Source organism: Pristiophorus japonicus, chromosome 1 (assembly GCF_044704955.1).
Source record: "Pristiophorus japonicus isolate sPriJap1 chromosome 1, sPriJap1.hap1, whole genome shotgun sequence".
Classification (NCBI taxonomy): Eukaryota; Metazoa; Chordata; class Chondrichthyes; family Pristiophoridae; genus Pristiophorus; species Pristiophorus japonicus.
In genome coordinates this window covers 205354433-205426521 of record NC_091977.1, presented here as the reverse complement: position 1 = coordinate 205426521, position 72089 = coordinate 205354433, and positions in this window count along the sequence as shown.

Sequence of the window (72089 nt, the reverse complement as noted above, 5' to 3'; positions counted from 1 at the left end):
CCGACACATTGAGCTGACACAGTGAACCGACACAGTGCGCCGACACAGTGAGCCGACACAGTGAGCTGACACAGTGCACCGACACAGTGAGCCGACACAGTGCGCCGACACAGTGCACCGACACAGTGCACCGACACAGTGCACCGACACAGTGCACCGATACATTGAGCTGACACAGTGCACCGACACAGTGAACCGACACAGTGAGCCGACACAGTGCGCCGACACAGTGAGCTGACACAGTGAGCTGACACAGTGAGCTGACACAGTGCACCGACACAGTGAGCCGACACAGTGCGCCGACACAGTGCACCAGCACAGTGAGCCAGCATAGTAAACCAACATAGTGCACCGGCACAGTGCACCGGCAGAGTGCACCGACATAGTCAGCCGGCACAGTGAGCCAACACAGTGACCGACAAATTGCACCGACACAGTGAGCCGAAACAGTGAGCCGACACAGTGCACCAACACAGGGCACCGACATAGTGCACCGACACAGTGAACCAAATCAGTGCACCGACACTGTGAGCCGGGACAGTGCACCGACACAGACAGCTGAAACAGCGCACCAAAACAGTGCACCAACACAGTGCACCGACACAGTGACTGCCAGAGTGAGCCAGCACAGTGCACTGAAACAGTGAACCAGCACAGTGAGCCAGCACAGTGCATAACACAGTGCACCGACACTGTGAGCCGACAAAGTGCGCCGACACAGTGCACCAACACAGTGCACCAGCACAGTGAGTCAGCATAGTAAGCCAACATAGTGCACCGACACAGTGCACCGACATAGTCAGTCGGCACAGTGAGCCAACACAGTCGCCAACACAGTGACCGACAAATTGCACCGACACAGTGAGCTGGGACAGTGAGCTGCCACAGTGCTCCGACACAAGGCACCGACACAGTGAGCCGACATAGTGCACCGACACAGTACACTGACACTGTGCACCAACACAGTGCAATGACACAGTGAGCCGACACAGTGAGCTGAGACAGTGAGCTGACACAGTGCACCGACACAGTGAGTCGACAGAGTAAGCCGACACAGTGCGCCAACACAGTGCACCGACACAGCGCGCCGACACAGTGAGCCGACACAGTGAACCGACAGTCAACCGACACATTGAAGCAACAAAGTGAGCCGACACAGTGCACCGACACAGTGAGCCGAAACAGTGCACCGACACAGTGCACCAACACAGTGAGCCGGCAGAGTGAGCCGACAAAGTGAGCTGACACAGTGAGCCGACACAGTGCACCCACACAGTGCACCGAAGCAGTTCACCGACACAGTGCACCGAAAGAGTGCACCAACACAGTGACCGGCACAGTGAGCCAGCACAGTGCACCGAAACAGTGAACCGGCACAGTGAGCCAGCACAGTGCACAACACAGTGCACCGACACTGTTATCCGACAAAGTGCGCCGACACAGTGCACCAACACAGTGCACCAGCACAGTGAGCCAGCATAGTAAGCCAACATAGTGCACCGCCACAGTGCACCGACATAGTCAGTCGGCACAGTGAGCTAACACAGACGCCAACACAGTGACCGACAAATTGCACCGACACAGTGAGCTGACACAGTGCATTGACACAGGGCACCGACACAGTGCACCGACATAGTGAGCCGGCACAGTGAGCCAACACAGTGCGCCGGCACAGTGAGCCGACACAGTGAACCGGCACAGTGCACCGACACAATGAGCTGACACAGTGCACCGACACAGGACACTAACACAATGAGCCGACACAGTGCACCGACACAGTGAGCCGAAACAGTGCACCGACACAGTGCACCAACACAGTGAGCCGGCACAGTGAGCCGACAAAGTGAGCCGACACAGTGAGCCGACACAGTGAGCCGACACAGTGCACCCACACAGTGCACCGAAGCAGTTCACCGACAAAGTGCACCGAAACAGTGCACCAACACAGTGCACCGACACAGTGACCGGCACAGTGAGCCAGCACAGTGCACCGACACTGTGATCCGACAAAGTGCGCCGACAAAGTGCACCAACACAGTGCACCAGCACAGTGAGCCAGCATAGTAATCCAACATAGTGCACCGCCACAGTGCACTGACATAGTCAGTCGGCACAGTGAGCTAACACAGACGCCAACACAGTGACCGACAAATTGCACCGAAACGGTGAGCTGACACAGTGCATTGACACAGGGCACCGACACAGTGCACCGACATAGTGAGCCGGCACAGTGAGCCAACACAGTGCGCCGGCACAGTGAGCCGACACAGTGAACCGACACAGGACACTAACACAATGAGCAGACACAGTGCACCGACACAATGAGCTGACACAGTGCACCGACACAGGACACTAACACAATGAGCTGACACAGTGAACCGACACAGTGCACCAGCACAGTGAGCCGACACAGTGAGCCGACACAGGGAACCGACACAGTGCACCGACACAGTGCACCAGCACAGTGAGCCGACACAGTGCGCCGACACAGGGAACTGACACAGTGAGCTGACACAGTGAGCTGACACAGTGCACCGACACAGTGAGCCGACACAGTGCGCCGACACAGTGCACCAACTCAGTGCACCAGCACAGTGAGCCAGCATAGTAAGCCAACATAGTGGACCGGCACAGTGCACCGACATAGTGCACCGACACAGTGAACCAACACAGTGCGCCGACACTGTGAGCCGGGACAGTGCACCGACACAGTCAGCTGAAACAGTGCACCGAAACAGTGCACCGAAACAGTGCACCAACACAGTGCACCGACACAGTGACCGGCACAGTGAGCCAGCACAGTGCACTGAAACAGTGAGCCAGCACAGTGCATAACACAGTGCACCGACACTGTGAGCCGACAAAGTGCGCCGACACAGTGCACCAGCACAGTGAGCCAGCATAGTAAGCCAACATAGTGCACCGACACAGTGAGCTGACACGATGAGCTGACACAGTACACCGACACAGTGAGCCAACACAGTGCGCCGACACAGTGCACCAACTCAGTGCACCAGCACAGTGAGCCAGCATAGTAAGCCAACATAGTGCACCGGCACAGGGCACCGGCAGAGTGCACCGACATAGTCAGCCGGCACAGTGAGCCAACACAGTGCGCCAACACAGGGCACCGACATAGTGCACCGACACAGTGAACCGACACAGTGCACCGACACAATGAGCAGACACAGTGCACCGACACATTGAGCTGACACAGTGAACCGACACAGTGCGCCGACACAGTGAGCCGACACAGTGAGCTGACACAGTGCACCGACACAGTGAGCCGACACAGTGCGCCGACACAGTGCACCGACACAGTGCACCAGCACAGTGAGCCAGCATAGTAAACCAACATAGTGCACCGGCACAGTGCACCGGCAGAGTGCACCGACATAGTCAGCCGGCACAGTGAGCCAACACAGTGACCGACAAATTGCACCGACACAGTGAGCCGAAACAGTGAGCCGACACAGTGCACCAACACAGGGCACCGACATAGTGCACCGACACAGTGAACCAAATCAGTGCACCGACACTGTGAGCCGGGACAGTGCACCGACACAGACAGCTGAAACAGTGCACCAAAACAGTGCACCAACACAGTGCACCGACACAGTGAGCCAGCACAGTGCACTGAAACAGTGAACCAGCACAGTGAGCCAGCACAGTGCATAACACAGTGCACCGACACTGTGAGCCGACAAAGTGCGCCGACACAGTGCACCAACACAGTGCACCAGCACAGTGAGCCAGCATAGTAAGCCAACATAGTGCACCGACACAGTGCACCGACATAGTCAGTCGGCACAGTGAGCCAACACAGTCGCCAACACAGTGACCGACAAATTGCACCGACACAGTGAGCTGGGACAGTGAGCTGCCACAGTGCTCCGACACAAGGCACCGACACAGTGAGCCGACATAGTGCGCCGACACAGTACACTGACACTGTGCACCAACACAGTGCAATGACACAGTGAGCCGACACAGTGAGCTGAGACAGTGAGCTGACACAGTGCACCGACACAGTGAGTCGACAGAGTAAGCCGACACAGTGCGCCAACACAGTGCACCGACACAGCGCGCCGACACAGTGAGCCGACACAGTGAACCGACAGTCAACCGACACATTGAAGCAACAAAGTGAGCCGACACAGTGCACCGACACAGTGAGCCGAAACAGTGCACCGACACAGTGCACCAACACAGTGAGCCGGCAGAGTGAGCCGACAAAGTGAGCTGACACAGTGAGCCGACACAGTGCACCCACACAGTGCACCGAAGCAGTTCACCGACACAGTGAGCCAGCATAGTAAGCCAACATAGTGCACCGCCACAGTGCACCGACATAGTCAGTCGGCACAGTGAGCGAACACAGACGCCAACACAGTGACCGACAAATTGCACCGACACAGTGAGCTGACACAGTGCATTGACACAGGGCACCGACACAGTGCACCGACATAGTGAGCCGGCACAGTGAGCCAACACAGTGCGCCGGCACAGTGAGCCGACACAGTGAACCGACACAGTGCACCGACACAATGAGCTGACACAGTGCACCGACACAGGACACTAACACAATGAACCGACACAGTGCACCGACACAATGAGCTGACACAGTGCACCGACACAGGACACTAACACAATGAGCTGACACAGTGAACCGACACAGTGCACCAGCACAGTGAGCCGACACAGTGAGCCGACACAGGGAACCGACACAGTGCACCGACACAGTGCACCAGCACAGTGAGCCGACACAGTGCGCCGACACAGGGAACTGACACAGTGAGTTGACACAGTGAGCTGACACAGTGAGCTGACACAGTGAGCTGACACAGTGCACCGACACAGTGAGCCGAAACAGTGCACCGACACAGTGCACCAACACAGTGAGCCGGCACAGTGAGCCGACAAAGTGAGCCGACACAGTGAGCCGACACAGTGAGCCGACACAGTGCAACCCACACAGTGCACCGAAGCAGTTCACCGACAAAGTGCACCGAAACAGTGCACCAACACAGTGCACCGACACAGTGACCGGCACAGTGAGCCAGCACAGTGCACCGACAATGTGATCCGACAAAGTGCGCCGACAAAGTGCACCAACACAGTGCACCAGCACAGTGAGCCAGCATAGTAATCCAACATAGTGCACCGCCACAGTGCACCGACATAGTCAGTCGGCACAGTGAGCTAACACAGACGCCAACACAGTGACTGACAAATTGCACCGAAACGGTGAGCTGACACAGTGCATTGACACAGGGCATCGACACAGTGCACCGACATAGTGAGCCGGCACAGTGAGCCAACACAGTGCGCCGGCACAGTGAGCCGACACAGTGAACCGACACAGTGCACCGACACAATGAGCTGACACAGTGCACCGACACAGGACACTAACACAATGAGCAGACACAGTGCACCGACACAATGAGCTGACACAGTGCACCGACACAGGACACTAACACAATGAGCTGACACAGTGAACCGACACAGTGCACCAGCACAGTGAGCCGACACAGTGAGCCGACACAGGGAACCGACACAGTGCACCGACACAGTGCACCAGCACAGTGAGCCGACACAGTGCGCCGACACAGGGAACTGACACAGTGAGTTGACACAGTGAGCTGACACAGTGAGCTGACACAGTGAGCTGACACAGTGCACCGACACAGTGAGCCGACACAGTGCGCCGACACAGTGCACCAACTCAGTGCACCAGCACAGTGAGCCAGCATAGTAAGCCAACATAGTGGACCGGCACAGTGCACCGGCAGAGTGCACCGACATAGTCAGCCGGCACAGTGAGCCAACACAGTGCGCCAACACAGTGACCGACAAATTGCACCGACACAGTGAGCCGAAACAGTGAGCCGACACAGAGCACCAACACAGGGCACCGACATAGTGCACCGACACAGTGAACCAACACAGTGCGCCGACACTGTGAGCCGGGACAGTGCACCGACACAGTCAGCTGAAACAGTGCACCAAAACAGTGCACCGAAACAGTGCACCAACACAGTGCACCGACACAGTGACTGGCACAATGAGCCAGCACAGTGCACTGAAACAGTGAACCAGCAGAGTGAGCCAGCACAGTGCATAACACAGTGCACCGACACTGTGAGCCGACAAAGTGTGCCGACACAGTGCACCAACACAGTGCACCAACACAGTGAGCCAGCATAGTAAGCCAACATAGTGCACCGACACAGTGAGCTGACACGATGAGCTGACACAGTGCACCGACACAGTGAGCCAACACAGTGCGCCGACACAATGCACCAACTCAGTACACCAGCACAGTGAGCCAGCATAGTAAGCCAACATAGTGCACCGGCACAGTGCACCGGCAGAGTGCACCGACATAGTCAGCCGGCACAGTGAGCCAACACAGTGCGCCAACACAGTGACCGACAAATTGCACCGAAACAGTGAGCCGAAACAGTGAGCCGACACAGTGCACCAACACAGGGCACCGACATAGTGCACCGACACAGTGAACCAAATCAGTGCACCGACACTGTGAGCCGGGACAGTGCACCGACACAGACAGCTGAAACAGTGCACCAAAACAGTGCACCGAAACAGTGCACCAACACAGTGCACCGACACAGTGACCGGCAGAGTGAGCCAGCACAGTGCACTGAAACAGTGAACCAGCACAGTGAGCCAGCACAGTACATAACACAGTGCACCAACACTGTGAGCCGACAAAGTGCGCCGACACAGTGCACCAACACAGTGCACCAGCACAGTGAGCCAGCATAGTAAGCCAACATAGTGCACCGACACAGTGCACCGACATAGTCAGTCGGCACAGTGAGCCAACACAGTCGCCAACACAGTGACCGACAAATTGCACCGACACAGTGAGCTGGGACAGTGAGCTGCCACAGTGCTCCGACACAATGCACCGACACAGTGAGCCGACATAGTGAGCCGACACAGTACACTGACACTGTGCACCAACACAGTGCAATGACACAGTGAGCCGACACAGTGAGCTGAGACAGTCCACCAACAAAGTGCACTGACACAGTGCACTGATACAGTGATCCGGCACAGTGAGCTGACACAGTGCACCGACACAGTGAGTCGACAGAGTAAGCCGACACAGTGCGCCAACACAGTGCACCGACACAGCGCGCCGACACAGTGAGCCGACACAGTGAACCGACAGTCAACCGACACATTGAAGCGACAAAGTGAGCCGACACAGTGCACCGACACAGTGAGCCGAAACAGTGCACCGACACAGTGCACCAACACAGTGAGCCGGCACAGTGAGCCGACAAAGTGAGCGGACACAGTGAGCCAACACAGTGCACCCACGCAGTGCACCGAAGCAGTTCATCGACAAAGTGCACCGAAACAGTGCACCAACACAGTGCACCGACACAGTGACCGGCACAGTGAGCCAGCACAGTGCACCGAAACAGTGAACCGGCACAGTGAGCCAGCACAGTGCACAACACAGTGCACCGACACTGTGATCCGACAAAGTGCGCCGACACAGTGCACCAACACAGTGCACCAGCACAGTGAGCCAGCATAGTAAGCCAACATAGTGCACCGCCACAGTGCACCGACATAGACAGTCGGCACAGTGAGCTAACACAGACGCCAAAACAGTGACCGACAAATTGCGCCGACACAGTGAGCTGACACAGTGCATTGACACATGGCACCGACACAGTGCACCGACATAGTGAGCTGGCACAGTGAGCCAACACAGTGCGCTGACACAGTGAGCCGACACAGTGAACCGACACAGTGCACCGACACAATTAGCTGACACAGTGCACCGACACAGGACACTAACACAATGAACAGACACAGTGCACCGACACAATGAGCTGACACAGTGAACCGACACAGTGCACCGACAAAATGAGCTGACACAGTGCACCGACACAGGGAACTGACACAATGAGCTGACACAGTGCACCGACACAGTGAGCTGACACAGTGAGCTGACATAGTGCACCGACACAGTGAGCCGACACAGTGAGCCGACACAGTGCACCAACTCAGTGCACCAGCACAGTGAGCCAGCATAGTAAGCCAACATAGTGCACCGGCACAGTACACCAGCAGAGTGCACCGACATAGTCAGCCGGCACAGTGAGCCAACACAGTGCGCCAACACAGTGACCAACAAATTGCACCGACACAGTGAGCCGAAACAGTGAGCCGACACAGAGCACCAACACAGGGCACCGACATAGTGCACCGACACAGTGAACCAACACAGTGCGCCGACACTGTGAGCCGGGACAGTGCACCGACACAGTCAGCTGAAACAGTGCACCGAAACAGTGCACTGAAACAGTGCACCAACACAGTGCACCGACACAGTGACCGGCACAGTGAGCCAGCACAGTGCACTGAAACAGTGAACCAGCACAGTGAGCCAGCACAGTGCATAACACAGTGCACCGACACTGTGAGCCGACAAAGTGCGCCGACACAGTGCACCAACACAGTGCACCAGCACAGTGAGCCAGCATAGTAAGCCAACATAGTGCACCGACACAGTGAGCTGACACAGTCAGCTGACACAGTGCACCGACACAGTGAGCCGACACAGTGCGCCGACACAGTGCACCAACTCAGTGCACCAGCACAGTGAGCCAGCATAGTAAGCCAACATAGTGCACCGGCACAGTGCACCACAAGAGTGCACCGACATAGTCAGCCGGCACAGTGAGCCAACACAATGCGCCAACACAGTGCCCGACAAATTGCACCGACACTGTGAGCCGAAACAGTGAGCCGACACAGTGCACCAACACAGGGCACCGACATAGTGCACCGACACAGTGAACCAACACAGTGCACCGACACTGTGAGCCGGGACAGTGCACTGACACAGTCAGCTGAAACAGTGCACCAAAACTGTGCACCGAAACAGTGCACCAACACAGTGACCGACAGAGTGAGCCAGCACAGTGCACTGAAACAGTGAACCAGCACAGTGAGCATGCACAGTGCATAACACAGTGCACCGACACTGTGAGCCGACAAAGTGCGCCGACACAGTGCACCAACACAGTGCACCAGCACAGTGAGCCAGCATAGTCAGCCAACATAGTGCACCGACACAGTGCACCGACATAGTCAGTCGGCACAGTGAGCCAACACAGTCGCCAACACAGTGACCGAAAAATTGCACCGACACAGTGAGCTGGGACAGTGAGTTGCCACAGTGCTCCGACACAATGCACCGACACAGTGAGCCGACATAGTGAGCCGACACAGTACACTGACACTGTGCACCAACACAGTGCAATGACACAGTGAGCCGACACAGTGAGCTGAGACAGTCCACCAACAAAGTGCACTGACACAGTGAGCCGACAAAGTGCGCCGACACAGTGCACCAACACAGTGCACCAGCACAGTGAGCCAGCATAGTAAGCCAACATAGTGCACCGACACAGTGAGCTGACACAGTCAGCTGACACAGTGCACCGACACAGTGAGCCGACACAGTGCGCCAACACAGTGCACCGACACAGCGCGCCGACAGAGTGAGCCGACACAGTGAACCGACAGTCAACCGACACATTGAAGCGGCAAAGTGAGCCGACACAGTGCACCGACACAGTGAGCCGAAACAGTGCACCGACACAGTGCACCAACACAGTGAGCCGGCACAGTGAGTCGACAAAGTGAGCCGACACAGTGAGCCGACACAGTGCACCAACACACTGCACCGACACAGTGACCGGCATAGTGAGCCAGCACAGTGCACCGACACAGTGACCGGCACAGTGAGCCAGCACAGTGCACAACACAGTGCACCGACACTGTGATCCGACAAAGTGCGCCGACACAGTGCACCAACACAGTGCACCAGCACAGTGAGCCAGCATAGTAAGCCAACATAGTGCACCGCCACAGTGCACCGACATAGTCAGTCGGCACAGTGAGCTAACACAGATGCCAACACAGTGACCGACAAATTGCACCGACACAGTGAGCTGACACAGTGCATTGACACAGGGCACCGATACAGTGCACCGACATAGTGAGCCGGCACAGTGAGCCAACACAGTGCGCCGGCACAGTGAGCCTACACAGTGAACCGACACAGTGCACCGACACAATGAGCTGACACAGTGCACCGACACAGGACACTAACACAATGAGCAGACACAGTGCACTGACACAATGAGCTGACACAGTGAACCGACACAGTGCGCCGACACAATGAGCTGACACAGTGTACCGACACAGGGAACTGACACAATGAGCTGACACAGTGCACCGACACAGTGAGCTGACACAGTGAGCTGACACAGTGCGCCGACACAGTGAGCCGACAAAGTGCGCCGACACAGTGCACCATCTCAGTGCACCAGCACAGTAAGCCAACATAGTGCACCGGCACAGTGCACCGGCAGAGTGCACCGACATAGTCAGCCGGCACAGTGAGCCAACACAGTGCGCCAACACAGTGACCGACAAATTGCACCGACACAGTGAGCCGACACAGTGAACCGACAGTCAACCGACACATTGAAGCGACAAAGTGAGCCGACACAGTGCACCGACACAGTGAGACGAAACAGTGCACCGACACAGTGCACCAACACAGTGAGCCGGCACAGTGAGCCGACAAAGTGAGCCGACACAGAGCACCAACACAGGGCGCCGACATAGTGCACCGACACAGTGAACCAACACAGTGCGCCGACACTGTGAGCCGGGACAGAGCACCGACATAGTCAGCTGAAACAGTGCACCGAAACAGTGCACCGAAACAGTGCACCAACACAGTGCACCGACACAGTGACCGGCACAGTGAGCCAGCACAGTGCACTGAAACAGTGAACCAGCAGAGTGAGCCAGCACAGTGCATAACACAGTGCACCGACACAATGCACCGACACAGTGAGCCGACATAGTGAGCCGACACAGTACACTGACACGGTGCACCAACACAGTGCAATGACACAGTGAGCCGACACAGTGAGCTGAGACAGTCCACCAACAAAGTGCACTGACACAGTGCACTGATACAGTGATCCGGCACAGTGAGCTGACACAGTGCACCGACACAGTGCGTCGACAGAGTAAGCCGACAAAGTGCGCCGACACAGTGCACCGACACAGCGCGCCGACACAGTGCACCGACATAGTCAGTCGGCACAGTGAGCTAACACAGACGCCAACACAGTGACCGACAAATTGCACCGACACAGTGAGCTGACACAGTGCATTGACACAGGGCACCGACACAGTGCACCGACACAGTGCACCGACACAGTGCAATGACACAGTGCACCGACACAGTGAGCCGTCACAGTGAGCCGAAACAGTGAGCCGAAAAAGCGAGCCGATACAGTGAGCTGGCACAGTGAGCCGACACAGTGCACTGAAATAGCGCTCCAACACAGTGCACCGACACAGTGCGCCGACACAGTGAGCTGATACAGTGCACCGACACAGTGAGCCGTCACAGTGAGCCGACACAGTGAGCCGAAAAAGCGAGCCGATACAGTGAGCTGCCACAGTGCTCCGACACAATGCACCGACACAGTGAGCCGACATAGTGAGCCGACACAGTACACTGACACTGTGCACCAACACAGTGCAATGACACAGCGAGCCGACACAGTGAGCTGAGACAGTCCACTAACAAAGTGCAGTGACACAGTGCACTGATACAGTGAGCCGACACAGTGAGCTGACACAGTGCACCGACACAGTGAGTCGACAGAGTAAGCCGACACAGTGCGCCAACACAGTGCACCGACACAGCGCGCCGACACTGTGAGCCGACACAGTGAACCGACAGTCAGCCGACACATTGAAGCGACAAAGTGAGCCGACACAGTGCACCAACACAGTGAGCCGAAACAGTGCACCGACACAGTGCACCGACACAGTGAGCCGGCACAGTGAGCCAACAAAGTGAGCCGACACAGTACGCCAACACAGTGCACCGACACAGCGCGCCAACACAGTGACCGACAAATTGCACCGAAACAGTGAGCCGAAACAGTGAGCCGACACAGTGCACCAACACAGGGCACCGACATAGTGCACCGACACAGTGAACCAAATCAGTGCACCGACACTGTGAGCCGGGACAGTGCACCGACACAGACAGCTGAAACAGTGCACCAAAACAGTGCACCGAAACAGTGCACCAACACAGTGCACCGACACAGTGACCGGCAGAGTGAGCCAGCACAGTGCACTGAAACAGTGAACCAGCACAGTGAGCCAGCACAGTACATAACACAGTGCACCAACACTGTGAGCCGACAAAGTGCGCCGACACAGTGCACCAACACAGTGCACCAGCACAGTGAGCCAGCATAGTAAGCCAACATAGTGCACCGACACAGTGCACCGACATAGTCAGTCGGCACAGTGAGCCAACACAGTCGCCAACACAGTGACCGACAAATTGCACCGACACAGTGAGCTGGGACAGTGAGCTGCCACAGTGCTCCGACACAATGCACCGACACAGTGAGCCGACATAGTGAGCCGACACAGTACACTGACACTGTGCACCAACACAGTGCAATGACACAGTGAGCCGACACAGTGAGCTGAGACAGTCCACCAACAAAGTGCACTGACACAGTGCACTGATACAGTGATCCGGCACAGTGAGCTGACACAGTGCACCGACACAGTGAGTCGACAGAGTAAGCCGACACAGTGCGCCAACACAGTGCACCGACACAGCGCGCCGACACAGTGAGCCGACACAGTGAACCGACAGTCAACCGACACATTGAAGCGACAAAGTGAGCCGACACAGTGCACCGACACAGTGAGCCGAAACAGTGCACCGACACAGTGCACCAACACAGTGAGCCGGCACAGTGAGCCGACAAAGTGAGCGGACACAGTGAGCCAACACAGTGCACCCACGCAGTGCACCGAAGCAGTTCATCGACAAAGTGCACCGAAACAGTGCACCAACACAGTGCACCGACACAGTGACCGGCACAGTGAGCCAGCACAGTGCACCGAAACAGTGAACCGGCACAGTGAGCCAGCACAGTGCACAACACAGTGCACCGACACTGTGATCCGACAAAGTGCGCCGACACAGTGCACCAACACAGTGCACCAGCACAGTGAGCCAGCATAGTAAGCCAACATAGTGCACCGCCACAGTGCACCGACATAGACAGTCGGCACAGTGAGCTAACACAGACGCCAAAACAGTGACCGACAAATTGCGCCGACACAGTGAGCTGACACAGTGCATTGACACATGGCACCGACACAGTGCACCGACATAGTGAGCTGGCACAGTGAGCCAACACAGTGCGCTGACACAGTGAGCCGACACAGTGAACCGACACAGTGCACCGACACAATTAGCTGACACAGTGCACCGACACAGGACACTAACACAATGAACAGACACAGTGCACCGACACAATGAGCTGACACAGTGAACCGACACAGTGCACCGACAAAATGAGCTGACACAGTGCACCGACACAGGGAACTGACACAATGAGCTGACACAGTGCACCGACACAGTGAGCTGACACAGTGAGCTGACATAGTGCACCGACACAGTGAGCCGACACAGTGAGCCGACACAGTGCACCAACTCAGTGCACCAGCACAGTGAGCCAGCATAGTAAGCCAACATAGTGCACCGGCACAGTACACCAGCAGAGTGCACCGACATAGTCAGCCGGCACAGTGAGCCAACACAGTGCGCCAACACAGTGACCAACAAATTGCACCGACACAGTGAGCCGAAACAGTGAGCCGACACAGAGCACCAACACAGGGCACCGACATAGTGCACCGACACAGTGAACCAACACAGTGCGCCGACACTGTGAGCCGGGACAGTGCACCGACACAGTCAGCTGAAACAGTGCACCGAAACAGTGCACTGAAACAGTGCACCAACACAGTGCACCGACACAGTGACCGGCACAGTGAGCCAGCACAGTGCACTGAAACAGTGAACCAGCACAGTGAGCCAGCACAGTGCATAACACAGTGCACCGACACTGTGAGCCGACAAAGTGCGCCGACACAGTGCACCAACACAGTGCACCAGCACAGTGAGCCAGCATAGTAAGCCAACATAGTGCACCGACACAGTGAGCTGACACAGTCAGCTGACACAGTGCACCGACACAGTGAGCCGACACAGTGCGCCGACACAGTGCACCAACTCAGTGCACCAGCACAGTGAGCCAGCATAGTAAGCCAACATAGTGCACCGGCACAGTGCACCACAAGAGTGCACCGACATAGTCAGCCGGCACAGTGAGCCAACACAATGCGCCAACACAGTGCCCGACAAATTGCACCGACACTGTGAGCCGAAACAGTGAGCCGACACAGTGCACCAACACAGGGCACCGACATAGTGCACCGACACAGTGAACCAACACAGTGCACCGACACTGTGAGCCGGGACAGTGCACTGACACAGTCAGCTGAAACAGTGCACCAAAACTGTGCACCGAAACAGTGCACCAACACAGTGACCGACAGAGTGAGCCAGCACAGTGCACTGAAACAGTGAACCAGCACAGTGAGCATGCACAGTGCATAACACAGTGCACCGACACTGTGAGCCGACAAAGTGCGCCGACACAGTGCACCAACACAGTGCACCAGCACAGTGAGCCAGCATAGTCAGCCAACATAGTGCACCGACACAGTGCACCGACATAGTCAGTCGGCACAGTGAGCCAACACAGTCGCCAACACAGTGACCGAAAAATTGCACCGACACAGTGAGCTGGGACAGTGAGTTGCCACAGTGCTCCGACACAATGCACCGACACAGTGAGCCGACATAGTGAGCCGACACAGTACACTGACACTGTGCACCAACACAGTGCAATGACACAGTGAGCCGACACAGTGAGCTGAGACAGTCCACCAACAAAGTGCACTGACACAGTGAGCCGACAAAGTGCGCCGACACAGTGCACCAACACAGTGCACCAGCACAGTGAGCCAGCATAGTAAGCCAACATAGTGCACCGACACAGTGAGCTGACACAGTCAGCTGACACAGTGCACCGACACAGTGAGCCGACACAGTGCGCCAACACAGTGCACCGACACAGCGCGCCGACAGAGTGAGCCGACACAGTGAACCGACAGTCAACCGACACATTGAAGCGGCAAAGTGAGCCGACACAGTGCACCGACACAGTGAGCCGAAACAGTGCACCGACACAGTGCACCAACACAGTGAGCCGGCACAGTGAGTCGACAAAGTGAGCCGACACAGTGAGCCGACACAGTGCACCAACACACTGCACCGACACAGTGACCGGCATAGTGAGCCAGCACAGTGCACCGACACAGTGACCGGCACAGTGAGCCAGCACAGTGCACAACACAGTGCACCGACACTGTGATCCGACAAAGTGCGCCGACACAGTGCACCAACACAGTGCACCAGCACAGTGAGCCAGCATAGTAAGCCAACATAGTGCACCGCCACAGTGCACCGACATAGTCAGTCGGCACAGTGAGCTAACACAGATGCCAACACAGTGACCGACAAATTGCACCGACACAGTGAGCTGACACAGTGCATTGACACAGGGCACCGATACAGTGCACCGACATAGTGAGCCGGCACAGTGAGCCAACACAGTGCGCCGGCACAGTGAGCCTACACAGTGAACCGACACAGTGCACCGACACAATGAGCTGACACAGTGCACCGACACAGGACACTAACACAATGAGCAGACACAGTGCACTGACACAATGAGCTGACACAGTGAACCGACACAGTGCGCCGACACAATGAGCTGACACAGTGTACCGACACAGGGAACTGACACAATGAGCTGACACAGTGCACCGACACAGTGAGCTGACACAGTGAGCTGACACAGTGCGCCGACACAGTGAGCCGACAAAGTGCGCCGACACAGTGCACCATCTCAGTGCACCAGCACAGTGAGCCAGCATAGTAAGCCAACATAGTGCACCGGCACAGTGCACCGGCAGAGTGCACCGACATAGTCAGCCGGCACAGTGAGCCAACACAGTGCGCCAACACAGTGACCGACAAATTGCACCGACACAGTGAGCCGACACAGTGAACCGACAGTCAACCGACACATTGAAGCGACAAAGTGAGCCGACACAGTGCACCGACACAGTGAGACGAAACAGTGCACCGACACAGTGCACCAACACAGTGAGCCGGCACAGTGAGCCGACAAAGTGAGCCGACACAGAGCACCAACACAGGGCGCCGACATAGTGCACCGACACAGTGAACCAACACAGTGCGCCGACACTGTGAGCCGGGACAGAGCACCGACATAGTCAGCTGAAACAGTGCACCGAAACAGTGCACCGAAACAGTGCACCAACACAGTGCACCGACACAGTGACCGGCACAGTGAGCCAGCACAGTGCACTGAAACAGTGAACCAGCAGAGTGAGCCAGCACAGTGCATAACACAGTGCACCGACACAATGCACCGACACAGTGAGCCGACATAGTGAGCCGACACAGTACACTGACACGGTGCACCAACACAGTGCAATGACACAGTGAGCCGACACAGTGAGCTGAGACAGTCCACCAACAAAGTGCACTGACACAGTGCACTGATACAGTGATCCGGCACAGTGAGCTGACACAGTGCACCGACACAGTGCGTCGACAGAGTAAGCCGACAAAGTGCGCCGACACAGTGCACCGACACAGCGCGCCGACACAGTGCACCGACATAGTCAGTCGGCACAGTGAGCTAACACAGACGCCAACACAGTGACCGACAAATTGCACCGACACAGTGAGCTGACACAGTGCATTGACACAGGGCACCGACACAGTGCACCGACACAGTGCACCGACACAGTGCAATGACACAGTGCACCGACACAGTGAGCCGTCACAGTGAGCCGAAACAGTGAGCCGAAAAAGCGAGCCGATACAGTGAGCTGGCACAGTGAGCCGACACAGTGCACTGAAATAGCGCTCCAACACAGTGCACCGACACAGTGCGCCGACACAGTGAGCTGATACAGTGCACCGACACAGTGAGCCGTCACAGTGAGCCGACACAGTGAGCCGAAAAAGCGAGCCGATACAGTGAGCTGCCACAGTGCTCCGACACAATGCACCGACACAGTGAGCCGACATAGTGAGCCGACACAGTACACTGACACTGTGCACCAACACAGTGCAATGACACAGCGAGCCGACACAGTGAGCTGAGACAGTCCACTAACAAAGTGCAGTGACACAGTGCACTGATACAGTGAGCCGACACAGTGAGCTGACACAGTGCACCGACACAGTGAGTCGACAGAGTAAGCCGACACAGTGCGCCAACACAGTGCACCGACACAGCGCGCCGACACTGTGAGCCGACACAGTGAACCGACAGTCAGCCGACACATTGAAGCGACAAAGTGAGCCGACACAGTGCACCAACACAGTGAGCCGAAACAGTGCACCGACACAGTGCACCGACACAGTGAGCCGGCACAGTGAGCCAACAAAGTGAGCCGACACAGTACGCCAACACAGTGCACCGACACAGCGCGCCAACACAGTGAGCCGACACAGAGAACCGACAGTCAGCCGACACATTGAAACGACAAAGTGAGCCAACACAGTGCACCGACAAAGTGAGCCGACACAGTGCACCGACATAGTGCACCGACACAGTGAGACGGCACAGTGAGCCGACACAGTGCACCGACACAGTGAGCTGACACAGTGAGCTGACACAGTGCACCGACACAGGGAACTGACACAATGAGCTGACACAGTGCACCGACACAGTGAGCTGACAAAGTGAGCTGACACAGTGCACCGACACAGTGAACCAGCACAGTGAGCCAGCACAGTGCACCAACACAGTGCACCGACACTGTCAGCCGACAAAGTGCGCCGACACAGTGCACCAACACAGTGCACCAGCACAGTGAGCCAGCATAGTAAGCCAACATAGTGCACCGACACAGTGAGCTGACACGATGAGCTGACACAGTACACCGACACAGTGAGCCGACACAGTGCGCCGACACAGTGCATCAACTCAGTGCACCAGCACAGTGAGACAGCATAGTAAGCTGACATAGTGCACCGGCACAGTGCACCGACAGAGTGCACCGACATAGTCAGCCGGCACAGTGAGCCAACACAGTGCGGCAAAACAGTGACTGACAGTGCGCTGACACAGTGAGCCAACACAGTGCACCGGCACAGTGAGCCGACACAGTGCACCGACACAGTGAGCCGACACAGTGAGCTGACACAGCGAGCCGGCACAGTGAGCCGACACAATGAGCTGACACAGTGCTACGACACAGTGAGCCGACACAGTGAACCGACACAGTGAGCCGCAACAGTGAGCCGACACAGTGAGCCAGCACAGTGCACTGACACAGTGGGCCGACACAGTGAGCCGAAACAGTGAGACAACACAGTGCACGGACACAGTGCATCGACACAGTGCACCGACACAGTGCGCTGACACAGTGAGCCGACACAGTGTGCTGACACAGTGAGCCGACACAGTGAGCCGGCACAGTGAGCCGACCCAGTGCACCAACACAGTGCACCGACAGTGCGCTTACACAGTGAGCCGGCACAGTCAACCAACACAGTGAGCCGACACAGTGCACCGACACAGTGAGCCGACACAGTGAGCCGACACAGTGCACCGACAGAGTGAGCCAACACAGTGAGCCGACACAGTGAGCCGACACAATGAGCTGACACAGTGCTATGACACAGTGAGCCGACACAGTGCACCGACACAATGAGCTGATACAGTGCACCGACACAGGGCACTGACACAATGAGCTTACACAGTGCACCGAAACAGTGAGCCGCACAGTGCGCCGACACAGTGCATCAACTCAGTGCACCAGCACAGTGAGCCAGCATAGTAAGCCGACATAGTGCACCGGCACAGTGCACCGACAGAGTGCACCGACATAGTCAGCCGGCACAGTGAGCCAACACAGTGCGGCAAAACAGTGACTGACAGTGCGCTGACACAGTGAGCCGACACAGTGCACCGGCACAGTGAGCCGACACAGTGCACCGACACAGTGAGCCGACACAGTGAGCCGACACAATGAGCTGACACAGTGCTACGACACAGTGAGCCGACACAATGAGCTGACACAGTGCTACGACACAGTGAGCCGACACAGTGAGCTGACACAGTGAGCCGACACAGTGAGCCGACACAATGAGCTGACACAGTGCTACGACACAGTGAGCCGACACAGTGAACCGACACAGGGCACTGACACAATGAGCTGACACAGTGCACCGACACAGTGAGCTGACACAGTGAGCTGACACAGTGCACCGACACAGTGAACCGACACAGTGCGCCGACTCAGTGCACCAACTCAGTGCACCAGCACAGTGAGCCAGCATAGTAAGCCGACATAGTGCACCAGCACAGTGCACTGGCAGAGTGCACCGACATAGTCAGCCGGCACAGTGAGCCAACACAGTGCGCCAACACAGTGACCGACAAATTGCACCGGCACAGTGAGCCGAAACAGTGCACCCACACAGTGCACCGAAGCAGTTCACCGACAAAGTGTGCGGACACAGTGCACCGACACAGTGAGCCGGCACAGTGAGCCAACACAGTGCACTGACACAGTGCACCGACACAGTGTGCCGACACAGTGCGCTGACACACTGCGAAGACAGAGTGAGCCGACACACTGCACCGACACAGTGAGCCAAAACAGTGAGCCGACACAGTGTCCCGAAACAATGAGCTGATACAGTGCCCCGACACAATGAGCTGATACAGTGCTATGACACAGTGAGCCGACCCAGTGACCTGACACAGTGCACTGACACAGTGCGCCGACACAGTGAGCCGAAACAGTGAGACAACACAGTGCACGGACACAGTGCACCGACACAGTGCGCTGACACAGTGAGCCGACACAGTGTGCTGACACAGTGATCTGACACAGTGAGCCGGCACAGTGAGCCGACCCAGTGCACCAACACAGTGCACCGACACTGCGCTTACACAGTGAGCCGGCACAGTCAACCGACACAGTGAGCCGACACAGTGCACCGACACAGTGAGCCGACACAGTGCACCGACACAGTGAGCCGACACAGTGCACCGACACAGTGAGCCGACACAATGAGCTGACACAGTGCTATGACACAGTGAGCTGACACAGTGAACCGACACAGTGCACCGACACAATGAGCTGACACAGTGCACCAGCACAGTGAGCCAGCATAGTAAGCCGACATAGTGCACCGGCACAGTGCACCGACAGAGTGCACCGACACAGTGAGCCAAAACAGTGAGCCGACACAGTGTGCCGACACAATGAGCTGATACAGTGCTATGAAACAGTGAGCCGACCCAGTGACCTGACACAATGCACTGACACAGTGCAACGACAAAGTGAGCCAACACAGTGAACCGGCACAGTAAGCCAGCAGAGTGCACAACACAGTGCACCGACATAGTGAGCCGGCACAGTGAGCCAACACAGTGAGCTGCCATAGTGCTCCGACACAGTGCACTGACACAGTGCACCGACACAGTGAGCCGACACAATGCACCGACACAGTGCACCGATACAGTGCACCAACACAGTGCACTGACACAGTGAGCCGCAACAGTGAGCCGTCAAAGTGAGCCAGCACAGTGCACTGACACAGTGGGCCGACACAGTGAGCCGAAACAGTGAGCCAACACAGTGCAAGGACACAGTGCACCGACACAGTGCGCCGACACAGTGAGCCGACACAGTGCGCTGACACAGTGAGCCGACACAGTGCACCGACACAGTGAGCCGGCACAGTGAGGCGACAAAGTGAGCCGACACAGTGAGCCGAAACAGTGCACCCACACAGTGCACCGAAGCAGTTCACCGACAAAGTGTGCCGACATAGTGCATCGACACAGTGAGCCGGCACAGTGAGCCGACACAGTGCACTGACACAGTGCACCGACACAGTGTGCCGACACAGTGCGCTGACTCACTGCGCCGAAAGAGTGAGCCGACACAGTGAGCCGGCACACTGCACCGACACAGTGAGCCAAAGCAGTGAGCCAACACAGTGAGCCGACACAGTGAGCCGACACAATGAGCTGACACAGTGCTATGACACAGTGAGCCGACACAGTGCACCGACACAATGAGCTGATACAGTGCACCGACACAGGGCACTGACACAATGAGCTTACACAGTGCACCGAAACAGTGAGCCGCACAGTGCGCCGACACAGTGCATCAACTCAGTGCACCAGCACAGTGAGCCAGCATAGTAAGCCGACATAGTGCACCGGCACAGTGCACCGACAGAGTGCACCGACATAGTCAGCCGGCACAGTGAGCCAACACAGTGCGGCAAAACAGTGACTGACAGTGCGCTGACACAGTGAGCCGACACAGTGCACCGGCACAGTGAGCCGACACAGTGCACCGACACAGTGAGCCGACACAGTGAGCCGACACAATGAGCTGACACAGTGCTACGACACAGTGAGCCGACACAATGAGCTGACACAGTGCTACGACACAGTGAGCCGACACAGTGAGCTGACACAGTGAGCCGACACAATGAGCTGACACAGTGCTACGACACAGTGAGCCGACACAGTGAACCGACACAGGGCACTGACACAATGAGCTGACACAGTGCACCGACACAGTGAGCTGACACAGTGAGCTGACACAGTGCACCGACACAGTGAACCGACACAGTGCGCCGACTCAGTGCACCAACTCAGTGCACCAGCACAGTGAGCCAGCATAGTAAGCCGACATAGTGCACCAGCACAGTGCACTGGCAGAGTGCACCGACATAGTCAGCCGGCACAGTGAGCCAACACAGTGCGCCAACACAGTGACCGACAAATTGCACCGGCACAGTGAGCCGAAACAGTGCACCCACACAGTGCACCGAAGCAGTTTACCGACAAAGTGTGCCGACACAGTGCACCGACACAGTGAGCTGGCACAGTGAGCCAACACAGTGCACTGACACAGTGCACCGACACAGTGTGCCGACACAGTGCGCTGACACACTGCGAAGACAGAGTGAGCCGACACACTGCACCGACACAGTGAGCCAAAACAGTGAGCCGACACAGTGTCCCGAAACAATGAGCTGATACAGTGCCCCGACACAATGAGCTGATACAGTGCTATGACACAGTGAGCCGACCCAGTGACCTGACACAGTGCACTGACACAGTGCGCCGACACAGTGAGCCGAAACAGTGAGACAACACAGTGCACGGACACAGTGCACCGACACAGTGCACCGACACAGTGCGCTGACACAGTGTGCTGACACAGTGAGCTGACACAGTGAGCCGGCACAGTGAGCCGACCCAGTGCACCAACACAGTGCACCGACACTGCGCTTACACAGTGAGCCGGCACAGTCAACCGACACAGTGAGCCGACACAGTGCACCGACACAGTGAGCCGACAAAGTGTGCCGACACAGTGCACCGACACAGTGAGCCGGCACAGTGAGCCAACACAGTGCACTGACACAGTGCACCGACACAGTGTGCCGACACAGTGCGCTGACACACTGCGAAGACAGAGTGAGCCGACACACTGCACCGACACAGTGAGCCAAAACAGTGAGCCGACACAGTGTCCCGAAACAATGAGCTGATACAGTGCCCCGACACAATGAGCTGATACAGTGCTATGACACAGTGAGCCGACCCAGTGACCTGACACAGTGCACTGACACAGTGCGCCGACACAGTGAGCCGAAACAGTGAGACAACACAGTGCACGGACACAGTGCACCGACACAATGCGCTGACACAGTGAGCCGACACAGTGTGCTGACACAGTGAGCTGACACAGTGAGCCGGCACAGTGAGCCGACCCAGTGCACCAACACAGTGCACCGACACTGCGCTTACACAGTGAGCCGGCACAGTCAACCGACACAGTGAGCCGACACAGTGCACCGACACAGTGAGCCGACACAGTGCACCGACACAGTGAGCCGACACAGTGAGCCGACACAGTGCACCGACACAGTGAGCCGACACAGTGAGCCGACACAGTGAGCTGACACAATGAGCTGACACAGTGCTATGACACAGTGAGCTGACACAGTGAACCGACACAGTGCACCGACACAATGAGCTGACACAGTGCACCAGCACAGTGAGCCAGCATAGTAAGCCGACATAGTGCACCGGCACAGTGCACCGACAGAGTGCACCGACACAGTGAGCCAAAACAGTGAGCCGACACAGTGTGCCGACACAATGAGCTGATACAGTGCTATGAAACAGTGAGCCGACCCAGTGACCTGACACAATGCACTGACACAGTGCAACGACAAAGTGAGCCAACACAGTGAACCGGCACAGTAAGCCAGCAGAGTGCACAACACAGTGCACCGACATAGTGAGCCGGCACAGTGAGCCAACACAGTGAGCTGCCATAGTGCTCCGACACAGTGCACTGACACAGTGCACCGACACAGTGAGCCGACACAATGCACCGACACAGTGCACCGATACAGTGCACCAACACAGTGCACTGACACAGTGAGCCGCAACAGTGAGCCGTCAAAGTGAGCCAGCACAGTGCACTGACACAGTGGGCCGACACAGTGAGCCGAAACAGTGAGCCAACACAGTGCAAGGACATAGTGCACCGACACAGTGCACCGACACAGTGCGCCGACACAGTGAGCCGACACAGTGCGCTGACACAGTGAGCCGACACAGTGCACCGACACAGTGCACCGACACAGTGAGCCGGCACAGTGAGGCGACAAAGTGAGCCGACACAGTGAGCCGAAACAGTGCACCCACACAGTGCACCGAAGCAGTTCACCGACAAAGTGTGCCGACACAGTGCATCGACACAGTGAGCCGGCACAGTGAGCCGACACAGTGCACTGACACAGTGCACCGACACAGTGTGCCGACACAGTGCGCTGACTCACTGCGCCGAAAGAGTGAGCCGACACAGTGAGCCGGCACACTGCACCGACACAGTGAGCCAAAGCAGTGAGCCAACACAGTGAGCCGACACAGTGAGCCGACACAATGAGCTGACACAGTGCTATGACACAGTGAGCCAACACAGTGCACCGGCACAGTGAGCCGACACAGTGCACCGACACAGTGAGCCGACACAGTGAGCTGACACAGCGAGCCGGCACAGTGAGCCGACACAATGAGCTGACACAGTGCTACGACACAGTGAGCCGACACAGTGAACCGACACAGTGAGCCGCAACAGTGAGCCGACACAGTGAGCCAGCACAGTGCACTGACACAGTGGGCCGACACAGTGAGCCGAAACAGTGAGACAACACAGTGCACGGACACAGTGCATCGACACAGTGCACCGACACAGTGCGCTGACACAGTGAGCCGACACAGTGTGCTGACACAGTGAGCCGACACAGTGAGCCGGCACAGTGAGCCGACCCAGTGCACCAACACAGTGCACCGACAGTGCGCTTACACAGTGAGCCGGCACAGTCAACCAACACAGTGAGCCGACACAGTGCACCGACACAGTGAGCCGACACAGTGAGCCGACACAGTGCACCGACAGAGTGAGCCAACACAGTGAGCCGACACAGTGAGCCGACACAATGAGCTGACACAGTGCTATGACACAGTGAGCCGACACAGTGCACCGACACAATGAGCTGATACAGTGCACCGACACAGGGCACTGACACAATGAGCTTACACAGTGCACCGAAACAGTGAGCCGCACAGTGCGCCGACACAGTGCATCAACTCAGTGCACCAGCACAGTGAGCCAGCATAGTAAGCCGACATAGTGCACCGGCACAGTGCACCGACAGAGTGCACCGACATAGTCAGCCGGCACAGTGAGCCAACACAGTGCGGCAAAACAGTGACTGACAGTGCGCTGACACAGTGAGCCGACACAGTGCACCGGCACAGTGAGCCGACACAGTGCACCGACACAGTGAGCCGACACAGTGAGCCGACACAATGAGCTGACACAGTGCTACGACACAGTGAGCCGACACAATGAGCTGACACAGTGCTACGACACAGTGAGCCGACACAGTGAGCCGACACAGTGAGCTGACACAGTGAGCCGACACAGTGAGCCGACACAATGAGCTGACACAGTGCTACGACACAGTGAGCCGACACAATGAGCTGACACAGTGCTACGACACAGTGAGCCGACACAGTGAGCTGACACAGTGAGCCGACACAGTGAGCCGACACAATGAGCTGACACAGTGCTACGACACAGTGAGCCGGCACAGTCAACCAACACAGTGAGCCGACACAGTGCACCGACACAGTGAGCCGACACAGTGCACCGACACAGTGAGCCGACACAGTGAGCCGACACAATGAGCTGACACAGTGCTACGACACAGTGAGCCGACACAATGAGCTGACACAGTGCTACGACACAGTGAGCCGACACAGTGAGCTTACACAGTGAGCCGACACAGTGAGCCGACACAATGAGCTGACACAGTGCTACGACACAGTGAGCCGACACAGTGAACCGACACAGGGCACTGACACAATGAGCTGACACAGTGCACCGACACAGTGAGCTGACACAGTGAGCTGACACAGTGCACCGACACAGTGAACCGACACAGTGCGCCGACTCAGTGCACCAACTCAGTGCACCAGCACAGTGAGCCAGCATAGTAAGCCGACATAGTGCACCAGCACAGTGCACTGGCAGAGTGCACCGACATAGTCAGCCGGCACAGTGAGCCAACACAGTGCGCCAACACAGTGACCGACAAATTGCACCGGCACAGTGAGCCGAAACAGTGCACCCACACAGTGCACCGAAGCAGTTCACCGACAAAGTGTGCGGACACAGTGCACCGACACAGTGAGCCGGCACAGTGAGCCAACACAGTGCACTGACACAGTGCACCGACACAGTGTGCCGACACAGTGCGCTGACACACTGCGAAGACAGAGTGAGCCGACACACTGCACCGACACAGTGAGCCAAAACAGTGAGCCGACACAGTGTCCCGAAACAATGAGCTGATACAGTGCCCCGACACAATGAGCTGATACAGTGCTATGACACAGTGAGCCGACCCAGTGACCTGACACAGTGCACTGACACAGTGCGCCGACACAGTGAGCCGAAACAGTGAGACAACACAGTGCACGGACACAGTGCACCGACACAGTGCGCTGACACAGTGAGCCGACACAGTGTGCTGACACAGTGAGCTGACACAGTGAGCCGGCACAGTGAGCCGACCCAGTGCACCAACACAGTGCACCGACACTGCGCTTACACAGTGAGCTGGCACAGTCAACCGACACAGTGAGCCGACACAGTGCACCGACACAGTGAGCCGACACAGTGCACCGACACAGTGAGCCGACACAGTGCACCGACACAGTGAGCCGACACAATGAGCTGACACAGTGCTATGACACAGTGAGCTGACACAGTGAACCGACACAGTGCACCGACACAATGAGCTGACACAGTGCACCAGCACAGTGAGCCAGCATAGTAAGCCGACATAGTGCACCGGCACAGTGCACCGACAGAGTGCACCGACACAGTGAGCCAAAACAGTGAGCCGACACAGTGTGCCGACACAATGAGCTGATACAGTGCTATGAAACAGTGAGCCGACCCAGTGACCTGACACAATGCACTGACACAGTGCAACGACAAAGTGAGCCAACACAGTGAACCGGCACAGTAAGCCAGCAGAGTGCACAACACAGTGCACCGACATAGTGAGCCGGCACAGTGAGCCAACACAGTGAGCTGCCATAGTGCTCCGACACAGTGCACTGACACAGTGCACCGACACAGTGAGCCGACACAATGCACCGACACAGTGCACCTATACAGTGCACCAACACAGTGCACTGACACAGTGAGCCGCAACAGTGAGCCGTCAAAGTGAGCCAGCACAGTGCACTGACACAGTGGGCCGACACAGTGAGCCGAAACAGTGAGCCAACACAGTGCAAGGACACAGTGCACCGACACAGTGCACCGACACAGTGAGCCGACACAGTGCGCTGACACAGTGAGCCGACACAGTGCACCGACACAGTGAGCCGGCACAGTGAGGCGACAAAGTGAGCCGACACAGTGAGCCGAAACAGTGCACCCACACAGTGCACCGAAGCAGTTCACCGACAAAGTGTGCCGACACAGTGCATCGACACAGTGAGCCGGCACAGTGAGCCGACACAGTGCACTGACACAGTGCACCGACACAGTGTGCCGACACAGTGCGCTGACTCACTGCGCCGAAAGAGTGAGCCGACACAGTGAGCCGGCACACTGCACCGACACAGTGAGCCAAAGCAGTGAGCCAACACAGTGAGCCGACACAGTGAGCCGACACAATGAGCTGACACAGTGCTATGACACAGTGAGCCGACACAGTGCACCGACACAATGAGCTGATACAGTGCACCGACACAGGGCACTGACACAATGAGCTTACACAGTGCACCGAAACAGTGAGCCGCACAGTGCGCCGACACAGTGCATCAACTCAGTGCACCAGCACAGTGAGCCAGCATAGTAAGCCGACATAGTGCACCGGCACAGTGCACCGACAGAGTGCACCGACATAGTCAGCCGGCACAGTGAGCCAACACAGTGCGGCAAAACAGTGAGCCGACACAGTGAGCCGACACAATGAGCTGACACAGTGCTACGACACAGTGAGCCGACACAATGAGCTGACACAGTGCTACGACACAGTGAGCCGACACAGTGAGCCGACACAGTGAGCTGACACAGTGAGCCGACACAGTGAGCCGACACAATGAGCTGACACAGTGCTACGACACAGTGAGCCGACACAGTGAACCGACACAGGGCACTGACACAATGAGCTGACACAGTGCACCGACACAGTGAGCTGACACAGTGAGCTGACACAGTGCACCGACACAGTGAACCGACACAGTGCGCCGACTCAGTGCACCAACTCAGTGCACCAGCACAGTGAGCCAGCATAGTAAGCCGACATAGTGCACCAGCACAGTGCACTGGCAGAGTGCACCGACATAGTCAGCCGGCACAGTGAGCCAACACAGTGCGCCAACACAGTGACCGACAAATTGCACCGGCACAGTGAGCCGAAACAGTGCACCCACACAGTGCACCGAAGCAGTTCACCGACAAAGTGTGCGGACACAGTGCACCGACACAGTGAGCCGGCACAGTGAGCCAACACAGTGCACTGACACAGTGCACCGACACAGTGTGCCGACACAGTGCGCTGACACACTGCGAAGACAGAGTGAGCCGACACACTGCACCGACACAGTGAGCCAAAACAGTGAGCCGACACAGTGTCCCGAAACAATGAGCTGATACAGTGCCCCGACACAATGAGCTGATACAGTGCTATGACACAGTGAGCCGACCCAGTGACCTGACACAGTGCACTGACACAGTGCGCCGACACAGTGAGCCGAAACAGTGAGACAACACAGTGCACGGACACAGTGCACCGACACAGTGCACCGACACAGTGCGCTGACACAGTGAGCCGACACAGTGTGCTGACACAGTGAGCTGACACAGTGAGCCGGCACAGTGAGCCGACCCAGTGCACCAACACAGTGCACCGACACTGCGCTTACACAGTGAGCCGGCACAGTCAACCGACACAGTGAGCCGACACAGTGCACCGACACAGTGAGCCGACACAGTGCACCGACACAGTGAGCCGACACAGTGAGCCGACACAGTGCACCGACACAGTGAGCCGACACAGTGAGCCGACACAGTGAGCTGACACAATGAGCTGACACAGTGCTATGACACAGTGAGCTGACACAGCGAACCGACACAGTGCACCGACACAATGAGCTGACACAGTGCACCAGCACAGTGAGCCAGCATAGTAAGCCGACATAGTGCACCGGCACAGTGCACCGACAGAGTGCACCGACACAGTGAGCCAAAACAGTGAGCCGACACAGTGTGCCGACACAATGAGCTGATACAGTGCTATGAAACAGTGAGCCGACCCAGTGACCTGACACAATGCACTGACACAGTGCAACGACAAAGTGAGCCAACACAGTGAACCGGCACAGTAAGCCAGCAGAGTGCACAACACAGTGCACCGACATAGTGAGCCGGCACAGTGAGCCAACACAGTGAGCTGCCATAGTGCTCCGACACAGTGCACTGACACAGTGCACCGACACAGTGAGCCGACACAATGCACCGACACAGTGCACCGATACAGTGCACCAACACAGTGCACTGACACAGTGAGCCGCAACAGTGAGCCGTCAAAGTGAGCCAGCACAGTGCACTGACACAGTGGGCCGACACAGTGAGCCGAAACAGTGAGCCAACACAGTGCAAGGACATAGTGCACCGACACAGTGCACCGACACAGTGCGCCGACACAGTGAGCCGACACAGTGCGCTGACACAGTGAGCCGACACAGTGCACCGACACAGTGCACCGACACAGTGAGCCGGCACAGTGAGGCGACAAAGTGAGCCGACACAGTGAGCCGAAACAGTGCACCCACACAGTGCACCGAAGCAGTTCACCGACAAAGTGTGCCGACACAGTGCATCGACACAGTGAGCCGGCACAGTGAGCCGACACAGTGCACTGACACAGTGCACCGACACAGTGTGCCGACACAGTGCGCTGACTCACTGCGCCGAAAGAGTGAGCCGACACAGTGAGCCGGCACACTGCACCGACACAGTGAGCCAAAGCAGTGAGCCAACACAGTGTGCCAACACAATGAGCTGATACAGTGCAACGACAAAGTGAGCCAACACAGTGAACCGGCACAGTGAGCCAGCACAGTCCACAACACAGTGCACCGAATTAGTGAGCCAACACAGTGAGCTGCCATAGTGCTCCGACACAGTGCACTGACACAATGCACCGACATATTGCACTGACACAGTGAGCCGCAACAGTGAGCCGACACAGTGAGCCAGCACAGTGCACTGACACAGTGGGCCGACACAGTGAGCCGAAACAGTGAGACAACACAGTGCACGGACACAGTGCATCGACACAGTGCACCGACACAGTGCGCTGACACAGTGAGCCGACACAGTGTGCTGACACAGTGAGCCGACACAGTGAGCCGGCACAGTGAGCCGACCCAGTGCACCAACACAGTGCACCGACACTGCGCTTAAAAAGTGAGACGGCATAGTCAACCGGCACAGTGAGCCGACACAGTGCACCGACACAGTGAGCCGACACAGTGCACCGACACAGTGAGCCGACACAGTGAGCCGACACAGTGCACCGACAGAGTGAGCCGACACAGTGAGCCGACACAGTGAGCCGACACAATGAGCTGACACAGTGCTATGACACAGTGAGCCGGCACAGTGAACCGACACAGTGCACCGACACAATGAGCTGACACAGTGCACCGACACAGGGCACTGACACAATGAGCTTACACAGTGCACCGACACAGTGAGCCGACACAGTGCGCCGACACAGTGCATCAACTCAGTGCACCAGCACAGTGAGCCAGCATAGTAAGCCGACATAGTGCACCGGCACAGTGCACTGGCAGAGTGCACCGACATAGTCAGCCGGCACAGTGAGCCAACACAGTGCGCCAACACAGTGACCGACAAATTGCAATGACACAGTGAGCCGACACAGTGAGCTGAGACAGTCCACCGACAAAGTGCACTGACACAGTGCACTGAAACAGTGAGCCGGCACAGTGAGCCAACACAGTGCACCGACACAGTGAGTCGACAGAGTAAGCCGACACATTGCGGCAACACAGTGCACCGATACAGCGCACCAACACAGTGAGCCGACACAGTGAACCGACAGTCAGTCGACACATTGAAGCGACAAAGTGCACCGACACAGTGCACCGAAATAGTGTAATAACACAGTGAGCCAGCACAGTGATCTGACACAGTGCACTGACACAGTGCACCGACACAGTGCACCGACACAGTGCGCCGACACAGTGAGCCGACACAGTGAGCCGACACAGTGCACTGACACAGTGAGCCGACACAGTGCACCGACACAGTGCACCGACACAGTGAGCCGGCACAGTGAGGCGACAAAGTGAGCCGACACAGTGAGCGAAACAGTGCACCCACACAGTGCACCGAAGCAGTTCACCGACAAAGTGTGCCGACACAGTGCATCGACACAGTGAGCCGGCACAGTGAGCCGATACAGTGCACTGACACAGTGCACCGACACAGTGTGCCGACACAGTGCGCTGACTCACTGCGCCGAAAGAGTGAGCCGACACAGTGAGCCGGCACACTGCACCGACACAGTGAGCCAAAGCAGTGAGCCAACACAGTGTGCCAACACAATGAGCTGATACAGTGCAACGACAAAGTGAGCCAACACAGTGATGCGGCACAGTGAGCCAGCACAGTCCACAACACAGTGCACCGACATAGTGAGCCAACACAGTGAGCTGCCATAGTGCTCCGACACAGTGCACTGACACAATGCACCGACATATTGCACTGACACAGTGAGCCGCAACAGTGAGCCGACACAGTGAGCCAGCACAGTGCACTGACACAGTGGGCCGACACAGTGAGCCGAAACAGTGAGACAACACAGTGCACGGACACAGTGCATCGACACAGTGCACCGACACAGTGCGCTGACACAGTGAGCCGACACAGTGTGCTGACACAGTGAGCCGACACTGTGAGCCGGCACAGTGAGCCGACCCAGTGCACCAACACAGTGCACCGACACTGCGCTTACACAGTGAGCCGGCACAGTCAACCGGCACAGTGAGCCGACATAGTGCACCGACACAGTGAGCCGACACAGTGCACCGACACAGTGAGCCGACACAGTGCACCGACAGAGTGAGCCGACACAGTGAGCCGACACAATGAGCTGACACAGTGCTATGACACAGTGAGCCGACACAGTGAACCGACACAGTGCACCGACACAATGATCTGACACAGTGCAACGACACAGGGCACTGACACAATGAGCTTACACAGTGCACCGACACAGTGCGCCGACACAGTGCATCAACTCAGTGCACCAGCACAGTGAGCCAGCATAGTAAGCCGACATAGTGCACCGGCACAATGCACTGGCAGAGTGCACCGACATAGTCAGCCGGCACAGTGAGCCAACACAGTGCGCCAACACAGTGACCGACAAATTGCAATGACACAGTGAGCCGACACAGTGAGCTGAGACAGTCCACCGACAAAGTGCACTGACACAGTGCACTGAAACAGTGAGCCGGCACAGTGAGCCAACGCAGTGCACCGACACAGTTAGACGACAGAGTAAGCCGACACATTGCGGCAACACAGTGCACCGACACAGCGCACCAAAACAGTGAGCCGACACAGTGAACCGACAGTCAGTCGACACATTGAAGCGACAAAGTGCACCGACACAGTGCACCGAAATAGTGTAATAACACAGTGAGCCAGCACAGTGATCTGACAGAGTGCACTGACACAGTGCACCGACACAGTGCGCTGACACAGTGAGCTGACACAGTGCACTGACACAGTGAGCCGGCACAGTGAGCCGACAAAGTGAGCCGACACAGTGAGCCGGCACAGTGAGCCAACACAATTCACTGACACAGTGCACCGACACAGTGTGCCGACACAGTGCGCTGGCACACTGCACCGACAGAGTGAGCCGACACAGTGAGCCGGCACACTGCACTGACACAGTGAGCCGAAACAGTGAGCCGAAACAGTGCACGGACACAGTGCACTGACACAGTGCACCGACACAGTGAGCCGGCACAGTGAGCCGAAACAGTGCACCCACACAGTGCACCAAAGCAGTTCACCGACAAAGTGTGCCGACACAGTGCACCAACAAAGTGAGCCAGCACAGTGAGCCAACACAGTGCACTGACACAGTGCACCGACACAGTGTGCCGACACAGTGCGCTGACACACTGCGAAGACAGAGTGAGCCGACCCAGTGAGCCGGCACACTGCACCGACACAGTGAGCCAAAACAGTGAGCCGACACAGTGTGCCGACAAAATGAGCTGATACAGTGCTATGACACAGTGAGCCAACCCAGTGACCTGATACAGTGCACTGACACAGTGCAACGACAAAGTGAGCCAATACAGTGAACCGGCACAGTGAGCCAGCACAGTGCACAACACAGTGCACCGACATAGTGAGCCGGCACAGTGAGCCAATACAGTGCGCCGGCACAGTGAGCCGACACAGTGAGCTGCCATAGTGCTCCGACACAGTGCACTGACACAGTGAGCCGACACAGTGCACCGACACAGTGCACTGACACAGTGAGCTGTCATAGTGCACCGACACAGTGAGCCGACACAATGTACCGACACAGTGCACCGGTACAGTGCACCGACACAGTGCACTGACACAGTGAGCCGCAACAGTGAGCCGACACAGTGAGCCAGCACAGTGCACTGACACAGTGGGCCGACACTGTGAGCCGAAACAGTGAACCAACACAGTGCACGGACACAGTGCACCGACACAGTGCGCCGACACAGTGAGCCGACACAGTGCGCTGACACAGTGAGCCGACACAGTGAGCCGGCACAGGAAGCCGACCCAGTGCACCAACACAGTGCACCGACAGTGCGCTGACACAGTGAGCCGACACAGTCAACCGACACAGTGAGCCGACACAGTGCACCAACACAGTGAGCCGACACAGTGCACCGACACAGTGAGCCGACACAGTGAGCCGACACAGTGCACCGACACAGTGAGCTGACACAGTGAGCCAACACAGTGAGCCGACACAATGAGCTGACACAGTGCTACAACACAGTGCACCGACACAGTGTGCCGACACAGTGCGCTGGCACACTGCACTGACACAGTGAGCCGAAACTGTGAGCTGACACAGTGCACGGACACAGTGCACTGACACAGTGCACCGACACAGTGCGCTGACACAGTGAGCCGACACAGTGCACTGACACAGTGAGCCGACACAGTGAGACAACACAGTGCACTGACACAGTGAGCCGCAACAGTGAGCCGACACAGTGAGCCAACACAGTGCACAGACACAGTGTACCGACACAGTGCACCGACACAGTGCGCTGACACAGTGAGCTGACACAGTCAACCGACACAGTGAGCCGACACAGTGCACCGACATAGTGAGCCGACACAGTGCACCGACACAGTGAGCCGACACAGTGAGCCGACACAGTGCACCGACACAGTGAGCCGACACAGTGAGCCGACACAGTGAGCCGACACAATGAGCTGACACAGTGCACCGACACAGGACACTAACACAATGAGCTGACACAGTGCACCGACACAATGAGCTGACACAGTGAACCGACACAGTGCACCGACACAATGAGCTGACACAGTGCACCGACACAGGGCACTGACACAATGAGCTGACACAGTGCACCGACACAGTGAGCTGACACAGTGAGCCGACAGAGTGCGACGACACAGTGCACCAACTCAGTGCACCAGCACAGTGAGCCAGCATAGTAAGCCAACATAGTGCACCGGCACAGTGCAATGGCAGAGTGCACCGACATAGTCAGCCGGCACAGTGAGCCAACACAGTGCGCCAACACAGTGACCGATAAATTGCACCGACACAGTGAGCCGAAACAGTGAGCCGACACAGTGCACCAACACAGGGCACCGAAACAGTGCACCGAAACAGTGCACCAACACAGTGCACCAACACAGTGACCAGTACAGTGAGCCAGCACAGTGCACTGAAACAGTGAACCGGCACAGTGAGCCAGCACAGTGCATAACACAGTGCACCGACACTGTGAGCCGACAAAGTGCGCCGACACAGTGCACCAACACAGTGCACCAGCACAGTGAGCCAGCATAGTAAGCCAACATAGTGCACCGACACAGTGCACCGACATAGACAGTCGGCACAGTGAGCCAACACAGTCGCCAACACAGTGACCGACAAATTGCACCGACACAGTGAGCCGGGACAGTGAGCTGCCACAGTGCTCCGACATAATGCACTGACACAGTGAGCCGACATAGTGAGCCGACACAGTACACTGACACTGTGCACCAACACAGTGCAATGACACAGTGAGCCGACACAGTGAGCTGAGACAGTCCACCAACAAAGTGCACTGACATAGTGCACTGATACAGTGAGCCGGCACAGTGAGCTGACAAAGTGAGCCGACACAGTGAGTCGACAGAGTAAGCCGACACAGTGCGCCAACACAGTGCACCGACACAGCGCGCCGACACAGTGCACCGACACAGTGAACCGACAGTCAACCGACATATTGTAGCGACAAAGTGAGCCGACACAGTGCATCGACATAGTGAGCCGAAAAAGTGCACCGACACAGTGCACCAACACAGTGAGCCGGCACAGTGAGCCGACAAAGTGAGCCGACACAGTGAGCCGATACAGTGCACCCACACAGTGCACTGAAGCAGTTCACCGACAAAGTGCACCGAAACAGTGCACCAACACAGTGCACCGACACAGTGACCGGCACCGTGAGCCAGCACAGTGCACTGACACAGTGCACCGACATAATGCACTGACACAGTGAGCCGACATAGTGAGCCGACACAGTACACTGACACTGTGCACCAACACAGTGCAATGACAAAGTGAGCCGACACAGTGACCGGCACAGTGAGCCAGCACAGTGCACTGACACAGTGCACCGACACAGTGTGCCGACACAGTGCGCTGACACACTGCGAAGACAGAATGAGCCGACCCAGTGAGCCGGCACACTGCACCGACACAGTGAGCCAAAACAGTGAGCCGACACAGTGTGCCGACAAAATGAGCTGATACAGTGCTATGACACAGTGAGCCAACCCAGTGACCTGATACAGTGCACTGACACAGTGCAACGACAAAGTGAGCCAATACAGTGAACCGGCACAGTGAGCCAGCACAGTGCACAACACAGTGCACCGACATAGTGAGCCGGCACAGTGAGCCAATACAGTGCGCCGGCACAGTGAGCCGACACAGTGAGCTGCCATAGTGCTCCGACACAGTGCACTGACACAGTGAGCCGACACAGTGCACCGACACAGTGCACTGACACAGTGAGCTGTCACAGTGCGCCGACACAGTGCACCGACACAGTGAGCCGACACAATGTACCGACACAGTGCACCGGTACAGTGCACCGACACAGTGCACTGACACAGTGAGCCGCAACAGTGAGCCGACACAGTGAGCCAGCACAGTGCACTGACACAGTGGGCCGACACTGTGAGCCGAAACAGTGAACCAACACAGTGCACGGACACAGTGCACCGACACAGTGCACCGACACAGTGCGCCGACACAGTGAGCCGACACAGTGCGCTGACACAGTGAACCGACACAGTGCACCGACACAATGAGCTGACACAGTGCACCGACACAGGGCACTGACACAATGAGCTGACACAGTGCACCGACACAGTGAGCTGACACAGTGAGCCGACAGAGTGCGACGACACAGTGCACCAACTCAGTGCACCAGCACAGTGAGCCAGCATAGTAAGCCAACATAGTGCACCGGCACAGTGCACCGGCAGAGTGCACCGACATAGTCAGCCGGCACAGTGAGCCAACACAGTGCGCCAACACAGTGACCGATAAATTGCACCGACACAGTGAGCCGAAACAGTGAGCCGACACAGTGCACCAACACAGGGCACCGAAACAGTGCACCGAAACAGTGCACCAACACAGTGCACCAACACAGTGACCAGTACAGTGAGCCAGCACAGTGCACTGAAACAGTGAACCGGCACAGTGAGCCAGCACAGTGCATAACACAGTGCACCGACACTGTGAGCCGACAAAGTGCGCCAACACAGTGCACCAACACAGTGCACCAGCACAGTGAGCCAGCATAGTAAGCCAACATAGTGCACCGACACAGTGCACCGCCATAGACAGTCGGCACAGTGAGCCAACACAGTCGCCAACACAGTGACCGACAAATTGCACCGACACAGTGAGCCGGGACAGTGAGCTGCCACAGTGCTCCGACATAATGCACTGACACAGTGAGCCGACATAGTGAGCCGACACAGTACACTGACACTGTGCACCAACACAGTGCAATGACACAGTGAGCCGCCACAGTGAGCTGAGACAGTCCACCAACAAAGTGCACTGACATAGTGCACTGATACAGTGAGCCGGCACAGTGAGCTGACAAAGTGAGCCGACACAGTGAGTCGACAGAGTAAGCCGACACAGTGCGCCAACACAGTGCACCGACACAGCGCGCCGACACAGTGCACCGACACAGTGAACCGACAGTCAACCGACATATTGTAGCGACAAAGTGAGCCGACACAGTGCATCGACATAGTGAGCCGAAAAAGTGCACCGACACAGTGCACCAACACAGTGAGCCGGCACAGTGAGCCGACAAAGTGAGCCGACACAGTGAGCCGATACAGTGCACCCACACAGTGCACTGAAGCAGTTCACCGACAAAGTGCACCGAAACAGTGCACCAACACAGTGCACCGACACAGTGACCGGCACAGTGAGCCAGCACAGTGCACTGACACAGTGCACCGACACAGTGTGCCGACACAGTGCGCTAACACACTGCGAAGACAGAGTGAGCCGACCCAGTGAGCCGGCACACTGCACCGACACAGTGAGCCAAAACAGTGAGCCGACACAGTGTGCCGACAAAATGAGCTGATACAGTGCTATGACACAGTGAGCCAACCCAGTGACCTGATACAGTGCACTGACACAGTGCAACGACAAAGTGAGCCAATACAGTGAACCGGCACAGTGAGCCAGCACAGTGCACAACACAGTGCACCGACATAGTGAGCCGGCACAGTGAGCCAATACAGTGCGCCGACACAGTGAGCCGACACAGTGAGCTGCCATAGTGCTCCGACACAGTGCACTGCCACAGTGAGCCGACACAGTGAGACAACACAGTGCACTGACACAGTGAGCCGCAACAGTGAGCCGACACAGTGAGCCAACACAGTGCACAGACACAGTGTACCGACACAGTGCGCTGACACAGTGAGCTGACACAGTCAACCGACACAGTGAGCCGACACAGTGCACCGACATAGTGAGCCGACACAGTGCACCGACACAGTGAGCCGACACAGTGAGCCGACACAGTGCACCGACACAGTGAGCCGACACAGTGAGCCGACACAGTGAGCCGACACAATGAGCTGACACAGTGCACCGACACAGGACACTAACACAATGAGCTGACACAGTGCACCGACACAATGAGCTGACACAGTGAACCGACACAGTGCACCGACACAATGAGCTGACACAGTGCACCGACACAGGGCACTGACACAATGAGCTGACACAGTGCACCGACACAGTGAGCTGACACAGTGAGCCGACAGAGTGCGACGACACAGTGCACCAACTCAGTGCACCAGCACAGTGAGCCAGCATAGTAAGCCAACATAGTGCACCGGCACAGTGCACCGGCAGAGTGCACCGACATAGTCAGCCGGCACAGTGAGCCAACACAGTGCGCCAACACAGTGACCGATAAATTGCACCGACACAGTGAGCCGAAACAGTGAGCCGACACAGTGCACCAACACAGGGCACCGAAACAGTGCACCGAAACAGTGCACCAACACAGTGCACCAACACAGTGACCAGTACAGTGAGCCAGCACAGTGCACTGAAACAGTGAACCGGCACAGTGAGCCAGCACAGTGCATAACACAGTGCACCGACACTGTGAGCCGACAAAGTGCGCCGACACAGTGCACCAACACAGTGCACCAGCACAGTGAGCCAGCATAGTAAGCCAACATAGTACACCGACACAGTGCACCGACATAGACAGTCGGCACAGTGAGCCAACACAGTCGCCAACACAGTGACCGACAAATTGCACCGACACAGTGAGCCGGGACAGTGAGCTGCCACAGTGCTCCGACATAATGCACTGACACAGTGAGCCGACATAGTGAGCCGACACAGTACACTGACACTGTGCACCAACACAGTGCAATGACACAGTGAGCCGACACAGTGAGCTGAGACAGTCCACCAACAAAGTGCACTGACATAGTGCACTGATACAGTGAGCCGGCACAGTGAGCTGACAAAGTGAGCCGACACAGTGAGTCGACAGAGTAAGCCGACACAGTGCGCCAACACAGTGCACCGACACAGCGCGCCGACACAGTGCACCGACACAGTGAACCGACAGTCAACCGACATATTGTAGCGACAAAGTGAGCCGACACAGTGCATCGACATAGTGAGCCGAAAAAGTGCACCGACACAGTGCACCAACACAGTGAGCCGGCACAGTGCGCCGACAAAGTGAGCCGACACAGTGAGCCGATACAGTGCACCCACACAGTGCACTGAAGCAGTTCACCGACAAAGTGCACCGAAACAGTGCACCAACACAGTGCACCGACACAGTGACCGGCACAGTGAGCCAGCACAGTGCACTGACACAGTGCACCGACACAGTGTGCCGACACAGTGCGCTGACACACTGCGAAGACAGAGTGAGCCGACCCAGTGAGCCGGCACACTGCACCGACACAGTGAGCCAAAACAGTGAGCCGACACAGTGTGCCGACAAAATGAGCTGATACAGTGCTATGACACAGTGAGCCAACCCAGTGACCTGATACAGTGCACTGACACAGTGCAACGACAAAGTGAGCCAATACAGTGAACCGGCACAGTGAGCCAGCACAGTGCACAACACAGTGCACCGACATAGTGAGCCGGCACAGTGAGCCAATACAGTGCGCCGACACAGTGAGCCGACACAGTGAGCTGCCATAGTGCTCCGACACAGTGCACTGACACAGTGAGCCGACACAGTGAGACAACACAGTGCACTGACACAGTGAGCTGTCATAGTGCGCCGACACAGTGCACCGACACAGTGAGCCGACACAATGTACCGACACAGTGCACCGGTACAGTGCACCGACACAGTGCACTGACACAGTGAGCCGCAACAGTGAGCCGACACAGTGAGCCAGCACAGTGCACTGACACAGTGGGCCGACACTGTGAGCCGAAACAGTGAACCAACACAGTGCATGGACACAGTGCACCGACACAGTGCGCCGACACAGTGAGCCGACACAGTGCGCTGACACAGTGAGCCGACACAGTGAGCCGGCACAGGAAGCCGACCCAGTGCACCAACACAGTGCACCGACAGTGCGCTGACACAGTGAGCCGACACAGTCAACCGACACAGTGAGCCGACACAGTGCACCGACATAGTGAGCCGGCACAGTGCACCGACACAGTGATCCGACACAGTGAGCCGACACAGTGCACCGACACAGTGAGCCGACACAGTGAGCCGACACAGTGAGCCGACACAGTGAGCCGACACAATGAGCTGACACAGTGCACCGACACAGGACACTAACACAATGAGCTGACACAGTGCACCGACACAATGAGCTGACACAGTGAACCGACACAGTGCACCGACACAATGAGCTGACACAGTGCACCGATACAGGGCACTGACACAATGAGCTGACACAGTGCACCGACACAGTGAGCTGACACAGTGAGCCGACAGAGTGCGATGACACAGTGCACCAACTCAGTGCACCAGCACAGTGAGCCAGCATAGTAAGCCAACATAGTGCACCGGCACAGTGCAATGGCAGAGTGCACCGACATAGTCAGCCGGCACAGTGAGCCAACACAGTGCGCCAACACAGTGACCGATAAATTGCACCGACACAGTGAGCCGAAACAGTGAGCCGACACAGTGCACCAACACAGGGCACCGAAACAGTGCACCGAAACAGTGCACCAACACAGTGCACCAACACAGTGACCAGTACAGTGAGCCAGCACAGTGCACTGAAACAGTGAACCGGCACAGTGAGCCAGCACAGTGCATAACACAGTGCACCGACACTGTGAGCCGACAAAGTGCGCCGACACAGTGCACCAACACAGTGCACCAGCACAGTGAGCCAGCATAGTAAGCCAACATAGTGCACCGACACAGTGCACCGGCATAGACAGTCGGCACAGTGAGCCAACTCAGTCGCCAACACAGTGACCGACAAATTGCACCGACACAGTGAGCCGGGACAGTGAGCTGCCACAGTGCTCCGACATAATGCACTGACACAGTGAGCCGACATAGTGAGCCGACACAGTACACTGACACTGTGCACCAACACAGTGCAATGACACAGTGAGCCGACACAGTGAGCTGAGACAGTCCACCAACAAAGTGCACTGACATAGTGCACTGATACAGTGAGCCGGCACAGTGAGCTGACACAGTGCACCGACACAGTGAGTCGACAGAGTAAGCCGACACAGTGCGCCAACACAGTGCACTGACACAGCGCGCCGACACAGTGCACCGACACAGTGAACCGACAGTCAACCGACATATTGAAGCGACAAAGTGAGCCGACACAGTGCATCGACATAGTGAGCCGAAAAAGTGCACCGACACAGTGCACCAACACAGTGAGCCGGCACAGTGAGCCGACAAAGTGAGCCGACACAGTGAGCCGATACAGTGCACCCACACAGTGCACTGAAGCAGTTCACCGACAAAGTGCACTGAAACAGTGCACCAACACAGTGCACCGACACAGTGACCGGCACAGTGAGCCAGCACAGTGCACTGACACAGTGCACCGACACAGTGTGCCGACACAGTGCGCTGACACACTGCGAAGACAGAGTGAGCCGGCCCAGTGAGCCGGCACACTGCACCGACACAGTGAGCCAAAACAGTGAGCCGACACAGTGTGCCGACAAAATGAGCTGATACAGTGCTATGACACAGTGAGCCAACCCAGTGACCTGATACAGTGCACTGACACAGTGCAACGACAAAGTGAGCCAATACAGTGAACCGGCACAGTGAGCCAGCACAGTGCACAACACAGTGCACCGACATAGTGAGCCGGCACAGTGAGCCAATACAGTGCGCCGGCACCGTGAGCCGACACAGTGAGCTGCCATAGTGCTCCGACACAGTGCACTGACACAGTGAGCCGACACAGTGCACCGACACAGTGCACTGACACAGTGAGCTGTCATAGTGCGCCGACACAGTGCACCGACACAGTGAGCCGACACAATGTACCGACACAGTGCACCGGTACAGTGCACCGACACAGTGCACTGACACAGTGAGCCGCAACAGTGAGCCGACACAGTGAGCCAGCACAGTGCACTGACACAGTGGGCCGACACTGTGAGCCGAAACAGTGAACCAACACAGTGCACGGACACAGTGCACCGACACAGTGCGCCGACACAGTGAGCCGACACAGTGCGCTGACAGAGTGAGCCGACACAGTGAGCCGGCACAGGAAGCCGACCCAGTGCACCAACACAGTGCACCGACAGTGCGCTGACACAGTGAGCCGACACAGTCAACCGACACAGTGAGCCGACACAGTGCACCAACACAGTGAGCCGACACAGTGCACCGACACAGTGAGCCGACACAGTGAGCCGACACAGTGCACCGACACAGTGAGCTGACACAGTGAGCCAACACAGTGAGCCGACACAATGAGCTGACACAGTGCTACAACTCAGTGCACCGACACAGTGTGCCGACACAGTGCGCTGGCACACTGCGCCGACAGAGTGAGCCGACACAGTGAGCTGGCACACTGCACTGACACAGTGAGCCGAAACTGTGAGCTGACACAGTGCACGGACACAGTGCACTGACACAGTGCACCGACACAGTGCGCTGACACAGTGAGCCGACACAGTGCACTGACACAGTGAGCCGACACAGTGAGACAACACAGTGCACTGACACAGTGAGCCGCAACAGTGAGCCGACACAGTGAGCCAACACAGTGCACAGACACAGTGTACCGACACAGTGCACCGACACAGTGCGCTGACACAGTGAGCTGACACAGTCAACCGACACAGTGAGCCGACACAGTGCACCGACATAGTGAGCCGACACAGTGCACCGACACAGTGAGCCGACACAGTGAGCCGACACAGTGCACCGACACAGTGAGCCGACACAGTGAGCCGACACAGTGAGCCGACACAATGAGCTGCCACAGTGCACCGACACAGGACACTAACACAATGAGCTGACACAGTGCACCGACACAATGAGCTGACACAGTGAACCGACACAGTGCACCGACACAATGAGCTGACACAGTGCACCGACACAAGGCACTGACACAATGAGCTGACACAGTGCACCGACACAGTGAGCTGACACAGTGAGCCGACAGAGTGCGACGACACAGTGCACCAACTCAGTGCACCAGCACAGTGAGCCAGCATAGTAAGCCAACATAGTGCACCGGCACAGTGCACCGGCAGAGTGCACCGACATAGTCAGCCGGCACAGTGAGCCAACACAGTGCGCCAACACAGTGACCGATAAATTGCACCGACACAGTGAGCCGAAACAGTGAGCCGACACAGTGCACCAACACAGGGCACCGAAACAGTGCACCGAAACAGTGCACCAACACAGTGCACCAACACAGTGACCAGTACAGTGAGCCAGCACAGTGCACTGAAACAGTGAACCGGCACAGTGAGCCAGCACAGTGCATAACACAGTGCACCGACACTGTGAGCCGACAAAGTGCGCCGACACAGTGCACCAACACAGTGCACCAGCACAGTGAGCCAGCATAGTAAGCCAACATAGTACACCGACACAGTGCACCGACATAGACAGTCGGCACAGTGAGCCAACACAGTCGCCAACACAGTGACCGACAAATTGCACCGACACAGTGAGCCGGGACAGTGAGCTGCCACAGTGCTCCGACATAATGCACTGACACAGTGAGCCGACATAGTGAGCCGACACAGTACACTGACACTGTGCACCAACACAGTGCAATGACACAGTGAGCCGACACAGTGAGCTGAGACAGTCCACCAACAAAGTGCACTGACATAGTGCACTGATACAGTGAGCCGGCACAGTGAGCTGACACAGTGCACCGACACAGTGAGTCGACAGAGTAAGCCGACACAGTGCGCCAACACAGTGCACCGACACAGCGCGCCGACACAGTGCACCGACACAGTGAACCGACAGTCAACCGACATATTGAAGCGACAAAGTGAGCCGACACAGTGCATCGACATAGTGAGCCGAAAAAGTGCACCGACACAGTGCACCAACACAGTGAGCCGGCACAGTGAGCCGACAAAGTGAGCCGACACAGTGAGCCGATACAGTGCACCCACACAGTGCACTGAAGCAGTTCACCGACAAAGTGCACCGAAACAGTGCACCAACACAGTGCACCGACACAGTGACCGGCACAGTGAGCCAGCACAGTGCACAACACAGTGCACCGACACTGTGAGCCGACAAAGTGCGCCGACACAGTGCACCAACACAGTGCACCAGCACGGTGAGCCAGCATAGTAAGCCAACATAGTGCACCGACACAGTGCACCGACATAGTCAGTCGGCACAGTGAGCCAACACAGTCGCCAACACAGTGACCGACAAATTGCACCGACACAGTGAGCTGACACAGTGCATCGACACAGGGCACCGACACAGTGCACCGACACAGTGCACCGACACAGTGCAATGACACAGTGCGCCGAAACAGTGAGCTGATACAGTGCACCGACACAGTGAGCCGACACAGTGAGCCGACACAGTGCACCGAAACAGTGAGCCGAAAAAGCGAGCCGATACAGTGAGCTGGCACAGTGAGCCGACACAGTGCACTGAAATAGCGCTCCAACACAGTGCACCGACACAGTGAACCGACACAGTGAGCTGCCACAGTGCTCCGACACAATGCACCGACACAGTGAGCCGACATAGTGAGCCGACACAGTACACTGACACAGTGCACCAACACAGTGCAATGACACAGTGAGCCGACACAGTGAGCTGAGACAGTCCACCAACAAAGTGCAATGACACAGTGCACTGATACATTGAGCCGGCACAGTGAGCTGACACAGTGCACCGACACAGTGAGTCGACAGAGTAAGCTGACACAGTGCGCCAACACAGTGCAGCGACACAGCGCGCCGACACAGTGAGCCGACAGTGAACCAACAGTCAGCCGACACATTGAAGCGACAAAGTGAGCCGACACAGTGCACCGACACAGTGAGCCGAAACAGTGCACCGACACAGTGCACTGACACAGTGAGCCGGCACAGTGCACCGACACAGTGAGCTGACACAGTGAGCCGACACAGTGCACCGACACAGTGCACCGAAGCAGTTCACCGATAAAGTGCACCGAAACAGTGTACTGACACAGTGAGCCGACAAAGTGAGCCGACACAGTACACTGACACTGTGCACCAACACAGTGCAATGACACAGTGAGCTGACACAGTGAGCTGAGACAGTACACTGACACTGTGCACCAACACAGTGCAATGACACAGTGAGCCGACACAGTGAGCTGAGACAGTCCACCAACAAAGTGCACTGACATAGTGCACTGATACAGTGAGCCGGCACAGTGAGCTGACACAGTGCACCGACACAGTGAGTCGACAGAGTAAGCCGACACAGTGCGCCAACACAGTGCACCGACACAGCGCGCCGACACAGTGCACCGACACAGTGAACCGACAGTCAACCGACATATTGAAGCGACAAAGTGAGCCGACACAGTGCATCGACATTGTGAGCCGAAAAAGTGCACCGACACAGTGCACCAACACAGTGAGCCGGCACAGTGAGCCGACAAAGTGAGCCGACACAGTGAGCCGATACAGTGCACCCACACAGTGCACTGAAGCAGTTCACCGACAAAGTGCACCGAAACAGTGCACCAACACAGTGCACCGACACAGTGACCGGCACAGTGAGCCAGCACAGTGCACAACACAGTGCACCGACACTGTGAGCCGACAAAGTGCGCCGACACAGTGCACCAACACAGTGCACCAGCACGGTGAGCCAGCATAGTAAGCCAACATAGTGCACCGACACAGTGCACCGACATAGTCAGTCGGCACAGTGAGCCAACACAGTCGCCAACACAGTGACCGACAAATTGCACCGACACAGTGAGCTGACACAGTGCATCGACACAGGGCACCGACACAGTGCACCGACACAGTGCACCGACACAGTGCAATGACACAGTGCGCCGAAACAGTGAGCTGATACAGTGCACCGACACAGTGAGCCGACACAGTGAGCCGACACAGTGCACCGAAACAGTGAGCCGAAAAAGCGAGCCGATACAGTGAGCTGGCACAGTGAGCCGACACAGTGCACTGAAATAGCGCTCCAACACAGTGCACCGACACAGTGAACCGACACAGTGAGCTGCCACAGTGCTCCGACACAATGCACCGACACAGTGAGCCGACATAGTGAGCCGACACAGTACACTGACACAGTGCACCAACACAGTGCAATGACACAGTGAGCCGACACAGTGAGCTGAGACAGTCCACCAACAAAGTGCAATGACACAGTGCACTGATACATTGAGCCGGCACAGTGAGCTGACACAGCGCGCCGACACAGTGAGCCGACAAAGTGAACCGACAGTCGGCCGACACATTGAAGCGACAAAGTGAGCCGAAACAGTGCACCGACACAGTGCACCGACACAGTGAGCCGGCACAGTGCACCGAAACAGTGAGCTGACACAGTGAGCCGACACAGTGCATCCACACAGTGCACCGAAGCAGTTCACCGATTAAGTGCACCGAAACAGTGTACTGACACAGTGAGCCGACAAAGTGAGCCGACACAGTACACTGACACTGTGCACCAACACAGTGCAATGACACAGTGAGCCGCCACAGTGAGCTGAGACAGTCCACCGACAAAGTGCACTGACACAGTGCACTGATACAGTGAGCCGAAACAGTGCACCCACACAGTGCACCGACACAGTGAGCCGGCACAGTGAGCCGACAAGGTGAGCCGACACAGTGAGCCGAAACAGTGCACCCACACAATGCACCGAAGCAGTTCACCGACAAAGTGCACCGAAACAGTGTACCGACACAGTGCAATGACACAGTGAGCCGACACAGTGAGCTGAGACAGTCCACCGACAAAGTGCACTGACACAGTGCACCGACACAGTGCGCTGAAACAGTGAGCCGACACAGTGCACCGACACAATGCACCGACACAGCGCGCCGACACAGTGAGCCGACACAGTGAACCGTCAGACAGCCGACACATTGAAGCGACAAAGTGAGCCGACACAGTGCACCGACACAGTGAGCCGAAACAGTGCACCGACACAGTGCACCCACACAGTGCACTGAAGCAGTTCACCGACAAAGTGCACCGAAACAGTGCACCAACACAGTGCACCGACACAGTGAGCCGGCACAGTGAGCCGACAAAGTGAGCCGACACAGTGAGCCGAAACAGTGCACCCACACAGTGCACCGAAGCAGTTCACCGACAAAGTGCACCAAAACAGTGTACTGACACAGTGAGCCGACATAGTGAGCTGACACAGTACACTGACACTGTGCACCAACACAGTGCAATGACACAGTGAGCCGACACAGTGAGCTGAGACAGTCCACCGACAAAGTGCACTGACACAGTGCACTGATACAGTGAGCCAGCACAGTGAGCCGACACAGTGCACCGACACAGTGAGTCGATAGAGTAAGCCGACACAGTGCGCCAACACACTGCACCGACACAGCGCGCCGACACAGTGAGCCAACACAGTGAACCGACAGTCAGCCGACACATTGAAATAACAAAGTGAGCCAACACAGTGCACCGACAAAGTGAGCCGACACAGTGCACCGACACAGTGAGTCGACAGAGTAAGCCGACACAGTGCGCCAACACACTGCACCGACACAGTGAGCCGAAACAGTGCACCCACACAGTGCACTGAAGCAGTTCACTGACAAAGTGCACCAAAACAGTGTACTGACACAGTGAGCCGGCACAGTGATCTGACACAGTGCACTGACACAGTGCACCGACACAGTGAGCCGCAACAGTGAGCCGACACAGTGAGCCAGCACAGTGCACTGACACAGTGAGCCGGCACAGTGAGCCGACAAAGTGAACCGACACAGTGCACCGACACACTGCGCAAACAGAGTGAGCCGGCACAGTGAGCCGGCACACTGCACCGACACAGTGAGCCAAAACAGTGAGCCGACACAGTGAGCCGACACAGTGAACCGACAGTCAGCCGACACAGTGAGCCGAAACAGTGCACCCACACAGTGCACTGAAGCAGTTCACTGACAAAGTGCACCAAAACAGTGTACTGACACAGTGAGCCGGCATAGTGATCTGACACAGTGCACTGACACAGTGCACCGACACAGTGTGCTGAAACAGTGAGACGACACAGTGCACCGACACAGTGAGCCGCAACAGTGAGCCGACACAGTGAGCCAGCACAGTGCACTGACACAGTGAGCCGGCACAGTGAGCCAACACAGTGCACTGACACAGTGCACCGACACACTGCGCAAACAGAGTGAGCCGGCACAGTGAGCCGGCACACTGCACCGACACAGTGAGCCGACACAGTGAACCGACAGTCAGCCGACAGTGCACCGACAAAGTGAGCCGACACAGTGCACCGGCACAGTGCACCGACACAGTGAGCCGGCACAGTGAGCCAGCAAAGTGAGCCGACACAGTGAGCCGAAACAGTGCACCCACACAGTGCACTGAAGCAGTTCACCGACAAAGTGCACCAAAACAGTGTACTGACACAGTGAACCGGCACACTGCACTGACACAGTGAGCCGAAACAGTGAGCTGACACAGTGAGCCGACACAGTGCACCGACACAGTGAGCCGGCACAGTGAGGCGACAAAGTGAGCCGAAACAGTGCACCCACACAGTGCTCCGAAGCAGTTCACCGACAAAGTGTGCCGACACAGTGCACCGACACAGTGAGCCGGCACAGTGAGCCAACACAGTGCACTGACACAGTGTGCCGACACAGTGCGCTGACACACTGCGAAGACAGAGTGAGCCGACACAGTGAGCCGGCACACTGCACCGCAACAGTGAGCCAAAACAGTGAGCCAACACAGTGTGCCGACACAATGAGCTGATACAGTGCTGTGACACAGTGAGCCGACACAGTGACCTGACACAGTGCACTGACACAGTGCAACGACAAAGTGAGCCAACACAATGAACCGGCACAGTGAGCCAGCACAGTGCACAACACAGTGCACCGACATAGTGAGCCGGCACAGTGAGCCAACACAGTGCGCCGGCACAGTGAGCCGACACAGTGAGCTGCCATAGTGCTCCGACACAGTGCACTGACACAGTGAGCCGACACAATGCACCGACACAATGCACCGATACAGTGCACCGACACGTTGCACTGACACAGTGAGCCGCAACAGTGAGCCAACACAGTGAGCCAGCACAGTGCACTGACACAGTGGGCCGACACAGTGAGCCGAAACAGTGAGCCAACACAGTGCACGGACACAGTGCACCGACACAGTGCACTGACACAGTGCGCTGACACAGTGAGCCGACACAGTGCGCTGACACAGTGAGCCGACACAGTGAGCCGGCACAGTGAGCCGACCCAGTGCACCAACACAGTGCACCGGCAGTGCGCTGACACAGTGAGCCGGCACAGTCAACCGACACAGTGAGCCGACACAGTGCACCGACACAGTGAGCCGACACAGTGCGCCGACACAGTGCACCAACTCAGTGCACCAGCACAGTGAGCCAGCATAGTGAGCCAACATAGTGCACCGACAGAGTGCACCGACATAGTCAGCCGGCACAGTGCACCGACACAGTGAGCCAACACAGTGAGCCGACACAGTGCACCGACATAGTGAGCCGACAGTGAGCCGACACAGTGAGCCGACACAATGAGCTGACACAGTGCTACGACACAGTGAGCCGACACAGTGAACCGACACAGTGCACCGACACAATGAGCTGACACAGTGCACCGACACAGGGCACTGACACAATGAGCTGACACAGTGCACCGACACAGTGAGCTGACACAGTGAGCTGACACAGTGCACCGACACAGTGAACCGACACAGTGCGCCGACACAGTGCACCAACTCAGTGCACCAGCACAGTGAGCCAGCATAGTGAGCCAACATAGTGCACCGACAGAGTGCACCGACATAGTCAGCCGGCACAGTGCACCGACACAGTGAGCCAACACAGTGAGCCGACACAGTGCACCGACATAGTGAGCCAACAGTGAGCCGACACAGTGAGCCGACACAATGAGCTGACACAGTGCTACGACACAGTGAGCCGACACAGTGAACCGACACAGTGCACCGACACAATGAGCTGACACAGTGCACCGACACAGGGCACTGACACAATGAGCTGACACAGTGCACCGACACAGTGAGCTGACACAGTGAGCTGACACAGTGCACCGACACAGTGAACCGACACAGTGCGCCGACACAGTGCACCAACTCAGTGCACCAGCACAGTGAGCCAGCATAGTAAGCTGACATAGTGCACCGGCACAGTGCACCGGCAGAGTGCACCGACATAGTTAGCCGGCACAGTGAGCCAACACAGTGCGCCAACACAGTGACCGACAAATTGCACCGACACAGTGAGCCGAAACAGTGAGCCGAAACAGTGCACCGACACAGGGCACCGACATAGTGCACCGACACAGTGAACCAACACAGTGCGCCGACACTGTGAGCCGAGACAGTGAGCCGGCACAGTGAGCCGACAAAGTGAGCCGACAAAGTGAGCCAACACAGTGAGCCGACACAGTGCACCCACACAGTGCACCGAAGCAGTTCACCGACAAAGTGCACCGAAACAGTGTACTGACACAGTGAGCCGACAAAGTGAGCCGACACAGTACACTGACACTGTGCACCAACACAATGCAATGACACAGTGAGCCGACACAGTGAGCTGAGACAGTCCACCAACAAAGTGCACTGACACAGTGCACTGATACAGTGAGCCGGCACAGTGACCTGACACAGTACACCGGCACAGTGAGTCGACAGAGTAAGCCGACACAGTGCGCCAACACACTGCACCGACACAGCGCGCCGACACAGTGAGCCGACACAGTGCACCGACAGAGTGAGTCAACAGAGTAAGCCAACACAGTGCGCCAACACAGTGCACCGACACAGCGCGCCGACACAGTGAGCCGACACAGTGAACCGACAGTCAGCCGACACATTGAAGCGACAAAGTGAGCCGACAAAGTGCACCGACACAGTAAGCCGAAACAGTGCACCGACATAGTGCACCGAAACAGTGTACTGACACAGTGAGCCGACATAGTGAGCCGACACAGTACACTGACACTGTGCACCAACACAGTGCAATGACACAGTGAGCCGACACATTGAGCTGAGACAGTCCACCGACAAAGTGCACTGACACAGTGCACTGATACAGTGAGCCAGCACAGTGAGCCGACACAGTGCACCGACACAGTGAGTCGACAGAGTGCGCCAACACACTGCACCGACACAGCGCGCCGACACAGTGAGCCAACACAGTGAACCGACAGTCAGGCGACACATTGAAATGACAAAGTGAGCCGACATAGTGCACCGACAAAGTGAGCCGACACAGTGCACCGACACAGTGCACCAACACAGTGAGCCGGCACAGTGAGCCAACAAAGTGAGCCGACACAGTGTGCCGAAACAGTGCACCCACACAGTGCACTGAAGCAGTTCACTGACAAAGTGCACCAAAAAAGTGTACTGACACAGTGAGCCGGCACAGTGATCTGACACAATGCACCGACACAGTGCACCAACACAGTGCGCTGAAACAGTGAGCCGACACAGTGCACCGACACAGTGCACTGACACAGTGCACCGACACATTGCACTGACACAGTGAGCCGCAACAGTGAGCCGACACAGTGAGGCAACACAATGCACTGACACAATGAGCCGACACAGTGAGCCAAAACAGTGAGCCGACACAGTGAGCCAACACGGTGAGCCGGCACAGTGAGCTGACACAGTGCATTGACACAGTGAGCAGACAGTGCACCGAGGCAGTGCACTGACACAGTGTGCCAACACAGTGCACCGACACAGGGTACCGACACAGTAGCCGGCACAGTGTTTCGACACATTGCACCGACACAGTGCACTGACACAGTGAGCCAGCACAGTGAGCCGACACAGTGACCCGACACAGTACACCGACAAAGTGCACCAACACAGTGAGCCGAAACAATGAGCCAACATATTGCACCGACAAGATCAGCCGACACAGTGAGCCGGCAAAGTGGAATGACACAGTGAGCTGACACAATGAGCCAACACAGTGCACTGACACAGTGCATCGAAACAGTGAGCCAACAGAGTGAGCCAACACAGTGAGCCGGCACAGTGCACCGACACAGTGCACCGACAGTGTACCAACACAGTGCACCGGCACAGTGCACCGACACAGTGAGCCGACACAACGCACCAACACAGTGCACCGACACAGTGCACCGAGACAGTGAGCCCACACAGTGCACCGACAAGGTGCACCGACACAGTGAGCGTACACAGTGAGCCGACACAGTGAGCCGAAACAGTGCACCGACACAGTGAGCCAACACAGTGCACCGACACAATGAGCCGAAACAGTGCACCGACACAATGAGCGCACACAGTGAGCCGACACAGTGAGCCGACACATTAAGCCGACATAGTGCACCGACACAGTGCACCGACACCATGAGCCAACACAGTGAGCCGACACAGTGAGGCAACACAGTGCACTGAACACAGTGCACTGACACAGTGAGCCGACACAGTGCGCTGACACAGTGAGCCGACACAGTGAGCCGGCACAGTATGCCGACCCAGTGCACCAACACAGTGCACCGACAGTGCGCTGACACAGTGAGCCGACACAGTGCACCGACACAGTGAGCCGACACAGTGAGCCGACACAGTGCATCGACACAGTGAGCCGATACAGTGAGCTGACACAGTGAGCCGACACAATGAGCTGACACAGTGCTATGACACTGGACACTGACACAATGAGCTGACACAGTGCACCGACATAGTGAGCCGACACAGTGCTCCAACTCAGTGCACCAGCACAGTGAGCCAGCATAGTCAGCCGACATCGTGCACTGGCACAGTGCACCGACAGAGTGCACCGACATATTCAGCCGGCACAGTGACCAACACAGTGCGCCAACACAGCGACCGACAGTGCGCTGACACAGTGAGCCGACACAGTGCACCGGCACAGTGAGCCGACACAGTGCACCGACACAGTGAGCCGACACAGTGAGCCGACACAGTGCACCGACACAGTGAGCTGACACAGTGAGCCGACACAGTGAGCCGACACAATGAGCTGACACAGTGCTACGACACAGTGAGCCGACACAGTGAACCGACACAGTGCACCGACATAATGAGCTGACACAGTGCACCGACACAGTGCACCGACACAGTGAGCCGGCACAGAGAGCCGACAAAGTGAGCCAACACAGTGAGCCGACACAGTGCACCCACACAGTACACCGAAGCAGTTCACCGACAAAGTGCACCGAAACAGTGTACTGACACAGAGAGCCGACAAAGTGAGCCGACACAGTACACTGACACAGTGAGTCGACAGAGTAAGCCGACACAGTGCGCCAACACAGTGCACCGACACAGCGCGCCGACACAGTGAGCCGACACAGTGAACCGACAGTCAGCCGACACATTGAAACGACAAAGTGAGCCGACACAGTGCACCGACAAAGTGAGCCGACACACTTCACCGACATAGTGCACCGACACGGTGAGTCGACAGAGTAAGCCGACACAGTGCGCCAACACAGTGCACCGACAGAGCGCGCCGACACAGTGAGCCGACACAGTGAACCGACAGTCAGCCGACACATTGAAACGACAAAGTGAGCCGACACAGTGCACCAACATAGTGCACCGTCACAGTGAGCCGACAAAGTGAGCCGACACAGTGAGCTGAAACAGTGCACCCACACAGTGCACTGAAGCAGTTCACCGACAAAGTGCACCAAAACAGTGTACTGACACAGTGAGCCGGCACAGTGATCCGACACAGTGCACCGACACAGTGCTCCGACACAGTGCGCTGAAACAGTGAGCCGACACAGTGCACCGGCACAGTGCACCGACACAGTGAGCCGGCAAAGTGAGCCGACACAGTGCACCGACACAGTGAGCCGGAACAGTGAGCCAACACAGTGCACTGACACAATGCACCGACACAGTGTGCCGACGCAGTGCGCTGACACACTGCACCGACAGAGTGAGCTGACACAGTGAGCTGGCACACTGCACCGACACAGTGAGCCAAAACAGCTCACCGACACAGTGAGCCGACACAGTGAAACGACAGTCAGGCGACACATTGAAATGACAAAGTGAGCCGACAAAGTGCACCGACACAGTGAGCCGAAACAGTGCACCCACACAGTGCACCGACACAGTGAGCCGGCACAGTGAGCCGACAAAGTGAGCCGACACAGTGAGCCGAAACAGTGCACCCACACAGTGCACTGAAGCAGTTCACTGACAAAGTGCACCGAAACAGTGTACTGACACAGTGAGCCGACATAGTGAGCCGACACAGTACACTGACACTGTGCACCAACACAGTGCAATGACACAGTGATCCGACACATTGAGCTAAGACAATCCACCGACAAAGTGCACTGACACAGTGCACTGATACAGTGAGCCAGCACAGTGAGCCGACACAGTGCACCGACACAGTGAGTCGACAGAGTAAGCCGACACAGTGCGCCAACACACTGCACCGACACAGTGCGCCGACACAGTGAGCCAACACAGTGAACCGACAGTCAGGCGACACATTGAAATGACAAAGTGAGCCGACATAGTGCACCGACAAAGTGAGCCGACACAGTGCACCCACACAGTGCACCGACACAGTGAGCCGGCACAGTGAGCCAACAAAGTGAGCCGACACAGTGAGCCGAAACAGTGCACCCACACAGTGCACTGAAGCAGTTCACCGACAAAGTGCACCAAAAAAGTGTACTGACACAGTGAGCCGGCACAGTGATCTGACACAATGCACCGACACAGTGCACCAACACAGTGCGCTGAAACAGTGAGCCGACACAGTGCACCGACACAGTGCACTGACACAGTGCACCGACACATTGCACTGACACAGTGAGCCGCAACAGTGAGCCGACACAGTGAGGCAACACGGTGAGCCGGCACAGTGAGCTGACACAGTGCATTGACACAGTGAGCAGACACAGTGCACCGAGGCAGTGCACTGACACAGTGTGCCAACACAGTGCACCGACACAGGGTACCGACACAGTAGCCGGCACAGTGTGTCGACACATTGCACCGAAACAGTGCACTGACACAGTGAGCCAGCACAGTGAGCCGACACAGTGACCCGACACAGTACACCGACAAAGTGCACCAACACAGTGAGCCGAAACAATGAGCCAACATATTGCACCGACAAGATCAGCCGACACAGTGAGCCGGCAAAGTGGAACGACACAGTGAGCTGACACAATGAGCCAACACAGTGCACTGACACAGTGCATCGAAACAGTGAGCCGACAGAGTGAACCAACACAGTGAGCCGGCACAGTGCACCGACACAGTGCACCGACAGTGAACCGGCACAGTGAGCCGACACAATGCACCGATGCAGTGAGCCGGCATAGTGTACCAACACAGTGCACCGGCACAGTGCACCGACACAGTGAGCCGACACAACGCACCAACACAGTGCACCGACACAGTGCACCGAGACAGTGAGCCCACACAGTGCACCGACAAGGTGCACCGCCACAGTGAGCGTACACAGTGAGCCGACACAGTGAGCCGAAACAGTGCACCGACACAGTGAGCCAACACAGTGCACCGACACAATGAGCCGAAACAGTGCACCGACACAATGAGCGCACACAGTGAGCCGACACAGTGAGCCGACACATTAAGCCGACATAGTGCACTGAACACAGTGCACTGACCTAGTGAGCCGAGACAGTGTGCCGACACGATGCACCGACACGGTGAGCCGATACAGTGAGCCGGCACAGTGCATCGACACAGCGAGCCGAAACAATGAGCTGACAGTGCACCGACACAGTGAGCCGACACAGTGAGCCAACACAGTGAGCTGGCACAGTGAGTTGACACAGTGCATTGACACAGTGAGCAGACACAGTGCACCGAGGCAGTGCACCGGCACAGTGCACCGACACAGTGCACTGACACAGTGTGCCAACACAGTGCACTGACACAGGGCACCGACACAGTGAGCCGGCTCAGTGTGTCGACACATTGCACTGACACAGTGAGCCGGCACAGTGAGCCGACACAGTGACCTGACACAGTACACCGCCAAAGTGCACCATCACAGTGCACCGACACAGTGCACTGACACAGTGAGTTGACACAGTGCACCGACACAGTGAGCTGACACAGTGAGCTGACACAGTGAGCTGACACAATGCACCGACACAGTGAGCTGACACAATGAGCTGACACAGTGCTACGACACAGTGAGCCGACACAGTGAACCGACACAGTGAACTGACACAGTGCACTGACACAATGAGCTGACACAGTGTACCGACACAGGGTACTGACACAGTGCACCGACACAGTGAGCCGACACAGTGAACTGACATAGTGCACTGACACAATGAGCTGACACAGTGTACCGACACAGGGTACTGACACAGTGCACCGACACAGTGAGCCGACACAGTGAACTGACACAGTGAGCCGACACAGTGCACCGACACAGTGCACTGACACAGTGAGCCGGCACAGGGTGCCGACACAGTGACCCGACACAGTACACCGACAAAGTGCACCAACACAGTGAGCCGAAACAATGAGCCAACATAGTGCACCGACAAGATCAGCCGACACAGTGAGCCAGCAAAGTGGAACGACACAGTGAGCTGACACAATGAGCCAACACAGTGCACTGACACAGTGCATCGAAACAGTGAGCCGACAGAGTGAGCCAACACAGTGAGCCGGCACAGTGAGCCGACACAATGCACCGACGCAGTGAGCCGACATAGTGTACCAACACAGTGCACTGACACAGTGCACCGACACAGTGAGCCGACACAACGCACCAACACAGTGCACCGACACAGTGCACCGAGACAGTGAGCCCACACAATGCACCGACAAGGTGCACCGACACAGTGAGCGTACACAGTGAGCCGACACAGTGAGCCGACACATTAAGCCGACACAGTGTACCGACACAGTGCACCGACACCATGAGCCAACACAGTGAGCCGACACAGTGAGCTGACACAGTGCACTGACATAGTGAGCCGACACAGTGAGCCAAAACAGTGAGCCAACTCAGTGAGCCAAAACAATGAGCTGACACGGTGCACCGACACGGTGAGCCGACACAGTGAGCCGGCACAGTGCATCAACATAGTGAGCCAAAACAATGAGCTGACACATTGCACCGACACAGTGAGCCGACACAGTGAGCTGACACAGTGAGCCGAAACAGTGAGCCGACACAGTGAGCCAACACAGTGCACTGAACACAGTGCACCGACCCATTGAGCCGAGACAGTGTGCCGGCACAGTGCATCGACACAGTGAGCCGAAACAATGAGCTGATACAGTGCATCGACACAGTGCATCAACACAATGAGCCGGCACAGTGAGCTGACACAGTGCATCGACACAGTGAGCTGACACAGTGAGCCGACACAGTGCATCGACACAGTGAGCTGACACAGTGAGCCGACACAGTGCAAAGACACAGTGCACCGGCACAGTGAGCTGAAACAATGAGCCGATACAGTGAGTCGACACAACATACCGACACAGTGCACCGAGACAGTGAGCGACACAGTGAACCGACACAGTGAGCCGACACAGTGAGCCGACCCAGTGAGCCGGAACAGTGCATCAACACAGTGCACCGACAAGGTGCACCGACACAGTGAGCGTACACAGTGAGCCGGCACAGTGAGCCGACACATTAAGCCGACACAGTGCACCGACAAGGTGCCCCGATACCATGAGCCAACACAGTGAGCCGACACAGTGAGGCGACACAGTGAATCAACACAGTGCACGGAACACAGTGAGCCGAGACAGTGTGCCCACACGGTGCACCGACCCAGTGAGCTGAGACAGTGTGCCGACACGGTGCACCAACACGGTGAGTCGAAACAATGAGTCGACATAGTGAGCCGGCAAAGTGAGCCAAAACAGTGCACCGATACAGTGAGCCGGCACAGTGTGACGACACAGTGAGCCGGCCCAGGGCACCGACAGAGTACACCGACAATGTGCACCTACACAGTGATCTGGCATAGGGCGCTAATACAGTGAGCCGGCACAGTGAGCCGAAACAGTGCACCGAAACAGTGAACCGACACATTGCACTGGCACAGTGCACCGACAAAGTGAGCCGGCACAGTGAGCCGAAACAGTGAGCCGACACAGTGAGCAGACACTGTGAGCCGGCACAGTGAGCCAACACAGTGAGCCGGCACAGTGCACCGACAGAGTGCACCGGCACAGTGCAACGACACAGTGAGCCGGCACAGCGAGCCGATACAGTGAGCTGACACAGTGCACCGACACAGTGAGCCGACACAGTGAGCCGACACAGTGAGCCATCACAGCGCACCGACACAGTGCACCGACACAATGCACCGACATAATGAGCTGACACAGTGAGCCGACACAATGCACCATCACAGTGCACCGACACAGTGAGCCGGCACAGAGAGCCGACACATTGCACTGGCACAGTGCACCGACAAAGTGAGCCGTCACAGTGAGCCGAAACAGTGAGCCGACACAGTGAGCCGACACAGTGAGCCAACACAGTGCACAGACACAGTGACCTGACACAGTGCACCGACACATTGAGCCAAAACAGTGCACCAACACGGTGAGCCGACACAGTGAGCCGGCACAGTGAGCCAACACAGTGAGCTGGCACAGTGCACTGACAGAGTGCACCGGCACAGTGCAACGACACAGTGAGCCGACACAGCGAACCGATACAGTGAGCTGACACAGTGCACCGACACAGTGCACCGTCACAGTGCACCGACACAGTGAGCCGACACAGTGAGCCGACACAGTGAGCCGACACAGTGAGCCAACACAGTGAGCCAGCACAGTGCACCGACACAGTGAGCCGATACAGTGCGCCGACACAGTGAGCTGACACAGTGCACCGACACAGTGCACCGTCACAGTGCACCGGCACAGTGCACTGACACAGTGAACCGACACAGTGAGCAGACACAGTGAGCCAACACAGTGAGCCGGCACAGTGCACCGACACAGTGCACCGGCACAGTGCACTGACACAGTGAGCCGATACAGTGCGCCGACACAGTGCACCGACACAGTGAGCCGACACAGTGCACCAACACAATTGGAACAAAGTTGAGGCTATGAAAATATCCTATGATTTTATCATATAGCATATAGCACAGTTTCAAATCCTGCTGGACCAATATTTTAACTTTTTTCAGGAGGTTCTAAGTAGATGCTGGAGAGCCCTTGGCCTTGTAATGGAAGTGGAGATTCCAGGGTGAAAATTCAGCGCTGCCCAAAATCGGTCGCGCCTATCGCTTCTGATGTGTTTTCACCGCCACTGTGAAACAGGTGGTGTCCTGCGAGAAATTCAGCTCTTTGTCAGTTTTTTCCGAGCTGACCGGAAGTCGGTCATAATGGGGCGGAAGTGTGTCAGTGAGCACTCTAGAGAGGTGGAAATGGAAGAGGATGGAGTCTCCGCTGCTGTCAGTCATCAGCCTGGTTTTTGTGCATCACACTGTCACTCCCCTTCACTTAAAGGGGAGAGCCGCTGCAAGCTCTGCGATTCTGTTCAATAGGTCCACAGGGCCACCAGGGTGGGTTTCGGCCAGGCCAATGTCGCACAAACTGAAAGCACAGTGCGCTGACAGAAAAAGCTGTCCGGGGGTGAAGGGATGTGGGTGTGAGGGGCACCGCTCGGCGGCCCGATGGTTTTTGTAGCCAAATTTCGATAGAGGTGCAGGAGATCGGCGGTGTGTCCTTTGATGATGCACTTAGGAGGCTTCGACAGCAGCAGGGCAGAAGTGGGGACCACCAGAAAAATCACTGAGTTGAATTTCATTGGCAGCGGCCACTGGACTCTAAAGCGGTGGCCACTGGACTCTGCCGCTTGGTTGCTGCTTTCCGGCGGTAAGAGGCCTTTCCGGGAGGCTGAATTTCGCCCCCTCCGACATATACATGTCTGGGTCCCAGCCGAATTCCAGGCCCTTGTACCACACTCCCACTAAACTTCCGGCAGGGGTGCACCATAATGGACAAACAACATCAGCCCTATCTAATTTTCAGCCAAATGCCAAATTGGTTTTGCAACTTTGAAGGTGCGGATATGTTTCTTATCATAAAGTTTAACTAATCAGCAGTTAATTAACTGGCTAACTTTTGAAATTTGCTGGACCTCAATTTATGTCCATTACTATTTTTAATCAGAACCTCTCACTGATTGCGGTCTCTATCGGCTGAATCACAATTCGTGAAGATTTAGTGTATAACCGTAGAAGCACTGAGGAATGTTCAAAACCACAAGAGTGACAGTGTTCGCTGAATAAAATACAAGATGCTAACCATGTTGCAGTTTCTGTTTTGACGCCAAATAGTATCAGTGTCCAGTGAGTGCCTGGGGATACTGAACTATGAGTCTGCATGTAAGGTTTATTCAGCAGAAGTGATTGTGGAATGATAGGCTGGAAACCATTAAGATTTGTTACGTAGCTGATAGGGATTTGTATTGCAGACTGCTCTGCCTAGCAAAAGTTCATGGAGATTTTGAGATCAGGGGTTTAGAGTGTGTGATGACTGTATGGTTTTGTTTCATACTTGTTCATGTACTTCCAGGCAACACCACCAAGTAAATATACAACGGATGGTTATCAAATCAATCTACATCAGTAAAGAAGAAGGACAGAACTTGCATTTATATGGCAACCTCAGGATGTCCTAAAGTACTTTACAGCCAGTAAAGTACTTATGAAGTGTAGTCATTTTATAATGTAGGAAACATGGTAGTCAATTTACACACAAGTTCCCACAAAGAGCATTGAGATAAATAACCAGATAATCCATTTGTTATTGATGTTGATTGAGGGATAAATATTGGCCAGGACACCAAGGAGAACTCCCCTGCTCTTCTTTGACTAGTGCCATGGGATCTTTTACATCCACAGGAGAGGCCAGATCAGGCCTCAATTTGCCATCTCATCCAAGACAGCACCTCTAACAGCACGGCACTCCCTCAGTATGACACTGGCATGTCAGCCTCGATTCTGTGCTCAAGTCTCTGGAGTGGGACTTGAACCGACCAACCTTCTGACTCAGCGGCAAAAGAGTGCTCCCCACTAAGCCACAGCTGACACCTAAACAATCACAGCAGTCCGTTTCTCCCCTGACTGTGCTGGGGTGCATGTGTGCCAGCGCCCCTCCTCCACCCCGAGTGCATCTCCCGAGTGGCTAATTTTATATCCAAGTATAGATTTTGGGACCTGGACAGATTTAAATAAGATCAGCATTATCTCTTAAAGGGAATTCCCCTTGAGGTACCAGAGAGCATGATGGTGGCTGTGAATATTCCTCTGTATTTGGCCTTACTTGATGAAGGAGAGGAAAGACAGGATCAGGGAAAGTACAACAGCATCAAAAGATATTTGGAAAGGTAAGGAGTTACAAAGCCACCAGACTGTACAGAGCTGTCTGAAAAGCATTGCCTAAGGAGACTCAGAAACCCCACCAAAAACTTGTTCCATTAGCTCTGCAGGACCCTGGAACCTAGCCTGGTCAACTTCAAGGAATGCCAGCACTCTGTCTGTGGAGGGGAAGGTTTCCACTGTTCACTGTGTTAAAATGTATTAATTTTTTTTTAAAACACAGAATTACTTTTTTTTAAAGTGATTGGAAATAGTTCCTCTAAATCATCCCCCTGAATATTGACATTTTTAGCTACTTTTAATATATGCAGTTTTTTCCAAACTTCTCCAAATCCTATATATTTAAAACTGTTAGCTTTCTCACATTTAAATAGTATTATTATGGAGTAAATTTGGAAGAAGTAAATTTCAGCTCTCACCATATACTTGGAACAAACTGGAAATTATAAACTTACCAGATCTTTGTTGGGCAAATGGTGCATCAAAATTAGTGTTGACTGAGGCATGGTTCAGTTGTAGCATTCTTGGCTCTGAGTCAAAAAGTCGTGGGTTCAAGATCCATTCCAGAGACTTGAGCACATAATCTAGGCTGGTACTGTCAGAAGTGATGTCTTTTGGAAAAGACGTTAAACCGAGGCCCCACTACCCTAATGGGTGGATGTAAAAGATCCTATGGCAATATTTGAAGAAGAGCAGGGTAACTCTCTCCAGTGTCCTGGTCAATACTTATCCCTCAGAAAACTAAAGAACAGGTGATCTGCTCATGTTTTTCATTTGCTGTTTTGGGGACCTTGCTATCTGCAATTTGGCTACACATTTCCTACATTACAACAGTGACTGCACTTCAAAAGTACTTCATTGATTGTAAAGCCATTTGGGACATCCTGGGGTCATGAAAGGTGCTATATAAATGCAAGTTTTAATTTTAATCAAGGTTTAAGTAGATCGAGAGTCTAGAAGGAAGAGTTGAGATATAAGATAGGGCACTAGTCCTAAAAACAATTGCCCCACGCCCCAATTGGGGACGGCAACTTTCCAGGGACATTTTTTTATCGCCCGGCCCAGAAGTCCCACCCCGACACAGAATTGGGCCTTACACCCCTCAAAAGAAGCGGAGCGCTGTCTTTGGCTTTCTGCTTCCTTTGAAGGGTGCTTCCAGGGCGGTAGCGTGACACTGAGTCCAGAGCTAAGCGAATGCTCCAAGTAGCGCTAATGCGCTACAATACCCCTCGCCTTCAATTAAAGGGGAGGGCCACTGTGCACTCTGCATGTCCCTTTAGTGGCTGCCAGTGGGCCAGCATTGATGTGTTTGACCGAGCCAGCAGCTCGGCACCCAAGACGGAGTGCCGGGCTGCATGAAGGTGGCCTGGTCCACGCTAGTGCTGTCATGATTGGGCTGATCCAAGACTCGGCCGACCAATAAAGATTGCGACCTAGGCCACTGCAGACCTCCCCTTTAAACAGCTCCCTGGGAGTGGATATCCACCAGCTTCAGGACCCACGAAGCTGCCATTGACATCCGCCCACGCCAGCCTCGTTTCTCCCAATGTCTCCCGCGGGGCATTAAGGGGTCAGTGCAGGGCGGTGAGAGGTTGCCACGCACGGCGATGACGTCATCGCCGATTGCGAGGCGGCCGAGGGCGCTAAGCACGGGCAATTTCCCGGGAGACGGTAGTGCTCACCCCCAGGTGCTAGCGGGACTATAAAAAGGGGCAATTTCAACCCCAAAATATCCTCAATTTTGGTGTTAAAACACATAAACCACAGATGTTGTTCGATACAATCAGTGAAAATAGTAGTTTTAATGGGTTGACATTGTATGTACAGAGTATGAGCGCATACTTCAAGAGTAAGCATGTTGTTACATGTCAATAAAGTGGAAGATTGTGTTGCAATTTTTATGCAAGACAAGTCAGCTTTGGGCTACAAATGTCAAGTTTGCCTATCAGTTAAAAGTTGTAATCTGCGTCTCCATGTCACACCCTTGGATGACTGTCATTAGGTCCTGCCTGATGACATGCTGCTGTAATGTAAAGAGCAGCTGGAGAGGTGCAGTTTTCAGCACCAGGGTCAGGGCCAAGAGAGAGGCTGCATGGCTGCCAGCAAGCAAGACTCTATTATCTGGCTAAACTGTGGCATTCATTATATTCTATTGTGCTGTAATTTGGACCCAGTCAAGCTGTCTCTATCCTTTACCTCCACAATTCATAAGCCATAAATCAGCTGAGCAATGGTTTGTCCCATATGGCCAAGTTACCCTAGGTGAGATTGAAGTATGAAGAAAATGAATGAGGCGTGAAGTGCAGGCTCTGGATGAATTTAAAGTAGACACCTCATTACTCAGTGCCAGGCCGTAGGCCCTATGGCATACTGCCCAGATGAATGGGATTTTGCAGACATTAGTTTGCTATTTGTTCTTGTTCCAAGTATGTTACAGGCAGTGGACAAAAGAAATGGCCTAGTTGTTTACATGGCTTCTGTTAAAGTGGCCGTATTCTGACATCCAATAAAAACTAGCTATAAAACTTTCCGACATCAGACCTGCACACCGTTCTTCATTATGTCAAGAATAAAATGTGATTCACTCTCAGAAAACATTAGAATGTGAACTCAGTTAGTAAAACTCTTATTGGACACTTGTAAACCACTTTACCGGTCAGAACTCACCATGGGCTGGATTGGCTTCTACAACCCATAGACAACAAGACAGAAAATGATTTCAATGTGTTGGGCATAAGCTTTGTAGTGGGCTGTAGCCTGTATAGCTCTTCATGTTGCATCCATGAAAGAAATTAAAATAAAGCAGCGTGCATTAATGCTGTAAAAATCAGCAGGAGTCTGCTTTTATTGCTTTCTGAAATTACTTCAATATTTCAGGCCAGCTCTATTAAACTTGCCATAAAAGACTAACGTCAGTTAAAAAGGACCAGTGCATGTATTTTTTGAAATATAGTGCCAGATAGTTTGCCAATCAGAAATACAATTAGTTGTTTGAGATAAATGCAAGCTCTGCAAACAGGAGTTCTAGTATTTCAAATCGTTAAGCCGGTATATTGAAATCAATACATACGTTTTGGTTGATTAACTGAAAATAAATCATCGCACCTTTGATATTCTCTTCCAGGTGTCTCATTTATTGCTTAATTAAAAGAATATTGCACTGCTGACACAAAGTTGTAATTTCACACAGGAAGGGGACTGAGTTAATTCACTTGCGACTTTATTTCTGATTAGTTATGCAGCACTTCTCACTTGCAAAATATGTTGTAGATTAATTTGTAGTTCCACATAAAATGTTTTACGACTACTGTATTTATTTACTGCTTTAAGAGACACATTTTTTCAAAGCATGTAATCAACTTGACACTATTACAGCCATTAGTCAGATCTGAAACTGAATCGAGAGGCATTCCAAGTCTTCTGACATTTTGTATGACAGCTTGGCTTTGTGATGGATGTCAGGGAAGGTTACCAGACCTGAAACTGCCTGATAACAATGGCTGAAGGAAGTGCATGACTTCCCTTCTGAAGTACAGGACCCTGAATATTTTTATATATATTGATATAGCCTGAAAGATGTTTTGTTGTCATTTCATGCAAGGAAGTAGAAATGAATACAATAATGTTGCAAGGGAAAAAGTACAGAACATAGATTTAGGCTGTGATTGTGGTTCCTTTAACATGCCATGTTTCTCTGTCCTGTCAGACAAGTACAAGAATGCCTACAAGAGTGACTCGAGTATTCACTGTGTTCACTGTAGAAACCACAAATCAAATTGACATAGGAGCCTAAATTCAACTCCGTAGTGCCTTATCTGTAATACGCAAATTATTTCAAAACTAGTTATGCTTTTATATTTGTGCTGGACTATATCTTGTTAAAAAACTTTTATAGCAAGCTGCAAACACTGACAGAACTTGATTCAGAATATTTTTTTACCAAAGAGACAAAAGTGCTAGGAACAGTCCTTCACAAACCTGCAAGCTAATGAAATACAAGCAGTCCCAACCAGTAAGAAATATAAACATAAAAAGAATTGAGAGGCCCGAGCTTCATGAGCCAAATTGCCAGGCCTCCTGGGCCACATATAGACCCAAGGCTCTATTTTGGACAAACCATTGCCTTGAGGACCGATTGTTATTCCAGACAGGATAAACATCTGCTCAGGATCATAGTGGTCAGCTGTTATCGGGTCATGTATTACCTATATCCAGGCAGAAATCACCTATTATTTGTGTCTATGAATAGCCAACTGAAGGTCATTATAAAGTGATTACAATAAAGCCGAGAAGCCCTTTTAAAAAAGTCATTGGGATAGAAATTGCCGCCTGGCCAAAACAGGGCACATGCACCCCATTTCAATGATTTTTACCGCAGCTGTGGTGGAGGTCATCTCTTAAGTGAAATTCCACTCTTTATTGTTTTTTTTTATTTGGATCTGGAAGTCTCTCTTAATGGGGGCTGGTGACTACATGAGAGTGGCGGATACACGGCGGTGGGGCGGAAGTTGAGGGGGCTGAGAAGTGACCACCTTGATGATGTCATCACGGCGCCGTGTCACTACGGCTCTCTCCTTCACGTGAAGGGGAGAGCCTTCACGATTTTAAAACTTCGGCCCACTGGGCCACCAGGGAGGGTTTCGGCCAGGCTAGCGGCAGTCGGTCAACAAAACAAAACATGACAACAGCAGCAATGCATCCTCCCCTTTAAGGGAAGCCGCACCGCCATTGCAGAAGGCCACAGCCTCACTGGACCGGGAAAAAACAAGTTTTGGCACCGTCGGGCGGGCCGAAGATTTACAGAGGGGAATGTCGCTGTCAAGGAAGGTCAGATCGGCGGTGCGCACGGTGATGACGCACTTAACACGGATCGGCAGCAGCAGAGCAGTTGGGGGGGATCAGGGCATCGCTGGGAGAGCTCGGAAGAGCAATTGGGCTATCAGTGGGCATTCCACAAAAAGTCGGCGGCCACTCCACTTTGCAGCATGGCCATCGATTTGCAGTGGCAACAGGCCTCGAGGAGAGAGGGAATTTCAACCCTTTTCAATCCACACCATGTCAAGTTATTTGCAAACCAACGATGTCTCCGCAAAATCCTGCAAATCCTCTGGGAGGATAGACGCATCAACATTAACGTTCTCGACCAGGCCAACATCCCCAGCATCGAAGCACTGACCACACTTGACCAGCTCCGTTGGGCAGGCCATATTGTTCGCAAGCTTGATACAAGACTCCTAAAGCAAGCGCTCTACTCGGAACTCCTACACGGCAAACGAGCCAAAGATGGGCAGAGGAAACATTTCAAGGACACCCTCAAAACCTCCCTGATAAAATGCAACATCCCCACTGACATCTGGGAGTCCCTGGCCAAAGACTGCACTAAGTGGAGGAAGTGCATCTGGGAGGGCGTTGAGCACTTCGAGTCTCATCACCGAAAGCATGCAGAAACCAGGCGCAAGCAATGGAAGGAGCTTGCGGCAGACCAGTCCCAGCCTCCCTTTCCTTCAACAACTGTCTATCCCACCTTTGACAGAGACTGTAATTCTCGTATTGGACTGTCCAGTCACCTAAGAACTCATTTTTTGAGTGGAAGCAAGTTTTCCTCGATTCCAAGGGACTGCCTATGATGATGATGATATTTGCTATGTTCAAAGTCACCCTCAATGTATATAGTAATACAACGGTTGAATCATCAGTTCATAAATTAATTTAGTAAGATTGTTCAAAAGAAAAAATATTGCTGAAGAAATATTTATAGGATGAGAGCAACACTTTTGGACAAAAGTCTTTTTAAAAAGAACGAACAATATTTTTGCTGATTTTTCTCTTTCTCCCTCTGCTCAAGGCCTCACCTGGTGATCTGAGACTGATGTCACAGCCCCAGACTTGCATCTTATTACTGTGTAACATATGGCATTGCGACGTCAAACTATTGTCCCACCTTACCAAGAATTGAATTGTATCTGAGAGAAATTACGTGTCCATTTTAACATAGAGTGGTCACAGTTCCACAAGGGTTCTCCTGATTATAGTGCACTATAATGTCTGTGGAATTGCTGGAATAGTGGCCGACAATCGGGGGAATCCCCACGGAATTTAATGGCGGGAGGAAACAACTTTGTTTATTTTTAACAAGTAAAATACATAAAGAGATTGGCTTTTTTAAATATCTAAGATAGCAAGCCTTGAGAAAATGAGACTCAGCACTTGAGATTCTCAATCCAGATACAGGTAAATTACATTATAAGATTAAAGAGGAATATAGACATGTCACTGGGAGAATTACTTCTCCCATTCTGCCTCATTTTGGGAAAATCTTGCATGTGTGGGATAGAAAATTCAGGCATGGTCCCTTTAATTTTTGGGGGGGTACACGGTCCCTTTAATGTATATAGTCGTACAGGGGTTGAATCATCAGTTAATAAATTAATATAGTAAGATTACTACTATATGCATAAGAACATAAAAAATAGGAACAGGAATAGGCCATACAGCCCCTCGAGCCTGCTCCACCATTCAATAAGATCATGGCTGGTCTGATCATGGACTCAGCTCCACTTCCCCGCCCGCTCCCCATAACCTCTTATCCCCTTATCGTTTAAGAAACTGTCTATTTCTGTCTTAAATTTATTCAATGTCCCAGCTTCCACAGCCCTCTGAGGCAGCAAATTCCACAGATTTACAACTCTCTGAGAGAAGAAATTTCTCCTCATCTTTGTTTTAAATGGACGGCCCCTTATTCTAAGATCACACCCTCTAGTTCTAGTCTACCCCATCAGTGGAAACATCCTCTCTGCATCCATCTTGTCAAGCCCCCTCATAATCTTATACGTTTCGATAAGATCATCTCTCATTCTTCTGAATTCCAATGAGTAGAGGCCCAACCTACTCAACCTTTCCTCATAAGTCAACCCCCTCATCCCCGGAATCAATCTAGTGAACTTTCTCTGAACTGCCTCCAAAGCAAGTATATCCTTTCGTAAATATGGAAAACTAAACTGCACACAGTATTCCAGGTGTGGCCTCACCAATACCTTATACAGCTGCAGCAAGACTTCCCTGCTTTTATACTCCATCCCCTTTGGAATAAAGGTCAAGATACCATTGACCTTTCTGATCTCTGCTGTATCTGCATACTATCCTTTTGTGTTTCATGCACAAGTACCCCGAGGTCCCGCTGTACTGCAGCACTTTGCAATCTTTCTCCATTTAAATAATAACTTGCTCTTTGATTTTTTTTCTGCCAAGGTTCATGACCTCACACTTTCCAATATTATACTCCATCTGCCAAATTTTTGTCCACCCACTGAGCCTGTCTATGTCCTTTTGCAGAGTTTTTGTGTCCTCCTCACACATTGCTTTTCCTCCCATCTTTGTATCGTCAGCAAACTTGGCTACGTTACACTCAGTCCCTTCTTCCAAGTTGTTAATAAAGATTGTAAATAGTTGCGGTCCCAGCACTGATCCTTGCGGCACCCCACTAGTTACTGGATGCCAACCAGAGAATGAACCATTTATCCCGACTCTCTGTTCTCTGTTAGCGAACCAATCCTCTATCCATGCTAATATATTACCCCCAACCCCGTGAATTTTTATCTTGTGCAGTAACCTTTTATGTGGCACCTTGTCAAATGTCTTCTGGAAGTCCAAATACACCATATCCACTGGTTCCCCTTTATCCACCCTGTTTGTTATATCCTCAAAGAACTCCAGCAAATTTGTCAAACATGACTTCCCCTTCATAAATCTATGCTGACTCTGCCTGACCAAATTTTTCTAAATGTCCTGCTACTGCTTCTTTAATAATGGACTCCAACATTTTCCCAACCACAGATGTGAGGCTAACTGGTCTATAGTTTCCTGCTTTTTGTCTGCCTCCTTTTTTAAATCGGGGAGTTACATTTGCAGTTTTCCAATCTGCTGGGACCTCCCCAGAATCCAGGAAATTTTGGTAAATTACAACCAATGCATCCACTATCCCTGCCGCTACTTCTCTTAAGACCCTAGGATACAAGCCATCGGGTCCAGGCCCATTCAAAATACCACGTATGCGTGTTTGTTTACTGTTAAAAACCAGTGGGTCAACTGAGCGGGAGCTGCAGAGCGCTGCACGGTCGCGCAGCTTAAAGGGAACATTGGTAGCCATCCCACCATGTTCCCACCATCTGAAACCACATCCGTGATTTCCCATTAGAAGTGACGGCGTATAGATAAATCCACCCAAATGTCTTTAGGGAATAATTACAAACAAAAGTAGTGCCCAATGATTAGAAAGTAGAATGCATGGAACTAATATTTAAAAACAGGCATAGGGTCAATTCAGGAAACTACCAGCCAGTGAGTTTAGCATCTGTCATGGGTCAAGTATTCAATGGCATCATGAAAGAGGGGGCAATGAAATGACGAGATGGATATAGAGGAAGTCAACATGGATTTATGGGAGGAGTCATAGAATCCTACAGTGCAAAAGAAGGCCATTTAGTTCATTTTAAATGTGACAGGTTATAATTTTTTTCCTCCCCATTAGGTTCCTGGTCAATTAATATTAGAATCATGTAATCATAGAAACTTACAGCATAGAAGGCGGCCTGTGCAAAATGTGACCTAAATACACTTCACTTTGAGATTTCATTAATGGGTATGCTGAACAGACAAGAGATGCTGGGTGACTAATGGAAAAGAAGCAGTTTCCCATAGATATTTGTAATAATCATCTCCCTACATATTGTGGTAATTTACTGTCCATCATCATCATAGGCAGTCCCTCGAAATCGAGGAAGACTTGCTTCCACTCTAAAAGTGGGTTCTCAGGTGGCTGTACAGTCCAATATTGGAATTACAGTCTCTGCAACAGGTGGGCCAGACAGTGATTGAAGGAAAGGGTGGGTGGGACTGGTTTGCCACACGCTCCTTGCGCTGTCTGCGCTTGGTTTCTGCATCCTCTCCTGGATGCTCTTCCTCCACTTTGAGTGGTCTTGGGCCAGGGATTCCCAGGTGTCGGTGGGGATGTTACACTTTATCAAAGAGGCTTTTAGAGTATCCTTGAGGCATTTCTTCTACCCACCTGGGGCTCGCTTGCCGTGTAGAAGTTCCGAATAGAGCACTTGCTTAGGGAGTCTCATGTCGGGCATGTGGACGATGTGGCCCGTCCAATGGAACTGGTCGAGTGTGGTCAGTGCTTCCACGCTGGGAATGTTGGCCTGAGCAAGAACACTGACGTTGGTGCGTCTATCCTCCCAGTGGATTTGCAGGATCTTGCAGAGGCCGCGCTGGTGGTACTTCTCCAGCGCTTTGAGGTGTCTGTTATATATAGTCCATGTCTCTGAGCCATATAGGAGGGCAGCTATCACTACTGCCCTGTAGACCATAAGCTTGGTGCCAGATTTGAGGTTCTGGTCTTCAAACGCTCTCTTCCTCAGGCGACCGCAGGCTGCGCTTGCACACTGGAAGCGGTGTTGGACTTTATTATCGATGTCTGCCCTTGCTGATAGTAGGCTCCCCAGGTATGGTAAATGGTCCATGTTGTGGCCTGCGAAGAGACGCTCGGTCACTCAACCAGGAAACACCAGGACTGGTTTGATGAGAACAACCAGGAGTTCCAGGAGCTAATAAGCCGCAAGCGCAAGGCATTTCTGAAATTAAAGCAGCAACCCAACTCAGGAGCAGCAAAGCAGCTCTACAGGTGGCTGAAGGCTGAGGTCCAACAAAAAACCCACAACCTAAAGAATAGATGGTGGTTGGAGAAAGCACAGGAGATTCAGCATCTGGCCGACAACCATGACATGCGAGGATTCTTCAGCGCAGTCAAGTCCACCTATGGCCCAAGTACCCAAGGCCCCACCCCACTGCTGGCCAAGAACGGAGAGGCACTCATTACTGTCTCTAACATTTCATTAGGTACATTTTGTTTCAAGGCATATTTTTAACAATATCACAAAGCAAATTCTCTTTTTAATCCCCTTACAACCTGTAAATCATGCACCCGGAACGAACCATTGTAGTCAGTTGAACCGTTTGCGTAGCAGTTCAATCAAAACGATAATATTTTTTAAAGTTGTTTCCTGGGCAATACTGGCAGTGACTCCCCAGCGCCTTTCTGCACCAGCGTCCCCGCAAGCAGCAATTAATGTAGCATGAATCCAGTAACTTTGCAATTGGCACTGTTTCAAATGGGGGTGGAGTATGTATAAACTATTTCTCAGTGTTGGTTCCAGCGGAGTGGCACAAATGGCCCTGAAAATTTTGGCATCACGTAAGTAATGGCATAAGTCACTCATGCCATAATTTCCTGGAACTTGTGCACCAGAATAATGACGTATGTTGTAATTGCTATGGCGCAAGTTTTCAGGAAATTCCAGGCCATATGGGAATTTTCTCAGAGTTGCTTCTGCTACATTGC